Below are 65,915 nucleotides of genomic sequence, written 5' to 3'. Positions count from 1 at the left end.
CCTGGTTTGCTAATAGCATGTTTGAATGATACTTCACCCCCTAGATTTGAACTGTGTCAGTTGTTTTTAGAGGAGATACTATTGTGTGTTTCTGTATGTGCTCATAATTGGTTATATATTTAAGGGAAAGAACAGCTTGAGAATAGAGAGGCAAAAGGGGAGAGAACAATTTGATCCATAAGATAGACCCAAAAAATATATTTATAGTTAGAATCGGTGTGTTTGATTGTGTTAATATCTTGTCTTTTGCAGTGTTCTAGTTTCTCACTTAGTATTTGACGTAATATGAAATCCCTGGAATTAAGCAGTTTGTAGCAATATATGATATATCTCGTGCCCCGTTTCATTTCAATAGTTGACATTGTGGAATCGTGTTACAATTGATTTTTTCTGCGTTTGACCTGCCAATTACCAAATGTATTTCCCCCATTAGTCAATAGTGCAAATTATCATTTCAATGTCTCATGCTTGATTGCTTGTTGTATATAATGTTCGTTTTATGTGAAGGTGGATGCGGTTGTTTATTTGGTGGATGCCTATGATAAAGAAAGATTTGCAGAATCGAAGAAAGAGTTGGATGCTCTCCTCTCTGATGAGTCCCTGGCCAATGTACCTTTTCTGATTTTGGGCAATAAGATCGACATCCCATATGCTGCTTCTGAAGATGAATTGCGTTACCACATGGGGTTGACAGGCATCACCACTGGCAAGGGAAAGGTGAACCTGGCAGATTCCAATGTTCGCCCTCTCGAGGTATTCATGTGCAGCATAGTCCGCAAGATGGGTTATGGAGAAGGCTTCAAATGGATGTCTCAATACATAAAGTAATTAGGCAGTGAGATTCTCTGTTATTCTGTTTTCTGTTCTGTTTTTCTTTACTGGACTTAGAGTTGGACACATGTCTGTTTGAAAGCGCTGCTGGATATCTCTCTCTTGTTCCGGTTTTTTGGTGAAATGACAGAACCAAATCTTCTTCTATTACTTCATCTGATCTGAAATTTGAGATGGATCTGATAATCTAATAGTGAAATTTAAAGCCATTTTGATAATAATGTCTTACCCATATCTCTATCTCAGTTTATTTGCCTTAACTTCTATACTCATTCTTGGTAAAAATGATTGGATTTAGCTTTCCCCATTATCTCCCTCACATCTTTTATCCTCTTTGTGCTTTCTCTATTGTTATGTTAAACATGACTGAAAATCCAAATCATATATTCCTAGTTAGGAATTATGATTACAGTGTTTTCTTGACCTTTAACAAGTTAAATGTTGAATTTTGATGTTGAATCATAAATGTTGAGAATGGCTTGCAAGTTGCCTATGTGTCTGTCTTGTTTAATGAGGAATCTCATGAGTTTTGCCTCTTTTGCTGGATTCTTTACTCTTTGGCCAAGCATGTTGTTGGGAATCTTTGTAAAACCTTAACCTAGGCTGGTGAGAATCAATTGCATGCTAAAGAGAGTAGTTCAAAAAGTCTAACGATTAAAGCAATGCGCATTTTTTAACGTATACAAGTGCACTTATAACCATTGACTCTTAAAGTGTCTCTTACAAAATTACAAATTCATTTGAGGATATATAAAGTGCATTCAAGAGATTGCACATGTAGATGTCAATGAATACATTTGATTGTGTTGCGAAGTGGATTCAAAATATGAGATAATACCCAAATGCAATTGCATTTTTTCTTGCTTCAAAGCCGTTAATAATGTTGTCCAAATCGGTGAATGTCACTGGTTTTTAATTTTCTCCCAAGTATTGGTTCTAACTTGAAGTTGTTGGTTAACATGTTAACTCTTTATACGTACTACCACCTAATTTCAATCCATCCCTCCTGATGAGCAACATCTAATTGGTAGCTAGATTCTATTTTGAATTAGTTGTGGGGTCAATCAATTCATGACACCCCATAGATACAGACGTTATGCCATGGAACCGTGCTCACCATTCATGGTGAACACGGTTCCAACGGTGTTAGTACACCGTTATCTTTTTATCTTTTTTTTTTTTCTTAATTAATTGCGTGACTTTTCTTCTTTATTTTCACATTTTGCGGTTTCACTTTAATTTGAGGTGAACAAAGATTTCGGACATTCATAAATTATGAATTCATGCCTGCACATTCATTTTGGAACCATGCCTACACATTCCCGTCCGAAATCACGGACATTCATAAATTATGAATCCATGCCTGCACATTCACTTTGGAACCATGCCTACACATTCACTTTGGAACCATGAGATTATGAATTTTCTGTTATAAGATTATGAATTTTCTGTTATGAGATTATGAATTTTCAGTTGTGAGATTATGAATTTTCTGTTATGCGATTATGAATTTTCTGTTATGAGATTATGAATTTTCATAAAATTCATAATCTCATAACAGAAAATTCATAATTTGATCAAACGGCGCCGTTAACTCCACATCCGCGAAATTTTTTTTTTTTTGCCTAAAAACGACGTCGTTTTGCCTTGTGTTTACCATTCTCCGTGAACACGATTCCATGGCATAATTTGTGCCATAGATAGATGCCATATCAAGATAGAAAAATATTGGATGTGAATTTAGGAGGAAAAGATTTTTTTTTTCAAATTAATAAAGTAAATAATTAATTAATTAATTAATTAAAATTAAATATAAATAAATAATTTAAATTAATGTCCAACATAAAGTAAATGTGTTTATCAAATTTGAAAAATTACAACTAAAAAATGAATTTGATAAAATGATTTGTAAATAATATTGAAAACTCGCATCCAAACTGTTGGTGGATTTAAAAAATCTCATTCACATCCACATCTACTAGGAGTAAAGACCCAATCCAATCCAATCCACTAATGGTGGATTGGATGCGGATAGGATGACATATATTAAATTTAAAAATAAAATAAATTATAATACAAAATTTCAAGCATTCAAAAAATAAAACCTTAACCTAGGCTGGTGAGAATCAATTGCATGCTAAAGAGAGTAGTTCAAAAAGTCTAACGATTAAAGCAATGCGCATTTTTTAACGTATACAAGTGCACTTATAACCATTGACTCTAAAAGTGTCTCTTACAAAATTAAAAATGCATTTGATGGTATGTAAAGTGCATTCAAGAGATTGCACATGTAGATATAAATGAATACATTTGATTGTGTTGCGAAGTGCATTCAAAATATGAGATAATACCAAGAAGCAGGGACGGATCCAAAAAAAAATTTCCAGCCTAAGAAACATAGTTATAAATATTGTTGGTATGAGCAAAAAATAAAACACATCGAAACTTTATAAAAAATATTCATAACGAAATACGAAACATAATTAATTTGATAAATAATTTAAATAAAAAGCACATTATAAATTACGCATCTCATCATTATTAATATAAAAGAATGTTATATGCACACACACACACACACACACACACACACACACACATATATATATATATATATATGGAAAAGTTCAAATGCGGCGATGTCCTTAGGTGCGGCGGTGCGGCGGAATTTCAGGATACACCAACAATGTTAACAACATGCACCAACAGTGTAAGGGAAACACACCACAATGAAATGCAAGAAAATACTAAAAAAATACACAACATACCCAAAAAAAATACACCATATAACTCACCACCCCCAATGGTATATTTTCGAACACTGTATGGTGTTTTAATCACACCAAATGGTGTGTTTTTGGTGATGCGTACCTAATTTGTGTGTGTTTTTATGGTGCATTTTTCTAACGTTGATGATGTATATTTATTGAACTATTGGTGACGCTGCACCTAAGGACATCGCCGCACTTAAACTTTACTATATATATACTAGTATTGTCCCGTGCGATGCACGGACTAAATATTAAAGATTTGTTTGTAATGTTAACAGAATAGGTAAAAAAATGTTTTTAATAATGGTATTTGAAGTACAGAAGAAGAAAACATGAACCATAATTTAATTGTTTAAAATTACATTTTTATTAAGTATATGACAAAATAATTATGATATTGTATTTACAATATTTAATTTAATAATTGAAAATAGTATGATACAAAAAGTTACTATTATTAATCGCAGTTAACGGTATACATATTTGATCTTGAGTATGTCTACTCCTAGTATGCTACCCATGCGATGCACGGAATGAATATTGGACAACATTATAATAATATTATTTATTAAAAAAATACATAACCTAATATCAACATAGTTGCAATTCATATATATATATATATATATATATATATATATATATATATATATATATATATATATATATATATATATTACAATATAATAACAATAACACTAATAATAATAATAATAATAATAATAATCCTTTATATAATAAAGCTATATGGTTTGGGAAATATTTAATGTTACAATTAATGCAACAACATCCTTTATTAACAAAAAAAAAAAAAAAACACAACATTTAAAAAATAAAATAGCTATATATTATATAATCATATAAAAAATATACTTTTGAAAAATAAAATAGCTATATATTATATAATCATATAAAAAAACGTGTTCAATTAGAGTTTAAATTTACACCTACAAAATTTGAAATTTGCTTTCCAAATGTAATTATCTTAGTTATTATTCGTATTGTGAAAATTATAATATATATGAAATACAATTAAGAATAAATCAATGTAATTATGTAAATTCTCTCTATAAATTTATTTGAATATGCACATAATTAGAGATTATATTAACCATACAAAATTATAATTTTAATTTTAATTGTAATTTTGTATTCTATAAAAATAATAAATACTTGACCAATGGAAGCTAAAAAATATTATTATATTAAATAATTTAAAATATTTTAGCTTTTCTATTTTTTATTTATATTTATAATAACATAATTTTTTTTCCCGTGCATTGCGCGGGTGAATTACTAGTAATAATAATAACAATAAAATAATTATAATAATTAATAATATTAATAACATTAATTAATAAGTAAATATATATATATATATATATATATATATATATATATATATATATATATCTACACACACACACACACACACACACACACACACACACACACACCATATGGTCTTGTGAGAATTAAATGTTGTTAATACCAACATTTAATTTTCACAAGACCATATGGCTTTATTATAATTAAGATTTGTGTGTGTGTGTGTGTGAAAATGTGTTGATGCCAAGACCCTGACCTTATTATAACAAAACACATCTTTTGCCAACTAATCTAACTCACTTCTCGTTAACATTCATCTATTTTTTATACTAATACTACAATATGTACTATATATATATATATATATATATATATATATATATATATATATATATATATATATATATACATATATACATATAATGGTTATATATGAGGTGCGAGTGGTGGTGACAGATTTTCATTAAATAAATCCGCATCCCATCCATTTTAGGTGGATGCGGATTGTGTAAGAGCGGATTTGACAAATCCTTGTTCATCCCTAAATAGTACAATATAAATATAAATATGTACAACCAAATATCACTATAGTTTTGTATAAAGATTGGATCTATTACATGGACTCCCTATTTCCATTTTTCACTTTTACTACCTACAAAAGATGATAAGTTATATTCATCCCGTGAGTTCTAAAAAATGTCAACATCAAAATGTTGAGAGAGAGAGAGGGAGGGAGAGAGAGAGAGAGAGAGAGAGAGAGAGTAAAAGTTGAGAGTAGAATTTAAAAGTAGTAGTATTTTCCTTGTATGAATGTTAATAAACATGATATGTTAGTTGCCAAGCACCTTATGCCAAATTGGCACCTCTGTAGCTCTCATTGAGGGAATGTCAAGATTGAACCCCAATGACAGGGTATTGACTCTTTAGCTTACAACTGAGAGAGAAAGTATATTGAACATATACTACACGTAATAAAGTTGATCGTACTTAAAAACATGATATGTTAGTTTATTGGTATAAATGTCTTAAAATCATAAATTTGTGATTTTAAGACATCACAATTTAGTATTTATTCTCCTCACATATTCCTTGAGCTTCACCCAAAACTCACATTCCGATGGGAGCTTCAAGCTACTTTGTAAATCAAAGACATTGGCTTTACTATATAAAATAAACGAAATAGATCTAATACAAAGAGTGTATAAATACTATTGTTGACAATAAAATTGTTGAGGGGATGTAGCTCAGATGGTAGAGCGTTCGCTTAGCATGCGAGAGGTACGGGGATCAATACCCCGCATCTCCATTTTTGGCGAAATTGATTTCCATGCTGTGCGCCTATGCATCAATATAAAGCCCAATTGGCACGAACATCACGATCCAGGGTTTTTCATTTTTTTTTCTTTCACGTTAATAATATGGCTATTGAATATTTGAAATTTTAGTGTAAAAAAGGATAGAATAAAATGAAATAAATAAATCTTTTTGGATCATATAAATGATTTGAGGAAAGTATTTTTTTTAAATTAATAACTAGTCAAAGTTATTTTGTGCTAGAGAAGTATTTTAAGATGGTATATATTTCTTTGCTTGAGCTAGGAGCTAGATCGAGAGTGGGGAATGATGAATCATTAAATGTTTGTTTCAACTTGTGGAAAGAAGTTAAATCTTTGAGTTAGATCTAATTAAAAATTGAAATTTGTCAAATAAACACGTTTGTTTTAAGTTAAAAGGGATCAGAGTGGCCGGTATGTAGCAACTAGCAATGCTACAAGCCATGTTGTTGTTGTGAAGGGTTTATACTATCGATTAGAGCTATTTCACTTTTTAATTAAGATTGCAATGCAAGATGAATTGACTTGGCTTCACACTATAGCATATATGAAATTCTTTTCAGTGAGAACATTTTATGAATTTGGAGAAGGGTAGAGAAATGAAAGGGTTTTGCATAAATTTGGACTTTGGAGGGTTCATTGTATGGAAATGGTACAAATTAAAACTTTTTGTGGTTGGTTGTTATTAATAGATGAGTTAGGAAATGGTGAGAAAACATATATGGGAGGATGTAGACATGTAGTAAGAAAACTTGAATAGTTCTTCTTGATTAATATTACTCCGGATCATATTAGAGTTGTCAAACCAGGCTTAGCCCGTCGAGCTAGTCTGTCTCATCTCACGAAAAAGGCGGGGCGGGTTATATATATATATATATATATATATATATATATATATATATATATATATATATATATATATATATATATATATATATATAGAATTAGGTTCTTGTGCGGTTAGGGTGTCCAGGTGCGGTTGTGCGGTTTAATCTGGGCTATTCATCTCGCTTAAATCAACGTCCAGGATTACCAAATTTTTTTTTTAAAAAAACGCGGTGGTAATTTTGTAATTTTTGCATTTAGGTTAAAATTAAGGTGAGCGGATTTGTGATTAATGTGCGTGTGTTTTGTATATAAGATGCGTGAGTTTTGTGCTTAATGTGCGTGGAGTTGTGCTTGACGTGAGTAGTTGTTAAAACTTAAAGTGTGGACTTTTGTGCTTAAGGTGCGTGAGATTTGTTATTAATATGAGTGGAGTTTGTGCTTAATGTGTGTAGGGTTTGTGCTTAATGTGTGTGAGGTTAGTGATTAATGTTAGTAGTTGTTGAAACTTAAAGTCTTTGAGTTAATACTTAAAGTGCGTGTGGTTTGTGCTTAATGTGCGTGAGGTTGTGTTTAATGTGCGTGAGTTTTGTACTTAATGTGCGTGAGTTTGTGCTTAATGTCAATAGGTGTTGAAACTTAAAGTCTGTGAGTTAATATTTAAAGTGCGTGGGTTTTGTAGTTAATGTGTGAGGTTGTGCTTAATGTGTACGGGTTTTGTACTTAATGTGCGTGCGGTTGTGCTTAAGATCTAATACTTAAGGTGCGTCATTTTTAGCTTATGCTTCTTTTTTCCAGACACATTAATTTTTTTTTTTAACTTAAGGTGCGTCATTTTTTTTTTTTAATTTTCATTGATTTGAGCCGTTGATCTAAATTTGACCAACGGCTCAGATCTAACCGCACAACCGCACGGGAAGCTATACCCGCACCTGAACCCTTCTATATATATATATATATATATATATATATATATATATATATATATATATATATATATATATATATATATATATATATATATATATATTTTGAATCCGGTGCACCCCTAGTTAAATGAGCCTGTGAGCTTTAATCTTGTTCGTTGGTTTTAATAATTCAATGGTGCGGATGTTGTCAAATTAATAGTCTTCTGTCTGATTTTATTATTAAGTTAGGGGTAATTTTGTCTTTGTTGCCTCGTCTCTTTATGTCAAGTCCTTAATTCGCGGGCTTTGTGTCCTGTCAATAGTTAATGTAGACGTCTATCTGCAGTCTCCCTCTTTGCAGCCGTTTCAAATTCTAGCTTCATTGTTTTTCTCTCCGGACGCGAACGACTCTTCTCGGTGCTTCAGGTTAGAGTGTTTGAGTTTGCGGCGGTTGTATCGGTGGTGATCATGGCAGTGTCGAGTTCGAGGAGATCTAAGCGGCTTAGGGGATCTGCGCCTGATCCCATTCCAGGTTATTAGTTTTTTTGAAATTTTTATTTGCTTTGATCAGTTTTTTTTTTTTTTTAAAGTCTGGCCGCTTATCTTCTGTGTTCTGGGTGGCGGGGTGTCGGTCACTGATTAGGGTTTTGTTTAGGGTTCTGGGTTGGGGGTTAGGGTTGCCCATTTTTTTTCTTTGTTATTTTCTTATGTGGGCGTGGTGTTTTTCTGATTTGGATATTGTATCTTGTTATTCTGTTGGTGTTTTTTCTGCCGATATGGGAGGTGGTGGAGTTGGGGATGAGGGCCGATGATCTATATGGTTAATGGAGGTAGTGGGTGTGTGATTTGTTCGGGTTTCAGTCCACCCATCAATAATGTAGGATGTTTGGGTATTTGCATGTGCCGGGGGTTATGGTTTATTTTGTTGTCTGCGGTGGTGATTTGTGGTGGTGGTGGTGCCCGGAATTTTGATCCTCATGGCTGGGGGGGGGGGGGGGGGGGGGGTTGCGGTGCTGAGTTATGTATATAAACCGTGGGATTTATTTATTTATTTATTTATTTTTATGTTCTTGTTGGCAGTTTTGGTTTTGTTATTTGGTGTTGGATGGTGTGTGCAAATTACTGGGTGATGTGTGCATTGTTGTGCAATAATATTTGTAATGTACTGGAAATATTGTTTGGGTATTTGTTGGTATTACTGTGTATATCTTCTTCTTCTTTTCCCAATTTCGCTATGTGCGTAGAGGGTTAGAGGTGAATGCAGTATAGTATACCCTTGTTGTAGCTTTATTTACTATGGGTTTGGGCGTACATAGTCTGTGATTAGTGCATTTTTTTTTGTGGGGGGTAGGGGGTTGGTGGTCATGCTAATGGTGTTGTAACTGGTCTGTGTGTGTTTTGTTTCGTATTGAGATTTTTTTTATTATGCTGAGGTTAGATTTTTGCCGGTAAAATAGTTCAAGTTATTTTTTCAAGTATGCTATGTGCGTAGGGGTTAGGCGGTGAATGCAGTACAGTGTAAACATGGTGTAACTTTAATTAGTATGAGTTTGTGCGTAATGGGGTTCGGTTTGTGTTTGTTTCGTAATGGGGGTTTTTTTTTGCAATGAGGTTGGATTCTTGCTGGTAATGTAGCTTGCTGTTTTTTTGTTTTGTTTTGTTTTTTTTTTTTACAAGTATGCTATGTGCGTATGAGGTTGGAGGTTAACGCATTATAGTATAAACAGGGGGATGTAAAGGGGTGGATGCATTGTAATATGAACACAATTTTTTAATGTTGCAGGCTGTGGCTGCGATATATGCTGAGAAGTCCGATGCGTTAGCTGGAGCTTTGGAAGACATGGTCCACTTTATGGAGCTCCATGATGACCTCCCGGGCCTGACTTTAGAGTCCGATGCGTTAGCTGGGGTTTCTGACTTTGGTTCCCCTTTCCAAGTAGTTGGTGTTAGTTTTCGAATTTCGACCTTTACATTTTCATAACAAAGATGTGTCATCCAGCTCCACTTAATATTATCGTGTGTTTGAAAATCCCAGCACCTACGCACATGCGTACGCTACTATCATGCACACGCCTTTTTTTTTTTTTTTTTTTGTGTGTTTTTTGGGTGGCATTATACAAATACTAATCCAACATCCATTTATTCATCGATAAACCACCGCACTCTGACGCTTAACTCTTTTTCTGATTTAAATTCTATCTATTCCAGATCTTGTATATAGTAATGCGTAATTGCGTACAGTTCTGCGACATATGTGTCTATACGCACAGGCCCTGCCGACGGTTCACGCTCAGGCCACGATATTTTTTGTCGAATTGTTTTTGGAATTCCACGTTAACATTTTCGTATTACAGATGTGTCACTCAATTTTGTCCATGGTTTGAAATTATTACTGTCTACGCACATGCGTAGTCTACATTTACGCACATGCCTTTTTTTTTTTTTTTTTTTTTTTAAATGGTGTCATTGCACAAATAGTAACCACACCTCCATTTATTCATCAATTAACTACCGCAATATGGTGTTTAACTTTTTTCTCTCAATAACGTTTTATCTATTTCAGACTCTATAAATGTTAATGTGTAATTGGATACAGTAGGTCTACACATGCGTCCATACGCACACGCCTGCCGGCCGTTCATGCACAAGCCACGTTATTTTTTGTCTTTTTATTCGAGAAAGTACGTGCAGTAGGTATCGCAGTTATATTGGATGGAAATGTTTATTAATTCTTTATTCAATAATACCATTAAAAAAAACACAAAAAACAAAAATAGCACGCACAAGCCGTAACGCGCTAATGCAAATACCTGTGCTCTTAAAAGCCATCCCAATTTTGCGCTAGTTGATTGTTTGTGCAGCCCAACCCTTTCGTCTTCAAAATTGAGATGTCTGATGCCATATTTATCTCCAGGGCCGTGCGAATAAAATCACGAAACCAATTTGCTGTAATAATATTCCTAATTTAATGCTTAACATCCCAACATAAATGTATCCATAATTAGCCAAACAAGTACAATTACTATTCAGACCCTTTCTGAATAATGAATCTTTAATTTATTTTAGGATGTCTCATGATCTCAACCATTGATGGGTAAACAATCTATGGATATCAGGAGATCTCACGGGCTCATCTAATTAGGGGGACACCGGATTCGAAGCCTATATATATATATATATATATATATATATATATATATATATATATATATATATATATATATATATATATATATATATATATATATATATATATATATATATAATATCAAGTTCAAATTTTTTTAGTACATTGTATAAATGATTTGTTATTAACTTATGGATTAACGTACACATTATGTATTTGATTATTTATTACTTATTATTGTGTTTAAAAAATTACAAATGCATTAATATATGTTTAAACTATCCAAATTATTTTAGTATACACTTACTTTTTTATAGTAATTTTTATTTAAATTTAAAATTTTAAAATTTGTTGGGCCCCTGCCAAGGCCCGCCGGGGCAGGGCAGGCCAACGTTTCTTATGCCCGTATTTTAGCGGGCTTTTTAGCCCACCGCCGCCATATGGCGGGCTTTAGCGGGCTTTGACTGGTCCCTCCCTGTCGTCTCATTTCAACAACTCTAATTAATATTCAAATACAAGCCCTAATTTATACAAAAATAATATCGATTATAGGGAAGAAAATCTTATAATTTGAGAAAGTAAATAAAATGATAACTAAACTATGATCACCTAGGACCGAGACCAATCGCAAATGATCCACCCATAGAAAAGTCATCTACATGGAGGCTAGTGGGCCGCGAGCTCCGAGCTCTGGTACGCTGCGAGCAGGCCTTGAGGGTTGAATGGTCGGGAGAAACTAGTGGTTGGGCTCCAAGCACACACCATGATTAGGTGGAACAACTAGGGAAGCGGATGGGTGAGCTCCAAAAGAGGGTTGATGCCCGAGACGGGTCTTAGGAGCCCCGAGACGTGTTATCCACCCGTACACCGAGGAAGTCGAGGTCATGGTCGAGCCCTTGCCCAAGGAGTTCCGTTTTCCCAAAATCAAGGCATATACGAGGGCATTTCACCAATGAACTCATCTCACTCGTTACTGGGTGGCAAGGTTTCCTCACTACTCTGGATGGTCATGCCCGAGACTGGTTCGGCTCCTTGCTAGAGGCCTCAATTTCGACCTTTGCCGACCTCACCAAGTAACTCTTATCCTATTTCGCAGGTAGCATAAAAAAAAAAGCATTTTGCCCACTTGTGCCCGTTGAGGCAAAAGAGTTCAGAGACACTGGCTGACTTCTTGAGCAAGTGGAAGAAGGAGGTGATGAAAGTTTATGATTTCGAGGGCAAGGCGCCCATCCCCATCTTCATCCACGCCTTGAGGTCAAGCCTGTTCCACAACGACCTGAACAAGTACCCACCCAAAACTTACTCCAACTTGATGGATCGTGCAGCCAGGTTCGCGAACGCCGAAGAGGTCGAGAAGAGAAATAGGGACATGGAAGAGGGACGGGGCCAGGGAGATAGGGCACCCCAAGCCCCGGATGATCGCCAATCACCAAGACCGTCACGTCGGGAACGGACTGAAGGGCTCAAGTTAACTCCTTTGGGCGCTACTTCACTCTACTAACGCAACCCATAAGCATCATACTAGACTATGTCGATGACATGGGGATCGTGGAATACCCTGGTGAATGTATGAAGATATCCCCAAAATTAGACTCTACAAAAAACTTTCAATTCCAACCGCAACCATGGCACGACACAGACGAGTGCATGCTCCTCAAGCGACAAATTGAAGAGCTCATTCAATAGGGCTGCCTCAACCAATTCGTGAAAAAGGTTGGGGCAGGTTCAGGCTCCAAGAAACATATGGAAAAAGGCATGTGGCTCCAGGCCATCCACCTTAGGTACGCGCAAAACAAAGCTTGGTTAGCTCACAGAAGATGAGGAGAATGAGTTGGACAACCCCCACCCGCAGAAGAAGCAAGCAATCTATGTTATCTTTGGCGGGCCTGAGGGTAGAGACACCCCCACTGATAATAAGAAGTGGGTATGAAGCCTCTATGTAGGAGAGGTTGTGCGACCCCCGCATGAGAAGTAGCCAAGAAGAGAGTCCATTACCTTCACTGATGATGACCTTCCAAACGTCCCCCTCCCCCACCGAGACGGCAAGCTCAGTCACCTTCAAGGTGGAGGTTGACACGCCGCCTCATGTCAAGAAGTGGGAGTTTGAGTTTGTGGTGGTTAAGATTAATTGCGCCCACAACATTATTCTAGGTCGACCCGCCCTGGAAGACTTTTGGTACATAATTTTCATGGAGCACTTGTGTTTCAAATTCCCAACCTCGACCAGAGTTGGGATAGCCTGCGAAAACTAGAAGATAAGGCGAAGTTGCTATTTGAAAGCATGTTGCCAAATAGGCAATTGCAAATACAAAATTTTGAAGATTATTTTAAATTAGGGTTCACAATGCAAAGTAGACCTTGATCCATGATATAATTTGTTATTTTGCACTTACCTTCCCCTTTCTTTTGGACCTACCTTCATGGTATCAAGTCTAATATTCTTTTTTGGGCCTAAGCCCCATGTCTCTATCAATAACATTTTAAATACACCTTATTTTATAATAAAATATGAGAAATTGTAATTTGATTCGTAGAATGGTTGGAATAACAAAAATAATATAATAGTGTATGAAATATCAATGATGTCGTGTCAAAGTATATAATGTAACAATCAAAGAGTTATTTTCATTTTTTGTCACTTTCACATTTAATCATGAAGTATTATTTTTATCATTTTTAGTGCATAATTTTCATCTTTTACCCCTTTTAATCCTTCTGACCAAACTATTGATAGAAACTACAATTATCACATTTTCAAATTTCAACTCAAAATTATATCAACTTGAATATCTTGATGCTTTTAGGTATAAATGTATGATTTTGAACTATTAATGCTATACATTCTAATTGTTTTCTGCTAAAAATTTGGTTGAAAGTATCAAATGCAAAAAATAAAAATAAAAATGATGAGAGTCATGCACTAAATATGACCAATTTTTTTTTTTTTTTTTTTAATGAGTAGTGATTAGGAGCTTTTCTCATCATCTAAAAAGAATACTCGAAGACAAAATGAGGATGTAACTTTTTTTTTTTTTTTTTGGAGAACCAACGAAACAATTGTATTAAAAAAATTCCGAAATACAATCGGGAGGGCCATAAGCCACTCTCCTAGGACAGAGGATGAACCAGCCACCCGCGCAAGCGTATGAGCAATTCGGTTCGCTGACCTACAGACACGGTGAACATACATGTTCCCAATGCCATTAACAGTTGCACGACACTGCTTTACCACATTACCAACGTAAGAATAATCCGGCCTAACCGAATTAAAATTATTACATAAATTCAGACAATCCGTTTCAGCAATATAACTAAGAGCCAGCCGATCTTTTATCCATGCAAGTGCCTCTTTAATAGCTAAAGCTTTTGTCAGGTACGAATCATTGCCACACGACAACAGCCCACTACGCGCCGCCATGTAACTTAATAATTGTGTGACCAATAGTAGAAATAATTCAACAATCAAAATTTAAAAATTGTACCTAATATGATAAGTAAGAATTTGAAATATTTAAAAAAAAATTATACAGAATAAAAATTTACCACGTACACACCTCCAATAATAACGAGTTTCCTTCTTCACCCAAAGTTCCAAACAAACTCCAAACAGACCGATTGATATATGAATAATAATCCATATAAATTATGGGCAGCTGGATTTGCTTTTAGATTACGAAATACTTGAGTTGAACACGCCGAAAAAGCCAAACATATAATTCTCCGCTATATAATAATTAAATTAAATTAAATAAAATCGGGTGATTAAACCAACGTTGCGTATAAATATCAATCTCCGGAGTCTAGACTCTGGACTCGCTCCTCACTTCCCCCGCTTTCCTCAACAACTCTGAAAAAATGTCGATTCCACGGATCTCTACAGCTTTAGCAATCGCAGCGTTCTTCTTCTTCTCGGCAGCCTTCGCCGACGACGTCGTTGTTCTAACGCAGGACAACTTCGAGAAGGAAGTCGGCCAAGATCGTGGCGCTCTCGTCGAATTCTACGCCCCCTGGTAACTGTTTGTTTTTGCGATCAATTTGATGAACAGAGTTAGCGTTGTTGTAATGTTTGTCTGTTTGGTGCTTAGCCGTGTTGACTATGCGGTTTTTATCATTACTGTAGTTTTTCAGCTTGATATGTTTGATCTGATCTGAATAGCAATGGTTTTGAGGTCGCTTTTGTAATCTATGTAAATTGATTGTTAAGGAAAAAATCTACATAGGAGTACAATTTAGTATAGAAATGACTGAGTATTAGAAAATAATGATACATTAACGTAATTTTGAATCTATAGTTAAACCTACTATTGTTTAAATAACGTTCAGTAAGTTGATGCAAATGAAGATGACATCTAATACTATTATTGTTCATTATATAAAAGGAGGAGATTTGGTGGTAATGTGTTATGGAATAATTGTAAATTCTTCAAATGTGTTTCTCTATAGTAAAGCACACTCTCATTTTGTTGTGTTTGTGTGTTAATGACAGGTGTGGTCACTGTAAAAAGCTTGCTCCCGAGTATGAAAAGCTTGGTGCAAGTTTCAAGAAGGCAAAATCCGTTCTCATTGGAAAGGTTAGTTCTTTGGCATCCTTAATTTTCCATAACAGTTTAACAAGAAAAAAATTGTCTTTGTATGATTGCACTAGCTGTTGAAATTCCATAATATATTTTTTGCTTCTGCTATTATTTCAGCATGTAAAAATCAATACAATCAGTTCATGTATTTTTATTTCAGTGAGTACATAAATGTTCTAATTTATTATTGTCCCCAAATATGGTCATTGTAGGTGGACTGCGATGAACACAAGAGCCTTTGCAGCAAATATGGAGTTTCTGGGTACCCAACCATCCAATGGTTTCCTAAAGGGTCTTTGGATCCAAAAAAGTGTGTAATTTTACTTCTGAAAATTATTTACTTAAATGCGATTTTTTGGGTTATTTGAATGCTTTTTCTTACATGCTGGGAAATTTCAATCATGTTTTTCTGATGTAAGGAATCTAATATTTTCTCAGATATGAAGGTGCACGAACTGCAGAAGCCATTTCTGAGTATGTAAACAAAGAAGCAGGTAATAGTCTTTACCTATCCTGCAATTGAAATGAATGTTGATTCTCACTTGATTATTGAGGAAAACAAGCTACAAGAAGATAAAGAAACTTTTCTATGTTTTCAGATGTTATCTTTCAGTCTTTACATTTTGTATGAAGCCTGTATTTTCACCACTGAAATGTATAGAATAGAATAGTTGCTTCCTTTTAAGAAGATTTATTTTACGTCGAGTCTAATCCTTTATTCTATTGGGGTTGTTTTCACTCAACTTGTCAATGTGCCTTTGAAATTTTATATCATTCTAGTTAGGAACCATATTCATATTCTATATCACAAATGCCCTGCAGGACCTGTGATAGATGTCCATTTTCTCACACTTCTCCTTTAGTTGTGAAAATGGATTTGTTTTTCTCTTTTCATGCATAGCTGTCATATTCTTGATATAATAGTTTCCTAAGTAACAATATGAATTAACAGTACAAGACCACCATTTTTCTACATTCAGGAACCAATGTTAAGATTGCTGCAGTCCCCTCAAGTGTTGTGGTATTAACTTCAGAAAACTTTGATGAGATTGTCCTGAATGAGAAAAAGGATGTCTTAGTAGAGTTTTATGCACCATGGTGAGAATATTCAATTCTCTTTGCCCCACTGCCCCTCTCTCTATCTCTATCAACTATCAAATGTAAATTTCCTCAGACATCCAATTTCTATGTATTGACACCATGTATGGTTAAAACTTTTTTATGTTTTAGCTAAACCCCCTTCATACATCTGATTTATGCTTTACCTTTCACAGGTGTGGTCATTGCAAACACCTTGCCCCGGTAAGTGCATTAAAATCATTGTTTTTATGGCTAGTGCTGTAATAGCTACTACAATGTTTTAAAATAATTTTTTGCTGTTTTGTGTATGTAGGTTTATGAAAAGGTTGCAGCAGCATTTAAACTGGATGAAGATGTTGTTATTGCTAACTGTGATGCTGACAAGCACAAGGATATTGCAGAGAAGTAAGTTTTTTTTGGGTGTCTAGACTTGGAGGATATTAAGGGCATGTCCGATTGGGGGAAAATTCTCTAAAATTTTGGAAAAGATAGAAACAAAAATGGAAAAATGAGGATTTAAGTTGTTTCCATTCTACAAACTGCAAAAAGATTTTTTTTTTAAATTTAAAAAAAAAAAAAAAAAAAAACTTGTCCACTTTTAAAACAAGTTTTGGATGTTCTCCAAATTGGGGAAACATGACTGAACTGTAAGGCTTCCCCCATCCTTTATTTATTTATTTTTCAATTTTCAAATCTTCAACCTTTTGCCTGCTTTTTTTTCTTTCTTTCATTTGGAAAAATGGAAATGAAAAATTGAAAATGTTTCCCATTACTAAACAGGCCTGCTTTGCAATTATATTCAGCTACTGCCATTCTGTTCTGACTGTTCATTTATGTTATGAGAACCAAAAAATGTTTACCAACATTTCGTGTTCCCTTTAACAGTCTCTTGTACACATGCATGTGTACAGAAAACCCGAATTCTTTAAGCCAATTCTATTTTTCTTTGAAACAGATATGGTATAAATGGTTACCCCACATTGAAATTCTTCCCAAAGGGCAACAAGGCTGGTGAAGAGTATGAAGGTGGCCGAGACCTAGATGACTTTGTAAACTTCATCAATAAGAAGTGTGGCACTAGTCGTGATGCCAAAGGAAAACTTACTTCTAAGGTTAGTGACACATTTTCTACTCTGTTATAGTTATCATGATCCTTATTTGATTTTTCACTACTACGTTATAGGCTGGAATTCTTGAAGACCTAAGCAACTTAGCCAAGGAGTTTGTGAGTGTCACTGATGCTAAGAAGAAGGAAATATTTAGCAAATTGGAGGAGGAAGTTGTGAAGCTTTCTGGTCCCTCTGCAAGGTATACTTTATGCTTATCAATTACCTGAACTTACCAGGACTATTCCTCTATCACTGAAGTTGTAATGAGTTTTCTGGTTCTATTTTTCACATTATCCTTGCATGTTTGCATTTCCAGATATGGCAAGATCTACCTAAAAGTTGCCAAGAGCTGCATGGATAAAGGAGGTGATTATGCCAAAAATGAAAATCAACGATTAGAGCGTATGCTTTCAAAGGTATGTTACGTGCTGTTAACAGTTTCAATTTTCTTCCTCTTGAAGTCTGAAGCTTTCCAGCAGCAGTTACTTTTGGGGGAACAAACAACATACTGCTACCATTTTAATCAAATTACTTCTAAAGTGTGCTAAGTTTCCAATAACTTTGCCCAAATGTACTAACCCTTCTCATCTTTCTTCCCCCTAGCCAAATATTTGGCTAAATTCTTTAGAAATAAGATTGACTTGCTATAGTGTGTGTCTGTGTGTGTGTATATATATATATATATATATATATATATATATATATATATATATATATATATATATATATATATATATATATATATATATATATATATATGTATGTATATATGTATATATAATCATAATCACGTGCGAGCCAACCTTAACCTACGAACTTGTGAAGGATTGCACTGCAACTACTACATGATTGCATCGCTACGGCTCCCAGACATGCCTGGAGGACCTTGCGGTGCAATCATGTAGTAAGCGCAGTGCAATCCTTCAGAAGTTTGCAGGTTCGCACGTTAAGGTCAGTTCACAGCTAATTATGGACCTATATATATATATATATATATATATATATATATATATATATATATATATATATATACACACATATACATATAGAAAATTTTTCTTTTTGGTCCAAACTGAAGATGGCCATAGTATATTATTTCTGTAATTGTATAAAATACTTGTAAGACAAGGTAGCATGTTGAACAAGTACATGTAGGCTTAAGCATAACAATGCTCTTGACTATTATCATGATAATGTAATAACTACTTGTATTTTTTTTTTAAATCCGATTTATTTTCCAAATTGGAGATTTAAATATCTAAAACCAGTATCTCATATTTCCTTTGATCCCTGTGTTGATGCAGTCAATTAGCCCAGCAAAGGCTGATGAGTTTACTCTCAAGAGGAACATCCTATCTGCCTTTGCTTGAATCCCGTGACAGATTGTGCAGTGTAGCAACTTGTGGAGTCTGCAGTTTGGGTTCCCGAGTATCTTCCCAAGGTTCGAAATGTACCATCTTATCGCTTCTACATTTCTGCTGCACTTTTCTTACACAGTTTATGTCAAAGAGAGGAAGCTTTTGGCCTGCAGCAATAGCAATAATTAACACTTATTTTAGCCTGAATACTACCAGTTAGCAGGTTTTGATAGTGAAAAGGGTGTAGATTGTTACTGCACTTTCAATTGCTGATCAGGAGGGATAACCTGTCTCAAAGTCGCAATAGGCATTTGTAATAGTTTGTGGATTGAAAATTTGAGCATACATTTTGTTAGGTTAAATAATTTAACTATGGTCAAATTTAGCAAGGTTTGTGGAATGGATAATAGTCAAGTTTGACATAACTTGTTTTAAAGTAAATAACTTTCTTTTTAAGCTTATAAATAATCTATCAGCTTTGTAAATAGGGAAATTTTAAAATAAGATTTTAGAACGCTACTCTGGGTAGTGTTTTAAAAAAAAAATTCTTTTTTTTTTTTTAAGTACTAATAACCCTCTTATTTTACGAGAATGGTACACTTTGTTCCTTGTTAAAATATAATCTTTCTTCTCACATTCTTCACATAATAAATTTTCTCAAATTTTAGTTTTTTTTTTTTTTTCAAAAGAAATAACAATAATTTTTTATAGAGTAAAATATGTAAAATGTTTTTAAAACTTGTACTTTTTGCATATATATATATATATATATATATATATATATATATATATATATATATATATATATATATATATATATATATATATATATATATATATATATATACTAGTCATTTTAACATTCCACGTTATACATGAAAATTTTAAAAATAAATTGCTTAAATAATTTTTTTTTTCTAAAAGTTATTAATTTTGGTATAGGTATCTAATGTGATTTAATGTTTTATTTTGTTCTAGACCTACTACAAATTTATTATGTAATAATATGAAGAAAAAAATGAAGATAATGAAGGTGGAAATATGAGACCCGGGGCACTTGATAACAAATGCAAATGTGCCTTGCTATCTTTCCCCCAATTGCCCCACAAAACCCCAAGCCCCTCCCTCAATCATATGGTTTATATATATAGGGGAATAGGAGTTGCTTTGTATCCTGTACCTAGAAGGCTAGAACCACGTTTTCTTGTGACAAAAACCCCCGGCGCACTACACCATAACCTGGTAGATTTATAGAGGGATAAATCATGATTGACTCTATTAATAAGACTAGATTTTTGTTCACTACACACAAGGAGTCTCCTCATTTGAGAGGTTGTTCTGACTTTTGATACTGCTAGAACCACGTTTTCTTCTTCTCCTAAAAGATTGAATCACCAATCCTAAGGCCCCCTACACCCTCGCCCGATAGAGTATGTGAGAGACTTAGCAAATAGACTCTTTTACAATCAGTTAATGTTATCAACTATTTATACACTCTAATTAACACAATCAGCTAACAGCCATTTTACCAAACAGGGCCGATGTAAATCATGGTTAGTAAATAGGGTCAAATGCCGATGCGAGCAAGATATTTGTTCACTTTGAACATAATTTTTATAGCTGTTAAATTTTGAACTCTTCTTTCAAATACTGTCTACTAAATCAATGAATTTATTAAGTTGGTACACAAAAATCATGTTTTGTGTTGTATGACATTGTGGAGTGTGTCTATTCAACTTGAGTGTCTCACTAGTCACTATGTCCCTATTTCCTTGTATCGTCATGAGCCCCGTGGCCGTGAGAATGCGTAGGCGCTCCTCCACTCTGCCTAGCTGCCTAAACACTAAACCCTAAACCCAAACATCGACCCCCTAGACAATTAAGGACCTTATTACGAACCATCAATCACGTACCCCCCCATTACCCCATCATAATTCAATTAATCAAATAAATAATTTAGTGTAAATAAATTATAAATTAGTTTAAAATGACTAAAAATCATTGCAACATGATGAAGAAAAGCTTCTCTGCCAACTTAGATTGAAACCAATGAATTGGCCCCAAAAGACCAAAAAAAAAAAAAAAAAAAAAAAAATTAATAGATTAGTGTTAAAAAGGCAAACTTAATAAGAAAATTAGCTCAATAATCCAAAACTAATAAGCTCAATGGCTCGAGTAGGATAACCCAAAATTTAGTAGACTAGCTTGATCCATTTAAAATTATTCCTTATTTTGCCAGCAATGCAAAGTAAACTATACAAGGGGAGTCTGTAAGTATGCCTTATATTTAGTATTAATTTTTTTATTTTTTAAATAAAATTTTAATACTATATAATAAATTTATTACCAAATAAGTTATTGTTCATGAAAATAAATAATGAAAAATAAAAACTTATTATAAATGTTAGAATTTTAAATAAATATAATTAATTATATTAATATAAAAAATTTATTTATATATTTTATATAAATGTTCATAACTATTATTTATGTTTTTAAGTTGGAATTTGGAAGTTAAAAATTTGAATTGATTAAATGATATTTTAAGATTATATGTATTAATGTAAATATGCTAGTTTATTAAAATTAAAAATTTATGACATTACCTTGTAAAAGAAACCAACTCGATTACTCTAAAATTGATAAGTCAAATAGCTCAAACAAATTAGCCTGAATTCATAATAAACTTGATCCAATTGACATTCCTTAGACATGATTTCGTGTTATATATTTTGGAAAACAATTAGATGATCACATGGACATTCCATCACCACTCGAACAAAATTCAAATTCAAAAGACTAAAACCTAAATATTAGACCCCTAGTTTTGTTTGGGCTTCCATGGAGTGTTTCAAATGTCATGTGAACTCTTAGCGCTGCAACCACGATTAGACAAAGTGGTAGTTGCTTGCTTCACCATTCTTTTGGCATATTTTCTTGTTAGGATTGGAATGCCAACTTCTTCAATTTATCCTTGGATTTATTTTTCATCTTTTCGAACAAGAAAAAAGAATAAAAAAAAACCAAAAAAAGATAGTCAATTTATTTGGTAGTAACCTATAATAAGTTTAGGCAATTTATTTTTCAAATCCTCCGTTTCACCTTCATCCCATCTCTTTTTGATATGATATGGAAGGCATATTGTGTGTGTATGTGTATGTGTGTGTGAAGCCGATCAAATCCGTCGAATTTCTACATATGTAAAACTGAGATTGATTCTTATTTCTCTCCTATGAAAGTATTCTCACATTATATATATATATATATATATATATATATATATATATATATATATATATATATATGTTTCAAGGTCCGTCCTTGTATATATAGGTTTGGACATATTTAGCTAAGCAGGCTTTTAAATAGGTTAAGTTGACATTTTTACTAAATAGGTAATGCTATAAACTCTTATGTAGGGGTGTGACCTATTTCCATTCCTACATGACTACAGATGTGGATGTTGATAGAATTTTCCAAATTCACACTCACCCCTAATATTTATATATAATTCTGAAAAAAAAAAAAAAAAAAAAGGATTGAAGAGCAATAATAGAGATAGGGATTGCTCCCATATGGTAGCTACAGATCTTTTGCAGGCTAAAAGTTGAGCAAAGTGCGGAAACATAAAGTTAAAGAAAGAATACTAAAAATATTGTATACCATAGCTTGTTTCTTCACCACGCTACTACTATACACTACTCTCTACAGCTTCATCTTTGTTCAATCATGTCAAAATTTATTTCCACTCACATCTGCACTATATGTCCTGTAAATTTTTGTTTAATAATTTGCTGTCCAATCAAGAGATTGTGATTTCGCAACCAATTTATCACAACACGTCACGTTAAATACAAATTTTATTATTAGGTTATCTTCATCCCAGAAAGAACACCACTTGCAAAATGATATGTAAGATGATGTGGACTTTTTCTTTTTATTTTGTTTTAATTTTTTATCCTACGTGGCTTGAAAGCTTGCTAAAACAGCAAAAGGCTGCCAAGCATGGTAACCTTTTGACTTTTTTTTTTTTAATTACTTTTTGTTATTTTAATATTATTTTATTATTGTATTTATAATATCTACAATTTTAATAAGAGTCAATAATGTTAGGCCCTTAACTGGAACAAAAAAATGTCGGTCATATTGTTTCTTAAAATGAATAGTTCATATTATAGTATTGTTTCTTAAAATGAATGGCTCATATTATTTTTATTTTAATACTTTTTATTGATTTTCCTTATTTACCTCTATTATATTATCTACAATTTTAATAAGCGTCAATAATGTTAGGCCCTTAACTGGAACAAAAAAATGTCGGTCATATTGTTTCTTAAAATGAATAGTTCATATTATAGTATCGTTTCTTAAAATGAATGGCTCATATTATTTTTATTTTAATACTTTTTATTGATTTTCTTTATTTACCTCTATTATATTATTTTTTTCCCTTAAATAACCTAAATTCCGTTAACATAAAACTTTAGTAACGGAATATTCCGTTAAGTATTTATTATTTTAACTTACACATTAATTTCTATAAAAAAAAATCTTAGTTTCGAACCACATCCCAATTAGAGTTGACATAATTGTTAAACATATACTACGAATATGTTAAAATATATTTAAAATATATATAATATAAAATTTAACATAAACTTTGTTCAAATAATTAGTCTGACTAAATACATAACATTCAAAGTTAAGCATCAAAGATTATAAATCAAGAACTTTAAAAATCATTTGATCAGAAAAAAATTTAATATTCTTTTGATTATTTAGATCAGAAAAAAAACTTAATATTTCAATTATACTTTTGCATTAATATTTTTTGTATGTATTTTTTTAAAAAAAAAAATCAATGATTGCATTATTGTTGATGAAAAGTATATACGCCACTTTATTACTCTTATTAAACTAAATAAAGTAGTAGCTACAACAAAAAAATAATACATATGCATTTAATTAATTTAGAATTAGATGTCTATAATGTCTTTATTTTAAAAAAAAAAATTATTCATTATAAAAAATTTAAAAATATATATAATTTCATTAGTTATATTATCTTTATTTTCTACAATTCAAAGATTCATTACCTTCAAATTTATCAATTTAGTATATTCACTGCATTGTCCATTGTCTTCTTTTTACATTATCTTGTAATTGAATATCAAAGTTATAATACAAAATACATTATATATATTTATTTACCAATTAATTATTTTATACAAATATAATAAATATTAATATTTTGTTCAATACTTTCACATGATAACCTACGACACACATCTCACAATGCATGAAACATGTAGGAAAAAATTACCACTACCAAATATCGACTAGAAAATTCAATAAATATTATCTTGCATTTATATATTTTGAATTACCGATTTAAATAAACAAATTCAATATTTATTTACATATGCATGAACATCTCCGATATAATATTGCATTTATATACTTTGAAATACTTATTTAAAAATAATCATTGGGCATTATCTCATTCGCGCAAAGCGCGTAAAAAACTAGTAATATAATATAATATGAAAATGAGAGAGTATTGTAGGGATGTAGAGAAAATAGTTGTAAAATATAAATTTAATGATGTGGGAGTAGGACTCATTTTTGAAAGTGAGAGAGTATTGTAGGTAGGGGTGGAAATAGGCCGAGCTAAGCCGAGCTTTAGAAAATTAAGTCTGGACCAGTTACGAAAATCTAGGGCCTACGCTTGAGCCTGTATGTAGGCTTTTTGTTAGGCTCAAGCCTAAGTCTACAATTAGCCTGGCTTGACCTGAAGCCTTTTTAAAAGTCTTTTTAATACGTAGGCATTAAAAAGACTTCAAAGTAAGTTCTACTTTGAGCCTATTTAAAATCTATATATTAAGTCTTTTTTAAAAATCTTTAATAATTATTTCTGAATAATTTAAGAAATATACCTAGCTAATACAAAATTAATAGTACTACATAAGTATATTGCCACAATGCAAACATAATAGTATTAAAACATATACTCCGTATAAAATAAAATAAAACAAGTCACAACTTCAACATGCTTGTTAACTTCTTTTTTTTTTTTTTTGAATGCACATGTTTGTTAACTTGTTTAGGAATGAATTCAATTGTATTATTGATTGTCATCCTATATAATCTCATAAATAGTTAACAATCACCTCACATAATTAAGTCATGACTAGGGGTGATCATAATTACCGAAAAACCGACAAAATCGATAACCGATAACCGATAACCGAACCGACTGATAATTTCGGTTATCGGTTATAAGACTAACAAAAAAAAAAATCAATTATTCGACTATTCAGTTATTTATCATAAAGGTATAATAACCGCAGCCACCGAATAACCAATACTATTATTATTATTATTATTATTATTTTATATATATATATATATATATATATATATATATATATATATATATATATATATATATATATATATATATAATTTCATTATTTGTAATATTATTTTTGGATGCTCGGTTATTCGGTTACCAAAATAACCGACCGAAACCGACATAATGGGTTTTGGTTGATTAAAAGTGTATGTTCGGTCGGTTTCGGTCAGTTATGGAAATTTAAAAAATGTCATCGGTTATTGACCGTAACCGACCGATGCTCACTCCGAGTCGTGACACTTCATTAAATATTTAATAGTAAGAACAATTAAACAATAAGAACACTTATAATAGGATTAACAACAATGTTTATAGTTGAATCAGAATTTAGAATGCGATTTTGGAGGTGGAGGGTTAAAGTTTGATAATTATATATACTTGGAATTATATTGTAAATATAAAAATATATTAGGTATAAAATAGAATATATACTAACTTAATATTACAAATAAATTATATATATGTGTGTAAATAGACTAGGCATGTAGGTCTGAAGGCCAAGCTTTGTATAAATAGGTCTGACCTGTTTAGTTTAATAGGCTTCATAATGGGCCCAAGCCAAACTTTTTTACTAAACAAGCCAGGCCTATGTAGGCCTTAAATATGCTGGGCCTTAGGCCCCTACGAAGGGATATGGCCTATTCTCACGGCAAATTATTGTGTGGACGTGGACCATAACAAAAATACATTTTTAATATACTAAATGTACATTATTTTTATACTGAATGTACATTATACAATATAATGTACACTCAAAACAAAAATAATGCACATTCCCTGAATAAAATGTACATTATTTTTGTACTGAATATACATTATTTTTGTACTGAATGTACATTATTTTACAGTAGACAAAATATGGTCCACACAACTTGTGTAGACCATGGTCCACACAATAATGATTGTATTCTCACCCCTAATTGCAGGGATAAGGATCAATTGTTATACCGTGCACCACAGCGCACATAGCACTGTGCGCCCCACGCCTCTCAAAACGACGTCGTTTTGTTAAGTTGTTAAAAAAAATCCTCTGTTTTGAATGCACATAAACTCATAACAGAATACACATAATCTAACTTCATACGTAATACACAAACTCCAACATAATACACATAAACTACAACATAATACACATAAACTCATAACATAATACACATAAACTCTACACATAAACTCTTAACAGAATACACATAAACTCTTAACAGAATACACATAAACTCTTAACTGAATACACATAAACTCATAACACAATACACATAAACTTTTAACTAAATACACATAATGAAGTTTGGTCTGTTCGGACGAACGGAGTGACGTCAGCAAGAAACACGCGCGTTTTGTGTCTGAGCGCACATTGCTATATGCATCGTGGTGCACGATATAAATTACCGATAAGAATAGCCTTAAGAGTATATATCATTTTATAGTACGACTGACTTTTATTATTAGAGTATATCATTTTATAGTACAACTTGAGTCTAGGTTAGGATAAATGTGACTCACTTTGTTTCTAGCTCAAATTTTTGTAGTGCATTAATTGATTCAATATTAGTAATTAGAGTTTATATAAGAAATTAAATTAAATATCATATTAAACAAAACAAAAAAAACAGAAATTTAAATTGTAAAACATACATAGAAAAGTAAAAGAGCAAATACCAATTTTGGTCCCACGAGTATAACCAAAATGACAGTTTTAGTCCACATGTTTAATTCCTACCGATTTTCATCCACGACTATTGTTTCAGTACCTATTTTCATCCACGACTATTATTTTAGTGCCAAAATTCATCACGCCAGTCACTTATTCGTTTAAGACATGACGAAATCAAAAAATTTTAAGGGTATTTCATCCTTTTCAACTTAAGATCTCAAATAGAACATGAATAATGAGATTTAAGCCCTAAGATTGATCTCAATTTGCAGTTCTCCCCTTCATCCAACCTTAATTTGAGGAAGAAAACTGTGAATTAGGATCGATCTTAGGGCTTAAATTCCTTTATTCATGCTCAAATTGAGATCTTAATTTGAAAATGAAGAAAATACCCTTAATAATTTCATATTTCGGCATACCTGAAACGTATGGGTGACCAATGTGATGAATTTTGGTACTAAAACAATAATCGTGGATGAAAATTGGTACTAAAACAATAGTCGTGGATGAAAATTGGTAAAAATTAAACTTGTGGACTAAAACTGTCATTTTGCTAATACTCATGGGACCAAAATTGGTATTTGCTCAAAAGTAAAATGCCAATGACCTTGTTGTCAAGTGACATGAAGTAACTCTTCTAAATGAAAGGTCACAACTTCGAGTCTCAATGGAGACAATATTGACTCTTTGTGCCTCAACAAGTATTCAGAAATTAAAATTGGCATACTCCGTACAACTTATGTATTCAGAAATTATATTAAAATTTTTATTATACACCCAAAAAAATTCAAAAGTTAAAATTATAATAAAATATGTAATGCTTTAGGAAAGAAGCTGTGAGAGAGAGAGAGATTGAGCGTTGGTATAAGGACAGTTTTTAAAAACACTTCATTACTACTTGGAACTAAAAAATGGACAAGGTTTTAAATTTGAAGGCAGTTTGGTAAGCTAAATTTATGGAGTAAAAATAGAAGGTTTGGTTTTCCATTAATTGCAACATGGACTACACACTTGAGCTAGTAAGTAGCTGGACCAAGGTCCCCACTTGTACTTAGTTGCACAAATACCTTGTGAACATTTAAATACTACCTAGGACAATATATACTCCGTATATATTTTATTAAATTTAAATTATTATTACACACACACACACACATACATACATACATGTGAGAGTTTAATTTCCCCAAGATCATATAAGTGATTAGACCACAAAATACATGGCCAAACATAAATTCGTTATTTTATAGATCAAAGTACCTGCTAGGTCCCTGTACTATAACATTGTGTTCATCGATATCCCTGTACTGTAACATTTTATTCATTGTCCTTGTACTTTAATTTTGTCATGTCAGATTAAAGACAAAACTTAACACCGCTTATTTTTCGGTTAAGTTACGTGACGTTTAATTTGCTATGTTAGATTTTGTGACATGGTATTGCCATGTCAAGTTTTGTAATGTGGCGTATTATATTCGGACAAAAAATGGTAAAGATTTGAACCCTAGATTCTTGCCTAAAGATTAAGCTCTTCTCCACCAAACTACACTTTAACCCCTTATACTAAACGAACTCTCACTAATATTTCATTCATCTCATTTTATATGTCTGATTCAATTAACAAAATTTGACTAAAATTATTTATAATTTAATTTTTATAGTATTTATTAGTTTAGTTTTAGTACATAAAATTTATATATTTAGAAACTATATCAAAATTATAATTAAACAAAGAAAAATTCTTAAATTTAAAAATTATAAATGTGGGTATATAAATGTGAGCAACCTAACACACACACACACACACCGTATATATTAAAGAAACTAACCAAAAAAAAAAAATTAATTAACAAATAAATACCTCTTTATCTCATTTTATTTGTCCTATTTACTATTTTTATGGTTCAAATTAACTCTTTTTGCTTTGTTTTTTTTTTTTTTTTAGTATTTTCGTACTTTTTTTTTGAAACAGGGTATTTTCGTACTTAGTTTTATTTATTTATTTTTTTGTTTAATAGTAATTTTAGTGTTGTTTCTAAATATATAAATTTTGTAATAAATTAATAATAACCGAATCAGACACATAAAATGGAAGAGATAGTACTACATATGATTGGTAAAATGCAGCATAGGAATATAAGAATTGAAAGTAAAGGATAAAATATAAAAAGTGAGGCAATAGAGTAAAAGTCCTTTATTATGTCAACATCTGATTCATGACAAGTGAAGTGAGGTAACTATGCCTTTCATCAACATCTATCTGCCTTGTTCATATTCAAAGGTGTGCAAACTAATGAAGAGAATCAGACAAAACCAAAACAGATCCCCTCTTAAATCTCTCTTTCAACCCAAACCCTATAAAGCCCCCCACTACACCAACCATCTATTCCATTCCATTCCATTTTCTCAAACCCATCTCTAACAACAATCAAATCAAATCATGAAATATGAGCAAGCAATTGCTTCAACCCTACACTCCACCCCCTAAGGACACCCACCCCCTAGGATGGATATGTACAGCCAAGAACAGCTAGAGGCTCTGATGATATTGTTGGCAAAGGGACAGACCCCTTTGCCATTGTGGGTCTATATATGGAAGACCTCTCTCCTACAACCCAACAAAACCATGTGGGGATCAAATCATTGGTCCAACAAAATCCAATCTTGCTACTATTCATCATCCCATTATTCACCCCCTTTCCCAAAATTTCTCACTTTCTCAAACTCCACCCTCTAAAGTGAGTGAATATAATGTTTCTACCCACTTTTTGAGTTAATTAAGGATTAAAAAAACAAAAAGCTTGAAAAGTGAATAGAAAATTACAATCTAGATATGCAACTCTTGATTTACAACACATAAATCTGATCTATTCATGGGATTTGGTTAAAATCTTATGGGACCAACATTTGAGAGGTTACCAAACTGAATAGGTGATGTGATAATGATAGAAGAAGAATATGACTTCTCTCTTCTCTGGCTATTCACTATTGATGTCATCACATCTGCTTTTGCAAATTAAAAGCAAAAATCTTGGTTCTTTGTGGTCCAGATTAAGATCTCATCTACTCAAAAATAATCATTGTTTCTTGTATGTGTTTGGAGAGAGAGAGAGATGAGGTAATAAGGATTCAAGAAATTTCATAGATTTCCATGAATGGCTACACAAGTACTAAACCAAATCCATGATTAAGCAGATGGATCGAAAACTTCTCTTTCCAATCTAAAGAGAAGTTCCCATCAGTTGGTACATCTTAAAATAGACATCACAATCACTGGAAAACATTACCAAAAGCAAGAAAAATGAAATAAAGGAAGGTGAAAAATCTCTCTATACATTAATAGTGGTAATCTTTTAGATTTACTTTACAAGTTTACCTTGAAGAGACGGGGTTCAATGCTCTAGCGAGACCGTTCATGGCTCCATAACTCTTTGAGCTAAACCCCAAGCAACCCAGCAAGCCTTGCCGGTACGGCAAGAATGTCTTCTTCCTCATCTCCTCCGCCTGCGCCCGATTCGCCGTGTAATGCAGCTCGTGAGGCGACGGCGGCACCCTCCTTTTCCCGGTGGCGGCTGAGTTTCCGTTCACCGGTTTCTTCCTCGCCTCTTTCGCAGGTTTTGGTTTCTTCACATCTGAAGCGACGGTGCTGGTCGCCGGCGCATCCGCGGCGGCGGCGGCGCTGGGTGGAGGAGTTTTAATGGCTCCTCCCATTTTCTTCTCCTTCACTGGAGAAAACGATAAAGCTCCCCAGAACTTGTGGGGATTGTTCCTGCCTTCGCTCTTGCTTCTGTAGAGAAACTCCTTTAAGAACACCCATCTCTTGGAGCTCCTCCCGACAGAAGAGGACCGCGAAGAGGATCCGGAATTGCACGGCGTCGTTTCATTGGCCTCATCTTCGTGCTTAACTTCCCCCTCATTACATTTCTCTTTCTTCTCATTGCTAGGTTTCCGTTCTCCATTGTCCTCGAAATCCTCGTCCCACTGGAACGAACCGGTTCGGAGCGGCGACATGGATCGGGTCCTCCGGCGCAAAGATCTATCGCGGAACTTCAAATCCCTCCCCCTACACGCCTGTTCCTCGCCGCCATCCATATCCACCTCCTCCGATTCGTCGAGATCAAGCAGCGGCGCCAGGACTTGCGGGCGCTGGAGATGCGTGGAAAGCTTCATCGGCCGGATCTGGCCGTTGAAGAACAACTCGTCGGCGGAGCTCATAGATCCAGCGCAGGCATCTCCCTCGCCGGCCAACCTGGAAGAGAAGTCGAATTCAAAGGAGGAATTCGCCGCCGCCGCCGCCTCAGAGTGAACAGAAGCGCTGGAAATGAGACTAGAGGTGGAAAGCACGAAGTGCATGGGACTAGCGGGAGCACTGTAGTAAAATCCACAGTGAGGTTGGCCGCGGCCCGGGCTGGAGGGGGCGCTAACATACGGAGTGGAGCAACTGCTGTCGATGTCGTCGGAAAACATGGCTGTTTCATGGCTCATCGCCGCCGCCGCCGACGCGGCGGAGAAGGCGGTTGGAGTTTCCGGCTCTTCCATTATTTTCTGTGAAAGCTGTGGGATGATATGAAGTAATTATGGGTTGTGATGCGTGCAAAAATAGAGGCTTCGGGGGATTGTTGAGAGGACGCTCATATTACATAAATACCCTTCACTCCCCTATTAATATCGATATTGCCACTCATAACTCATATCTTTTCGGTAGGGTTTTGAAATGTTAGTCAAAGAAGAAAATGTAGTAAAAGAGTTTAAGGATAATAATGATGTGACACTGTAGTTTACTCAATTTTTAATCCAGTCAACCAAAAATCTGAGGATTCATTTCATTATACTATTAAATTTTGTATTATCTAAATTGTTTTATTAGTTTTTTTGAGTGACGAGAAAAACTCACAATTAATATTTAGATAAATTTCGTTTCGTAATCTTAGCCGTTAATTTAATATAGGTTGTTCATAATTTACTTATCAAACCAATGAAGTCAATAGGCCACTGCTCTTATTGAAAGTCAAACTTGTAACCTTATAATTAATAAGTTAACAATCTGACTAACTTGTCTAAGGTTACAGCTAAACTTTTAATAATATTAGAAAGGTTATAGTATCGACTAATATTATATTTCATTATATAAACTACATATTAGCCATATTTGTCCCAACATGTAATTTCTTTTCATCTCTTGTTAATTTTTTAATTGAATTTGAAACTACATATTAATCGTATTTATGAAATGGTGGAATAACAAAATTTTAAAATGACTAATTGTGGCAAAAGAATGAAAGTTAAGGATGTAATGTAACAAAACTAAAAAAGTATGATTAAATGTGATAATGACACAATAGTCTATGACTAAAAATGAAATTTGCTTAAAAAATTATTAAGAAACATATAAAAACAGAGCTATCAATTAAAGTCATCAACAAAACAAGTTTTTAAGTGTGAAGTAATACATAAAGCAATCAAATGTTTCATATCGGGTTTGGGAGCTATTATACAATAGCAAAATTTATCCAATATACACTCTTAAATAATAATGGTAAAGTTATCGCGTCCCAAAAAAATAATAAAATAAAAACATATCGAGGTTACTAAGGATGATCATTCTTCATCTCCTTTGTACCTTCTTTATTTGTTATCCACATTCATTTTATTTTCATCATCAGAATTACTCTCTTATTTTCCTTTATTAATTTTCTTATTTCTCATTTAATTAGTTTCTTCTTTTTCTCTGTAACAATTCTCAGTATGAGTTAATCAACGAGTAATAATAATAATTTTACAACTCATACCTACAAAAAAAATGCATAAAAAATCCTTTTTGAGTATTGTCAATCAATTCAACCTATCCATGCTCCTTTATCAAGTGCTTTACTTAGTTAATTCTATACTCATTTAGATTTTTCACTTTGTATGTCCATATACTTGGTACACAAGCTGGAGAAAAGTAAGGAATGTTTGGTTTGGTTAAAATTTTGGAATCTGAATTGTAAATAGAATTGAACATTAAGTAATTGAGATTGATTTTAGTAAAAAGAATATAGTCTCTTTATTTGATGGTAAATATGAATTAGAATTGATGGTTTTATTGGGACCGGGTCCACCATAAACCGGGTACAAAAATATAGAACGAGAGTAGGAAAGTAATGACTTTATTACTCGGGGCGCTAGGCCCAAAATAGTACATATAAGCCCGAGGTACAGGTCCATAATGGCGGCCCAAATACAAAGAACGCGACTCAAGGAATGGGCGCACTATAGCTAGATATGTTACTGAGAGGAATCGAACCCAGGTGGCTGGGTTGAAAGTATAGATCAGAGACCACTAGACTAGGGTGTCTATTGTGTCTGAGTTGCCCTTAGCCAAAGATCCAGGGCCCCTATTTATAGTAGGCCCCCCCTTCTCCTTTGGCTGTCCACGTGTTCCACTACTCAGACGTCACTCCCTCGTTTATCGCACAGTAGTCTGCACGCTCGCCACGAACCGATGCACCCACCTTCTTCTCCCGCGCACCGCCCGCACCCCGGGCGGCCCTACCCGCCCGGTGTCGGCGACCGCATGCCGTCGCGCCCCCCGCGATCGGGGTGCTAGGCCCGAGCTACCGCCGGCTGGGGTCAGCGCCCCACCCGGCGACTTCCCCCGGCCATGGGCGCTGGCCGGGCACCACCCCCGTGGCCTCGCACGCCCGCGCCCAGCCGCGCATGGTGCGTTGGTTGCGCCACCGGGCGCGCTAGCCGCGCCGAGCAAAGGCGCACTGCCCGAACCAGCGAGAGCCGCCGGCGGCGACGCTTCCTGACAACACCCCAAACCACCTCCCGTTCACCAACCCCCTCTTCCGGTCCATGCTCTTCACCCCGACCCACCATGCATGCATGCTTGTCTTCCCAGCCCAACAAGACTTGAGCCAAGCTCCTTTCACCACCCCCACTTGGGTCAATACTTTCCCAATAAAATGGACCCCTTAGGGTCCCATATCCCCATCAAGAATCAAAATAAATAAAGTGATAAAAGCCAAATAAACCATTTAAATATTTTAAAAAGTGTAATTAGGTCACCAAATAATAATAATAATAATAATAATAATAATAATAATAATAATAATAAGCTCTAAATAGGCACATAAACTTGAAAAAAAAATGCGATTGAACCATTTTGACTTGTTTTTGCATATAAACTTCAAGTTGTGATTATGTATTGTATGTTCAATCCAACATTTTTCTTTTAAATTTGATACTTGGAACCAACATAACCATAATAATGATGATGATGATGATAATAATAATAATAATAATAATAATAATAATAATAATAATAATAATAATAATAATAATAATAATAATAATGATAATGATAATGATAATGATAATGATAATGATAATGATAATGATAATGATAATGATAATAATGATAATAATGATAATAATGATAATAATGATAATAATGATAATAATGATAATAATGATAATAATGATAATAATAATAATAATAATAATAATAATAATAATAATAATAATAAGAAGCTCTAAATAGGCACATAAACTTGAAAAAAAAATGCGATTGAACCATTTTGACTTGTTTTTGCATATAAACTTCAAGTTGTGATTATGTATTGTATGTTCAATCCAACATTTTTCTTTTAAATTTGATACTTGGAACCAACATAACCATAATAATAATAATGATGATGATGATAATAATAATAATAATAATAATAATAATAATAATAATAATAATAATAATAATAATAACAATAACAATAACAATAACAATAACAATAACAATAACAATAACAATAACAATAACAATAACAATAATAATAATAATAATAATAATAATAATGTTGTTGTTGTTAGTCTTTTTTTTTTCTTCAACGATATTTTATCGCAAAAAAATATAGAGTAATGTAATTCATTAATAGTCATGTCACCTCTGGCAACCATTACTCATCGCCAGCTATCTCCCTTCACCCTCTCAACTGCTAGCGACTGCCTAAGTCTTTGTCCATATTTTGACGATTGACTTCACTTTAGTTATCTATCAGGTGAAGACAAAACTAATTGTCTTTTCCCATTACGGACAAAGACGAAGGTTATCATGACGACCAAACTTTTTTTAGTATTTTTATTTTTTTATTTATAACAACAACAACAATTATTATTGTTGTTGTCATCTAATTTAGGAAAATATAATAAGGTTACACCCAAGTCATCATTAATTTGAATTTTGTAAGCAAAAACAAGTTAAAATGGCTCAATTAATTTTTGTTTTTGAATTCCAAGTACTTATTTATAGTTTTTTTTTTCTTCTTAATTTGATAACCTAATTACAGTTCTTTGAATAGTTTTAGCCATTATTTCATCTAATTGATTAATATGGATGAGAGAATTGTGTTTTGATTAACTGAAGTTGTTACAATAATACAATCCTAATAACAATAGAAGAAAAAAAAACAATAGAAGACATAACCTACTCCTGTACAATAGGCTAGCTAGAGTCAAACCTAACCATGACCACATATTATATTAACCACACATATATACACTAACGCACCCCCTCAAGCACAAGGTTGGAGGGCAACAACATTGAGCTTGTCTCGCAGCGTACCAAAACGAGGAGCAGGCAAAGGCTTCATGAAGATATCGGCCAGTTGTTCTTTAGTGGACACAAAATTAACCATGAAGTCTCCAGAGGAAACCTTATCCCGGACGAAGTGATAGTTTATCTTAACGTGTTTGGTCCTTGCATGAAATACTGGATTGGCGCACAGATATGTGGCGTCAAAGGTTGTCGCACCAAAGAGTAGCAGGGCGGCCTAAGTGCAGATCAAGTTCTCGAAGTAGGGAGACTATTCATGTGACCTCGGCCGATACATCTGCAAGTCCTTTGTATTCAGCCTCAGTTGAGGAGTGAGCGATAGTCCGCTGCTTGCGAGACACCCAGGAAATTAAATTGGAGCCAAGAAATACTGCATACCCACTTGTAGATTTCCGATCAACCGGACATCTGACCCAGTCTGAATCGGAGTAGGCATGAATGTCAACATGCGAGGAAGCTGATAGGCGTAGACCGTGTTCAAGCGTTCCTTTAACATACCGTAAGACACGTTTGAGGAGTCCCTAGTGATCATTAGTAGGAGAATACATGAACTGACACAACCGATTCACCGAAAAAGAGAGACCTGGCCTCGTGATGGTTAAATATTGTAGAGCTCCCATGAGGCGGAGATACTGTGTGGGGTTGTCAAACAGCTCAGTCAAAAACGTTAGATAAGCACATAATCGGGTTAAACAAGCGTAAGAAACTCACAATCTCACCGCGTTCCTAACTAGTATTCTCAAAAGAACTTCTTAACTTTGGAATTCTTACACTTAAACACTTAACTTAAAGTCTTTCTCATCCTAGGTCAACTTAGGGTTCATCTCCTTAACTTGACCATCCTAGTACTTCAACTCAGGGCTCCTATTTTCAATCTTAAGGCTCAGTTTTCCTATGTCCCGGCGGTTCGTACCGCTCTGATACCAACTTGTAACACCCCCTTTTTCTAAAATCTAAATTCCAAACAATTAAACTTAAACAAGATAAATAAACAAGGTTTAGATAACTAAAACCATTCAAAGATCACTAAGGGTGCTACCGCCACAGCCACCACTCACAGTGACTGCACAGGCTACAAAAACAGTTAACCAACTAGAGTCAAGCTCTACAAACATCATAAACTTGGGGAACAGACCCCGGTGTCCACGCACCACAAAAGATCAGTTTTAACAACAACTAACAATAGTTTAACTAAGGTAGAAACTACTCTAGTACCTACCACCTCAAACTACGCACTAACTACCACGTGCGTTCTCAAACACTAGGCCCACCTGAAAGGGGTCATAAAAACAAGTAGGAAAATAAACCCGTTAGCAAATTAATGCTAAGTATAAAACCACTCAACCCTGTAAAGTACTATAGATATAGATTGGGAAAATATTTGGCATTCACACGTAATCTTAAGTAGGAACATAACCAATTATAACACTTAGTCAACAATCTCAATAAACATTCATAAGCACTTCTATATGCTTGCAACCTATACTTCATATAAACATGTTTTTCCCAAAATACTCAACTTAGACACATTCTAATGCTATAAACAGATATCTCTACACATAGCACATTATGCAATACTCAAACTCAAACTGATAGATAAGAGATAACTGAAATTCAACAAGTAAGATCATGCTATCATGCAATCTTAAACAACAATAGAACTTACTTCTCAAAATGCTCTAGATGCAACTCATGTTAAGTTATGCAACAAGATATGACATGATGCTTTAAATATAGATATACTCTCGCTCTTTATATAAAAAGAACATTTTCTGTGGAGGTTTCTGTTGAGTCACTTGACTCGCTTTTGTCTTCTTTCTTACTTGCTTTCTTTCTTCTTTCTCAATCTTTCTCATGATTCTCTTTTCTCTTCTTTCTCAATCTTTCTCTTTATACGAGGCAGGTACTCCGTCGTAGCAAAGCCTTAGCGAACGGTGCATCTCTTGCAACCGCCACATCCGTATCAACGGAACCTCAAACTCGTGGGGGAGGTAGGAACTTCACGATTCGTGAATGGACCTATCCGGGCTCGGCAATCTAGCAGGCTTAATACTCAACTAGGCCACAGAATCGGTACCCATGGTTCTTATTCTTTCTTTCTTTCTCTCTTTCTTTCTCTGTGGAATCAGGTATCGTACTTTTAGTGTGCACACCCCCTAACCAGGATTCCAAGCCCGGCAGGTAGTATCCAACCTAGCAACTCGGGAATATCGACCGAGTTACTTCTAAAATATTTGTCGGTCCTCTGTGTCCGTCTCTTTCCTTTCTCAAACTTCTTTCTTTCTCTTTTCTTCCGAAAGGACATAGCCCTAACGGTCCTCCAAAACAAGGTTTTCCTCACATAATATAGATAGCATATAAATATCATGCAACTTCTTTTCTCATGCAAATAAACTCTATAATATGCAAGCTTCTCAATTCACATAAATTTCAAATAACTTCTCTTTCTCACATTTTGGAAATCAATTTATCATGCAAATAGATAGAGATTTTCCAAAATAGATATAGGTTTTTGAAATAGAACTTAGGCTTAACTTAGAGTCTTTAATGCACTTAATCATCAAAATATGCCCAAAACTCACTCACTGTGAACATGGAAAATATGCACAGTTTCATGCCAAAATCTCCAACAACTTAGGAAATCATCTCAACAAATACATATCAAGTATTAAGCATGCTTCTCAAGAATTTATAAACTCAAACACTTCAAATTCCCTATACTGAGTCAAGTTCACAGACAACCAACATATACAGAGCATTCAACTTCAATTTATTTTAACTGTTAAACATGTTTTCTAACTCCAAATCAAACGAAATAAACTTCAACTAGCGCATCGTAACGAGCCCGAGTGTCCGAGCCTCAAGGGCCCACGAGTCCCAGTCCGAACAACATATAGCTGAGTCACAGAGGGCCCGGCCAGTACAAACTTTGGCCTGGCACGCAGAGCTTGGTGACGGGGCTTGTGAAGCCTAGCCACTTGGCTCCACCAAGCGGCGGCCCTGGGCAACGGATCCTTCTGGGATTCGTTCCCATGAGCCGCCTCTTCACGGAGCTAGGCAGCGGACCTTGCCTAGGTCCGTTGGCTAGGTCTGTGAGACCATCTAGTGCACAGACAGTGTGCACGAGTGTCTTCTTCTTCACCACAAAACAACACAGATTAACAATAAACACCTCCAAACTCAATAAATCAATCATAGATCATCAACAACACATAAACAACTCATCAATAAGCATTATCTAGCATTTCTAAACATCTATCTCACATTTCTAACATTGACAGAGCAAGAAAATCTTATCTTGGGAGTCCATGGTTTATACCTTGTGTGTTCCCTCCTCTTTTGTGGATCCCCCCCTTTCATCTCTAACTCAGTTACTACCTCCTTCACCACCTATTCTCCTCAAACAACAAAGATACACACAAAGCTTAAGGGAAAGAACTCAGAGATTGAAGGTAAAGAGGGATAACCTAGGAGATGAGATGAAAGACAAAATCACTTACTGTGTTCTTCTTCTTCTACAAGGCTGAGAGTTTGGGAGTGGAGGGGCAAAAGAGAGGATCAGAGAAATCAATGGAATAGTGTTGTTTAAATAGGGTCCAAAACTCTAGGTTGCAAATTATTGGTTAGTGAGGGTAGAAAGGTAATTTATTTGCTCTAAAATATCATACAATGGCTTTGGCTCGTAGAATTCATCAGGGTCTATCTTGCAACATAGACCATAGTCTTAAAAATAATTTTAGACAACTTGGGGCCAAAAATAGATTTTTCTAAAGGATGACTTCTAATTAAAACACTTGGTTTAGGAGAGGGAATCGAAGCAAATTTTCAAACAGTCCCGATCGTCGCCGCTAATCCGCTCAAAAATATTATTGAATACACCTCAGAAATATTATCTCTCATTTGGTATCAGATAGCATTAGGTCTCTTTTTCTTGATGGCGTCTATCAATGTGGCGGATAGCATTGCGTCTTCTAAACGTACTGTCATGGTGGTCTAGGCCTCTCCGATCATCGCCGCTAATCCGCTCAACTCGGCTCACCACTTCGTGTCTATCAAGCTCACGACTCGAAATTATCTCTTCTGGCGTACACAACTTGTGCCTTTCCTCCATGGCCAGAACCTCACTGGCTTTGTTGACGGAGCTATGTCGTGTCCGCTGGCCACAATTGATTCTGAGCGTCGATGGTTCTCCGGCTTTCCCCAACCCAGCATTTTCTGTGTGGTTTCGTCAGGACCAATCTCTATTGTCGATGTTGGTCTCTTCCCTATCAGAGGAAGTAATGTACTTGGTCGTCGGTCATACCACGTCGCTGCAGGTGTGGCTGGCGTTGGAGGCGGCATTTGGCTCATCGTCGCGTGCCCGGACGCTCAATCTGTTGGAGCAATTTCAAGCATTACAGCAGGGGGGACAACTTGCCTGCAGAATATCTTGGCCGTGCCCAGCTCCTTGTCGAAGACGTTGCACTCGTCGGCCGCCCGATTTCTCTCGATGAGCAGAACCCCTACGTCTTTCGGGGTCTCCGTCAGGAGTTTCGGGCTATGGCAGGTTCATTGGCATTTTCTGGCACACCGGTCACCATTCCTCAGCTTGCCGACTACCTTCAGGCTCAGCAGTTTATCTACGCTGACGATTTGCCTGACAGCGACTCTTGTTCGCCGTCCGCATTTGATGCTCAAAGGGGCGATCGCCACTCTAGTGATAGTCAGAGGTCACGCAGTCGTGGACAACCGCGTGGAGGTAGTGGTAGACGAGGTGGCAGTGGTGGCCGCGACGGTACTCCCCATTGCCTGATATGTCGGAGTCACGGGCACATTGCTGTTTCGTGTTTCCGGTGGTATTTGGACTCCCCTGCTCCTCAGGCGAATATGGTGATCAATGGCAGTGGAGGTGTTGCGTCGATTACTGGCAGTAGTAGTGGTGTCTTCCAGGAGTGGTTCCCGGACATCGGAGCTTCCAATCATGCGACGCCAGACAGCACATTGTTGACTTCGACGGAGGATTATCACAGCAGTGATGTTTTGCGCGTCGGCGATGGTACAAGTTTGACTATTTCCAGTATTAGTTCTGCTTTGATTCCCTCTCCTGTTAGGTCGTTAGCGTTGTTCCAATAAATGATTGCACACATGCTCACATTAAAATTTGAACACTCAACCGACCTCTTGCTCACGATCACCTTGTCAAACACTATCCTATTATTATTATTAAAGTATGGTTAAATACCATTATAAAATGGGTCATGTAGAAAAGTTATATTTGTATTAGGAAGTTTCATAAGAAAAAGAGTATGTCGATATAAAAAAAAAATCAATTTAATTTATGTTGATAAAAAATACTGTATAATGAAGATTAAATTTAATATTCCAATTTATTTTTATTTTTAATTTTTTAACAATTAAAATTTTATATTTTGTTTTAAAATACATATTACTTATTAGTTTAATAAAAAAAAATATGGACATTAGTAAAATTTTATTTATGTATTGCAAATGTCAAATTATTTTATTTGAATAAAATAAGTCACATGTATTTTAATATAAAATTAAAAAATTTAATCGTTAAAAAAATTTAAAAAAAAATGAATGAATTGAAGTATTAAAATTTAATCTTCATTATTATTTATTATCAACATAGATTAAATTATTTTTTATATCAATATACTCGTTTTCTTATGAAACTTCCCAATACATATAAAATGTTCTACATATCCCATTTTATTATAGTACTAGTTTTTTACGCGCATTGCGCGATTGGGATAATGGTCAATGCTTTTTTGTTAAATAAGTACTTTAAAGTATATTAAGGCAGGATTATATTGAAATTGTTCATGCATAGATAATTGAAGGTTGAATTTGCGTATTTAAATAGGTAATTCTTCTCCCAAAGGTTGAGTCTCCAACCCCAATGACCCCCCACACTTCGACCCGACAGAGCATTGTGGGAAGTTGTAAATCACGGTGACTTAATGGTTCAACAGACAGGGCCAAATGCTGATACGCACAAGGAATCTGTCCACTTTGGACATAATTCCCGCACTGCCGCCGCCGAGGTTCAAACCTTGGTCTCTTCTCCCAAATACTACCCACTAAACCATTGAGCTAAGCCCGTGCGAGTTAAATAGGTAATTCTAAGTTTACAAATGCAAGATAATATAGTCAAGATTGATTATAATTGTCAATAAAATAATTGTAGTTGAAACCAAATACGGGACATAAGGGAGAACAAATAAAAATTAGGGCATAAAATATTAAATATATACTAATATTGTTTGAGGAGATTCCGACATTAGAATTTGTGGTTAAGTTCTATTAAGACTTTAATATTAGAATTAGATTAATGGTGTAGTTATAATTCTATATTAGACTTTAATATTAGAATTAGACTAACGGTGAATTAACGAAAAAGTTAAATAGATAATCATATAATTAAGGATAAATTAGAAAATCTTAAAAGAAAAAAATTAAAACCTGAACAATATGAACCATTCATTTGATTTAATAATTTGGCGGTAATTTTTTCTACCCAATGTTAATAATTAAATAAATTCGTTGGTCAAATCCGCTAACGCTAACCGCTAACTGCTGATTGTCAAACAAGGACATTGCGAGGTAGTTCTCACTTCAATTTGTTGTGTGATTTGAATACTCTCTTTGTCACAAAATCTCTCAAGTAGTTAATATGGTTGGCTTTATTAATTATATTTTTTTAATTTTTTCATGGTATTAATAAAATACTTGGTAAATAAATATATAGCATTATTTTGTATTATAACTTTGATATTTAATTAGAAAAATAGTGCACAAAAAAGATAATAGATAATGTAGTGAATATAATCAATTGATGAATTTGAATGTAAAAATTTTTACATTTGAGAAAAATAAAGACAATATAACTAATGAAAATATTTCTTTTAATTAATTTATTGATAATTAATAATTTTTTTTTCACTGAATAAAGACATTGTAAGGACAATGTGGCGAATATAATCAATTAATAAATTTGAATATAAAGAATTTTTATATTGAAGAAAAATAAAGATAATATAACTAATAAAATTATTTCTCTTATTTAATTTATTGATAATGAATATTTTTTTTTTTGAATAAAGGCATTGTGGACACATAATTCTAAATTAAAGAAATGCATATATATTATTTTTTGTTGTAACTACTAAATTATTATTTATATCTACAAATACATACATACAAATCTAATAAGAGCGAATAATGTTAAGCCCTTAACTGGAACAAAAAAAATATCGGTACTAATTGTTTCTTAAAATGAATGATTCATATTATTTTGATTTTAGAATCTTTTAATGATTTTCCTTATTTACCCTCTATTATATTATTTTCTTCCCTTAAATAACCATAAATTCCGTTAGTTTAAACTTTAGTAACGGAATATTCCGTTAACTATTTATTATTCTTAACATACTCTTAATTTATATAAGGTCTTAGGTTCGATCTCATCCCAAGTATAGTTGGCATAATTGTTAGACATATATTATGAATATGTTAAAATGTATTAAAAATATATATAATATAAAATTTAACATAAACTTTGGTCAAATAATTAGCTCGACTAAATACATAGCATTCAAAGTTGAGCATCAGAGATTATAAATCAGGAACTACTTTAAAATCATTTGATTTTCTTGAATTTTTATTTTAAAAAAAATTAGGTTAAGTTTTTTTTTTTTTTTTTGTTTAATTAATCTTCTTCTGATTATTTAGAACAAAACTTAATATTTCAATTATGCTTTTGCATTATTGGAATGATTTAGGCCATTATGGTAATAATATTTTTTGTATTTTTTTTTATAATGGTACAATTGTAGATTACTTTACAAATATTATACTATTATTTTTTTATCTGACAAAATTGTTCTTACATCATTGTCAGACTTGTGCGGTCTAACTGCAAAGTTGTTGATCATAAATACAATTGCACATGGACTCTAAAATGGTAGGATCATTTTCCAAATAATTGACACTGTTAACATCCTACTAGCTCCAATTTAACAAGTTTACACATCAAAATTTTATGAATGCATGAAAACTTCTAAAGAAATTTGTAAGTTAATTTTTACTATATCATTATATTAATATCTATTGTAACAATATATTTTGAATTATTTATTATCATCCTCTATTGACAACAATTGTAGCAATTGTCATGGACAAACTCTCAAAACAATTTATCTCAACAAGGAATGAAAATTAAAAAAAAAATCATTGATTTCATTATTGTTGACGAAAAGTATGTACGACACTTTATTACTCTTATTAATTAAATAAATTAGTAGCTACAAAAAAAAAATAATACATATGCATTTAATTAATTTAGAATTAGATATCTATTCCTCACAACACATGAAACATGTAGGGAAAAAACTACTACTACTAAATATCAATAGGTGTTTGTACATTAAAGAGTTCATATTACAAGTAAAATCTCAATCATATACACAGCAAAATAAATCTAAAACTTCCTATACCATAATCTCATTGCATGATGAATCCCTCTATGCTGCTACCAGTAACCTAATTGCACATGACACACTACCAAAAAAAATAAAAGAAAAGGACATGTACTGAAGATGAAAACAATTACAATGCTACCCAAAAGAGAATTAAGAAGAATTAGAGAAATTTAAACCAAAAGTAGTATTTATTTAGACTATCGTTTTAAGACTAAGTATTTCGACTAACGTTATTATAAAGTTGCAAACATTTATTTTAGTGACAATTATAATCAATCTCTCATATATTATCTTGCATTTATATACTTTAAATTACCGATTTAAATAAACAAATTCAGCATTTATTTACCTATGCATGAACATCTCCTATATAATATTTCATTGATATACTTTGAAATACTTATTTAAAAAATAATTATTGGGCATTATCCCATTCGCGCAAAGCGCGTAAAAAAAAACTAGTAATTTAATAAGAGTAAAATAGAGTACTAATTATGCCAACTTTGATTGGGATGAGGTTCGAAACTAAGACTTTTTTTTTATTGAAATCAATGAGTAAGTTAACGGTGAACTAACGGCAATTCTTAAAATTTTAACGGAATTAGTAACGGTGTGTGGGTATTTTAAGAAATTTTAGTGTATAATTTAAATCTGATCAATCTTTTAATCAATCTGAGCCATTCATTTGATTAAAATCTGTGACTGCCATTTTTTCTACCCATTATAGGTCTAACTCTCTTGGGCTCTTATTAGTGTATATATATATATATATATATATATATATAGTAGATTTAATTATACATTGCAAAAAAAAAAAAAAAAAAAAAAACTAAAAACTAAAAACATAGGTTTTTGGTAAGAGTTCTACTACATAGACTACCAAATTCTACTCCCTTATTTATACTCCCTGAGGTGGCAATCCAGAATGGGTTATTTTCATCATGTGGGTCCATAGAAAAGTGACTACATAAAAAGCATGTGAGAGGGAGTATAAGTTGGAAGTATAAATTGGGAGTACACAAAGTATTTTCCTTTTGGTAAGGTGGTGTTGGATGATTTCTTTAGTTGTTTATGCAAGTGGTTAAATGTTCAAATCTTAATGTCAGCATCTAAGTAAGTATTTGTTTTGGTACATATTAATGAGTGACAAGATGTATTTTTCAAAAAAAAAAAAAAAATGAGTGACATGATGTGGTAGGATGATGTCATCACCACGTCAACTAAGTTAAGGATAATATTTAGGGGTCGTTTGGTTCACGGAATGTCAGATTACCTTAGGGAATGTTAGAGTTTGGTTTAGGGTTATCTTTTATACACACTATAATATCCTTAACATATTTCCATATATTTTAATAAATTTAAAAATTAAAATAAATAAATAAGGTAACGGTATCATATATAATTACATGATTTTAAAATATTAACTAAAATCTTGAACTTGAAAAACAAAATGATTTTATATGTTAACATAACATAATAAAAATAAAAATATATATAATTACAAAAATAATTATATATATATATATATATATATATATATATATATATATATATATATATATATATATATATATATATATATATATATAGGCGAGTTCAGGTGCGGCAGTGTCTTACGGTGCGGCGATTTCTTACGGTGCGGCAACACCAATAGTTTAACAAATATGCACCATCAACGTTAGGAAAATACACCACACAAAACAGAGTAAACAGAGCCCTGCATCACCAAACACACACCATTAGGTGTGAGTAAAAACACCATACAGTGTTCGAAAATACACCATTGGGTGTGGTGAGTTATATGGTGTATTTTTTTTGAGTATGTTGTGTATTTTGTGATGTTTTATTGCATTTTATTGTGGTGTGTTTTTATTACACTGTTGGTGCATATTGTTAACACTGTTGGTGTATTCTGGAGTTTCGCCGCACGGGAAAACCCCGCCGCATATGAGCACTCTTCTATATATATATATATATATATATATATATATATATATATATATAATAAACTAACATAACCAAAGTTATCTTACATTACCTAAGATTTTGAAGGGAATCACATTCGCTTCAAAATCCTATGTGGAGGGAATGTGACATTCCTTGGGAATGTTAGATTCCCTAAGATAATATGAACCAAACACCGGAATGTGAGCTTTGGAATGTCACATTCCCTTGGTTATGTTATATAACCTGAACCAAACACCCCCTTAGAGTTCTATGACATGTACTCCTAAATTATATTCTCTTACTTTTACTCCATAGCATTGGCAAATAAAAATTGACTATTTTCATCATTTGGGTTCCAGGGAATGTGTCTACATCAAGAATTTGTGAGAGGGAGTAAAAGTTGGGAGTAAGAAATGAGAGTATATGTAGTATTCTCCTAATATTTAACTATTGCTCTTAATTGTATTATTTTTTAAAGTACATGGATTAAATTGTTGAACAAAAATTAATTGTATTATTTTTTAAAATACATCGATTAAATTGAACAACACATTATTGATAGGGATTATACCATGCACGTACGGGTCATCCAGCCCGGTCACCTGGTCGTCTATCTTTGTACCTGCTGTTCAGGAGTCCCCACCGGTGCTGATCGATGACCGGGAGGGGTGACCGTAGAGACACACAACCTACCTCGTCCGGATCAGGGGCCCAGCTACCGTCAGAAGCAACAGACCACGTGCACGACTGCATGCTCCAGGACCTGGTGCATGGATGCCATGTTCCCGCCATGCCGGAAGACCGGGCGCTGTTCCCTATGCCTTCTATAAATACTTCATTTATTGCCTTAGAGAAGGACTTTTAACCTACTAGAAACACTGTAATTAAGAAATTCCTAGTCACGTTATACGATCGGTCAGCCTTCTATTGTATCATACTGTTACGGTGATTTAATACACACATTAATTATAATACATGGATCTCATAGGTACTTTGACCTATGTATGCTCTATACTGGCCTTATCTCACCACCCTACCTTGTGTTGTAGTCATTGACCCATTCAGATACTTAGTGTTGGATATTAGGACGTGGGTTGCAATCAATGAGAGATAATATTTCTGAAGTGTATACAATAGTGATACTATCGTATAGAGATATATAAGAATAACTAATGACTAAAGAGTTATACACAGACTATGACTCTTAGAGTCCTAATACACCCCCTCAAGCACAAGGTTGTAGAGACACAACATTGAGCTTGTCCCGAAGAAACTCAAAACGAGGTGCAGGAAGAAGCTTCATGAAGATGTCCGCCAGCTGGTCCTTCGTAGAAAGAAAACTGACATGCAAATCACCAGATGCAACCTTATCTCGCACAAAATGAAAGTCAATCTCAACATGCTTAGTCCTAGCATGAAAAAACAGGATTAGCACAAAGATAAGTCGCCCCAACATTGACACACCAAAGCCGCGTCGAACAACGTGGGGGAAAATCAAGCTCACGCAGCAAAGAAACAACTCACGTCACCTCAGTCAAAACATCAGCAAGACCCTTATACTTTGCTTTAGTAGAGGACCGGGCAATTGTTCTCTACTTACTACACTTCCAGGAAATAAGATTAGAACCCAAGAACACCGCGAACCCACTCGAAGACTTACAATCAGCCAAACAACCAGTCCAATTCGAGTCCGAGAATGTATGAAGATCACTGGTTGCCGAAGCACTCAAACGAAGCCCAAAATCAAGAGTACCTTTCACATAACGGAGAACCCGCTTAAGCAGACCCCAATGTCCAAAGTAGGCGAGTGCATAAATTGACAGAGTTGATTAACCACATAAGACAAATCAGGCCTGGTAAAACAAAGTAGTGGAAGTAACATTTTTCTGACTAACTAAACAATTTGGTAAAACACGATAATTCGGGTGCCCCAAATGATGATGCCAGACAATAAACGATGCACGAGCAGAAAATATGCAACAGACGGACGAGAATCATGCAGCGAATATAAACCACCCAAGCTCGGACCTTTAAACAGAATCGCCTTGGTAATGCAATCCTTCACAATAAAATAATAAGGGTGGAATTCAAAATACACATTATTATCGGAAGCGAATTGTTGAACACACAAAAGAGAAGGTGACAGATTGGGGCACATGTAACACATTCGACAACGCTAATGACCTAACAGGAGAGGGAATCGAAGCAGAACCAATACTGGAAATAATCAAACTTGTACCATCGCCGACGCGAAAAACATCACTACCGTGATAATCCTCCGTCGATGTCAACAGTGTGTTGTCCGGCGTCGCATGATTGGAAGCTCCGGTGTCTGGGAACCACGCTTGGGAGACACCACTACTATTGCCAGTAATCGACGCAGCACCTCCACTGCCATTGATCACCATATTCGCCTGAGGAGCAGGGGAATCCGAATACCGCCGGAAACACGAAACAATTGTGCGCCCGTGACTCCGACATATCTGGCAATGGGGAATACCGCCACGACCACCACTGCGACCTCGTCTGCCACCACCTCCACGCTGTTGTCCACGACCGCGTGACCTCTGACTATCACCAGAGTGGCGATCGCCCCTTTGAGCATCAAATGCGGACGGCGAACCAGAGTCACTGCTGGGCAAATCGTCGGCGTAGATAAACTGCTGAGCCTAAAGGTAGTCGGCAAGATGAGGAATGGTGACCGGTGTGCCGAAAAATGACAATGAACCTGCCATAGCCCGAAACTCTTGACTGAGACCCGAAAGACGTAGAGGTTCTGCTCGTCGAGAGAAATCGGACGGCCGGCGAGTGCAAGGTCTTCGACAAGGAGCTGGGTACGGCCAAGATATTCTGCATGCGAGTTGTCCCCCTGCTGTAATGCTTGAAATTACCCCAGCAGATTGAGCGTCCGGGCACGTGACGACGAGCCAAATGCCGCCTCGAACGCCAGCCACACCTGCCGCGACGTGGTATTACCGACAGCCAAGTACATTACTTCCCCCGATAGGGAAGAGACCAACATCGACAATAGAGATTGGTCCTGACGAAACCACGCAGAAAATGCTGGGTTGGGGAGAGCCGGAGAACCATCGACGCTCGGAATCAATAGTGGCCGGCATACATGGCATAGCTCCGTCAATAAAGCCAGTGAGGTTCTGGCCATGGAGGAAAGGCACAAGTTGTGTACGCCAGAAGAGATAATTCCAAGCCGTGAGCTTGATAGACACGAAGTGGTGAGCCGAGTTGAGCAGATTAGCAGCAACGGTCGGAGAGGCCGAGACCGTCGTAAGAGTACGTTCAGAAGACGCAGTGCTATCCGCTGCATTGATAGACACCATCAAGAAAAAGAGACCTAATGTTATCTGATAGTAAATGAGAGATAATATTTCTGAAGTGTATTCAATAGTAATACTACCGTACAGAGATATATAAGAATAACTAATGACTAAAGAGTTATACATAGACTATAACTCCTAGAGTCCTAATACAATAGTCCTCATTTGCCTCTTGATCAAAATTAAGTGGATATTATATTGTATCATGTCATCAATATTTAGCAACAAATCTTTCAAAGCCTCTTACAATACACATGATATTTTATTGTTATTGGTTGAACCCCAAAGCAAACCTTCAGGCATGAGGAGTAGTTAGCCTAACATTTTCCACTAGAATTTAGAATAAATTTGGAAATTATAATATTGTCTTCAAGTTTCACGTACAGGTAAGAGAGAGTTAAATAAAGATCAAATTGAATACGAGTTGCATAGTTAGAAACCTAATTACCCAATATTGAGTCAAATACTAGATTGGCAAAATGCTCAAAGTCCACGGACTAAATTGATAATTAACTCAAAAAAAAAAATTCATAATTTCTTTCTCGAATGTTAAAAACATAACGTTAGAAAATAAATTTCAATAAAAATTAATAATTTTTCACAAAATGAAATATATAATTGATCCCCACCTAAAATACATTATAAACTTTATCATTAGAGATTTAGAGTTATCCCTATGCATTTTTAGAGTGCTCCATGCCAATTAGTACAAAATAGTTAGCATAACTAACACATGCATATAATAGTAGCAGTGCAGTAGAAGCTAAGATGTGCAATGTAGCATGAAAAGAATTAGACACTAAAAGGAGGGATTGACATAGGGAGAAGAGTAGTAGGTGATGGGAGATTGGAAATTGGGAAAGTGTCAAAATGCAAATGGACCACACTACTTACTAATCACCTTATCACCCACCCTGCATATATGCACATTGCCCAAAAACACCTTTGTCTTCCTGTGCTGTGCCACCCCACCCTTCCCTTCTTTGCACCTGCATCATCTCATGCCACCATGTAATTAATACATTCACTTATTGTGGTGCATGCTCAAATATTTCAAATTTAAACCAATATTTATGACATGTTTCAAATTTAAAACAATCTTTACTTTCATTTAATGTTTGGTCATTTAAAATCGAGACAAATCAATGTATCCTTATAGCTATTATTATGAGGAAAATTTCACAATGTGACAAGCAATCAAAATATATACAATTGAGACATTTTCTTAGTCTCTCCTAGCATAATCTAGTTACATTATTTAAACAGTATATATTAAGAGTTTTTATTTTCCTCTATTGTGCTAGTTGGAATGAAATATTGAAATATTTTCAACTCAAATAGTATTTGAAACAATAAAAATGTCTCAATTGCAAATAATAAACTAATATCAATAAGCTATTTAAAAGTAGTTTTTTCATTTTCAGCTTATTGACATCAATAAGTTAAACCAAAAAGCTGTTAAAAACACTCATATTAATTGTTTAATCAGTCAAACAAATTAGATTTTGACAGAGAAATAATTTTCCAAACACCCTCTTTGCTTATTTCACTATTCAATCATATATACTTTAAGTTTAGTAACCCAATTATAGAAAATAATAAGTTCAATGGTCTATTACTTTATTTTGATTTTTTTTAAAGAGAAAAAGAAAACACTCAAATAAAATAAAATGTAATGATTTTTTATTCCTGGGCGTTGATGTGAGATGTAAGAATGAGTGATGGATGCGTACACCTGCGAAGCACAGGATTCCAACTTCTCCATTGGATTCTGACTTGAAGTCAGGCGGGCAGCTAAGACGAGGCTCTACAGTTGGGGTAATTAATTATTAATGATTGATTCCACATATATAGTAATACTAAAAAAAATGTCAACAATAATTAATAAATAAATTACTGAGCATTCTGAATAATATATATATATATATATATATTTAATTGCGTTGAGGTAAGAACGTCTCGCCCAGGAGAGAAATCAGAACCATTCACAGTTGTTTATGTGTCCAGATCTAAAGGATCAAAAATACTGATTTGTTTTTTTAAAACGCGGTGACATTTTCGTAAATAATTAAACATCGAAGTGCAAGTAAATTGTGTTAAAAGTGTAAGTAACAATTTGCACTAAGTACAAGTAAAATGTACACTGAGCACCAATATTAAGTGCACCTAACTTTATAATTAATTGCACAAGACATTATTATTAAGTGCACCTATGTGAAAGACTTTATCATTCAGTGCACGAATGTTACCAAGGTAAATTACTTGTACTTGTAAGTGAAAATAGTTGCATTTGTAAGTGATTTTACTTGCAAACTTGCATCAGTTACTTGCACTTGTAACACATTTTACTTGTACCAAAGTTCAAGTTATTTATAAAAATGCCACTGTGTCGTTTTCTAAAATTACATATGATTCGTTGAATCTAGACATGTGGACGACAGTGAGTGGTCCAAATTTCTCTCATGGGCAACCGTTCTCACTTGAGCGAGCCCATACATATATATATATATATATATATATATATATATATATATATATGCTAATGATCCAATGAAACAATGTCTTCCCGTGCGACATTACATTAATGCACAAAATGTATAACAAGAATGCATACACATTAGATTGTCTGCATTCATATTAGGCAAATTACACACACTCTACTACTCTAGTCTGTGTGCATTTCTATAGTAGATTATGTGTATTCATATTGTGTCTCATAGTCTCACAAAAAGATGTCTCATTTAATTATTATATATGTATATATGTATAATGTGGCTTGTTATAGTTTATTTCTCTTGTTGTGTGCTTCGATTTGTAAGTAATCCCATACACATTTGGGGTGTATTTGGTTCGCACATGAAAATCGAAATCGGAATGAGAATTAAATACTTGGTAATGATAATGTGTTTTGATGAAAGTATTTTGTATGTTTGGTAGTAGGGTAGAATTGGAATGATTAATTATCAATATTGATGTTTAGTTATGTATGATCATATAATGAGAATAAATGTTTTAAAAAAATATAAAAAAATAAAAGCAATTGATCCTAATATAATGTTATCCAAATCACCAATATAAAAAAAATTAAAAAAAAAAAATTGAGGGATTTAGTGAGGAAGCAATAGATCGGGAGGTGATAGATGAGGAGGGATAAAGTCATAAAACAATGGGTAATAATTGGTATTTTTAATGTTTGATAATATAGAGTTTCTCAATGAATTAATAATTAGGAGCATAGTAATGAATGAGTATAAAGATACCATTACTATGCAACATACTAATCTGCTCACGTTGCAGAGGATATATACAGAACCCTTTTCAGGTTTCCAATAACCGAGAAAAGTGAATAATAAGCATTGCTGCGCTAGCTTGACGGACAGGAAACTCACCGCAAATTATGTTGTGCAACCGAATGCACCTTGCAAGGTGCATACGGTTGCAAAACGGCGCCGTTTTAGTTAAAAAAACGTGCGTCCCATTTAAAGAAGAAATCAGGTTCAATTCCCGGCAATAGCATTTTTATATATCCAGAAATTCATAACTATATAACCACAATTTCATAATTATATATCCACAATTTCATAACTATATATCCACAGTGAATGAATGAAGTAAAAATCCACAATGAATGAATGAATGAAGTAAAAATCCACAATGAATGAATGAATGAAGTAAAAATCCACAATGAATGAACTAAATATCCACAATATATGATTGAACTAAATATCCACAATAAATGAACTAAATATCCATAAATTCATAACTATATAACCACAATTTCATAACTATATATCCACAATTTCATAACTATATATCCACAATAATGATATTGCTGAGAGTCGAACCTGATTTTTTTTTTAAAGTGGGACGCGCGTTTTTAATCAAAACGACGTCGTTTTGAACCGTATGCACCATGCGCATGGTACATTCGGTTGCACAACATAACTATTGGAAACTCACACACAAATCCAAACTAGACACGTTTTGTTTGATAACACTATAGATAGGAGTGATCACTACATGTCATTTAAGTGCTTAGCCCAAATTTCTCTACTTACTTCTGCGTACAAAAAATCTAATACAAACTCAAATCTATAATATTCATTGTCAAAATTGAACCCCATGTCGCTGGAATCAAATCTTAAGTGATGTTTCTCATTTACTTAAACCAATGTCATTGGGGCTAGGAGAATTAAATTTTCTCTAGGAACATGTTTAGGTTAAATTTTTTTTTTCTTTTCGTTTAATTAATTTTCTTATGATTATTTAGAACAAGACTCAATATTGCAATTATACTTTTATATTATTGGAATGAATTAAGTTATTATGGTATTAATATTTTTTGTATGTATTTCTATAATGGTATAATTGTATATTACTTTACAAATATTGTACTATTATTTTATCGGACAAAATTGTTCTTACATCATTATCAGACCTGCATGACCTAACTGCGAAGTTGTTGATCAGAAATACAACTACACATGGACTCTAAAACGGTAGAACTATTTTTCAATGAATTGAAAATGTTGATATCCCACGGGCTCCAATATATGGTTACCATCGTTCTCAGAATTTTATCAGAAAACTTCTAAAGAAATTTGTAAGTTAATTTTTACTATACCATTATAACAATATCTATTGTAACCATATATTTTAAATTATTTATTATCATCCTCTATTATATTGACAGCAATTGTAGCAATTGTCATTGACAAACTCCCAAAACAATTTGTCTCAACAACCAATGGAAATAAAAAATCAATGACTTCATAGTTGTGGATGAAAAGTGAGAGTTTTTTACTCTTATTAAATTAAATAAATTAGTAGCTAGCTACAACAAAAAATAATACATATGCATTTAATTAATTTAGAATTTGATGTCTACAATGCCTTTATTCAAAAAAAATTATTCATTATTAAAAAAAAAGATATAATTTAATTAGTTATATTATCTTTATTTATAATTCAAAGATTTCTTACCTTCAAATTGATTAATTAATTATATTCACTACATTATCCATTGTATTCTTTTTACACTATCTTGTAATTAAGTATCAAAGTTTTAATACAAAATATGTTATATATTTATTTACCAAGTATTTTATACAAATATAATAAATATTAATATTTTGTTCAATACTTTCACATGATAATCTACCACACACATCTCACAACACATGAAACATGTAGGGGAAAAAACTATCACCGTCAAATATCAACAAGCGCTTGCAAGATAAAGAGTTCATAGTATAATTAAGATCTCAGTCATATACACTACAAGGAAAATCTAAAACTTCATACATCATAATCTCATTGCATGGCGTTGCCCTCTATGCTACCACCAGTAACCCAATTGCACATGACACACTCACTAGTGGAAATTATGGAATTTCCGACCACCTGAAAGTGATTTTAAATCAAGTTGATACCAAAAAGTGGTCGGAAATAGCAACTAAGGTTTTTCCGGATACCAAAAGTGGTTGGAACAAGGCTTTTGACTTGAATTAAGATCACTTTCAGGTGGTCGGAAATTTCATAATTTCTAGTAGTGACTACCAATAAAAAAGAAGATGACAAGTACTGAAGATTAAAACAATAACAAAGCTACCCAAAAGATAATTAAGAAGACTTAAAGAAATTTTAACCAAAAGTAGTATTTATTTATACTATCGCTTTTAGACTAAGTATTTAGACTAGCATTATTACAAAGTTGCAAACATTTATTTTAGTGACAATTATAATCAATCTCTCATATATTATCTTGCATTTATATACTTTGAATTACTAATTTAAATAAACAAATTCAATATTTAATTACCTATGCATGAACATATCCTATATAATTTTGCATTGATATACTTTGAAGTACTTATTTAAAAATAATCATTGGACATTATTTCATTCACGTAATACGCGTCAAAAACTAGTATGATTAATATAGTACATAAGTATATGTATGTATTTATGCAAAATTTTAAATATTTATGAATACACATTTAGTTAATTTTATAGTTTCATTTCCTTAATTATATTTCATATTTTATTAAGTATAATTAAGTGAATTGTATTTACAAATTAAAAGAATTTAATTTTTAAATTTGTATGAATTAATGTAGTCCCAAATTATATTACGTATTTAGACAGATTTTTAAATATTTATGATTTTTTAAAATTAAAAGTATGATTTACACAGATTTAAAAATAAATTTTAGTAATATGTAACCACTATAGCAATTAATGTGTATAATTATAGCAGAAACCACAATTTTATAATAAAAGAATTTGTACATATTTTCATACTTTTGTTATCATATAGAGACATTGATAATACTTTTGTTATCATATAGATATAGATAAAGATCATATCATTTTTTTTTATATGAAAGACATTCTTATTTTAAAATTTTACATTGATATCCGAGTTTTGTTTCAAAATCTATTGTTGTGATATTTTAACTTTTTTTTTTTTTTTTTTTTTTTTTGTTATCATAAATTGTAAGTAGAAATTTGAAAAATATTTAGGTCTGTTTGGAAACCTGAAAAATGAATTTCGAAAGTCATTCTCCAAATTTTGGATATGATAGTCTTTTTGTTGTCGAGATCTGATTTAATTATTTAATTATTATTTTTTAAACAGAAGATCTAGTGAAAATAATAATAAATAAATAAATCAGATCTCGACAAAACAAAACTATTTTGATTATAATTAATTCAAAATATATTACTATCTAGGTGGATAATAATAATAATGATAATAAAACAAATAAAGTAAGTTGTCGCTTTGGCCGAGTGGTTAAGGCGTGTGCCTGCTAAGTACATGGGGTTTACCCGCGAGAGTTCGAATCTCTCAGGCGACGCATTAAGATGTTAAATATATTTGTGCCCTGAAACCTAAAGTAAACCAATTAAAATTTAATTGCTTTTATTTGAGAGTTATTTAAGTTTGATTGTTCCAAATAGTTCAGTGACTTATTTGTACTTTATTTTAAAATTAAAAAAGTTTTCCATATTTTGATTAAATACTTCTATTTGAAGAAAATAAAATAATTCCATTTCTAGTTTTGCAGGAAATAAATGCATTCCATCTACTCCCCTACCAAACATAGCCTCAAATAGTCAAATTTTCATAACAATACAGAAAATTTAATGCTCATCTGATCCATTGCGGCGGGAAGTAAATGTATTTATGGGTAACTTACTTACTAGTGTATTATGAAATTAAAAAGAAAAAAATCAATTAAAACATGTTAAGTTCAAATTTGTACCATCAAAAAATATCCCAAGCTTTACGTGCGTGGTCTTCTTTCTTAAGGTGCGTGATTTTTGTGTTGTATGCTTAAAGTGCATCAGTTGTTGAAAACTTAAATGCATTAGTCTAAAGTTTTAGGTGCGTGATTTTCTTTCTTAATGTGCGTGGTTTGTGTGCTTAAGGTGTGTCAGTTGTTGAAACTTAAGGTGCGTCAACCTAAAGCTTTAGGTGTGTGGTCTTCCTTCTTAAGGTGCATGATTTTTGTGCTGTGTGCTTAAGATGCGTCAGTTGTTGAAAACTTAAGTGCGTTACTCTAAAGCTTTAGGTGCGTGATTTTCCTTCTTAAGGTACGTGGTTTGTGTGATTAAGGTGAGTCAGTTGTTGAAACTTGAGGTGCGTCAACCTAAAGCTTTAGGTGCGTGGTTTTCCTTCTTAAAATGCGTTGTTTTCTTTCTTAAGGTTCATTGTTTTCATTCTTAAGATGCGTCAGCGTAAAACTTTAGGTGCGTGGTTTTCCTTCTTAAGGTGCGTTGTTTTTCTTCTTAAGGTGCACCATTTTTACAGTTTTTTTTTTCATTCAACAAGATTAGAGAGATTAAGTGATTCAGTTACAACAGAAAAGGTTACAGGAGAGTATATCAGATTACACCACTAAACACTCCTGACTAATAGACTAACCCTCTAAGACTTATTCTATCACCACAAAACTATAGACTATGATACAAATAATAATAATAATAATAATAACACTAACAAACATACAGTGAATTTTTTCAGATTTGGTTCCCAAGTTCAAAATGATCTAATTCAAAAGAAAAAAATATGATAGCAATATAATAACAAATGGTAGAGTTGTTATCTTTGGGGTAAACATGAAGAAGATGGATGCAGGACGTGCATTGTTTTTTAAATTTTCATTGATTTGAGCCGTTGATCTAGATTTGATCAACGGCTCAGATCTAACCCCATTTTTTCACATGGGAGCATCTCCGCATCAGGTGAGATGTATATATGTTTCCGGATCAGGTGAGGACCTAATCTTAGGTGAGGACTAATCTAGACCATTAAATCAGAATGATGTATGACTGAGATTAAAAGAAACAAATCACACGGATTAAGGAAACAAATTCCTTTAAAATATTAAAATATATAAATTTAGGGTAAATCAGTCTTACTAAAAGTTGTGCATTCCTATACAAAATGTTGTGCATTCCTATACTGAGTGTTGTGCATCGATAACTTTATTGTTGTGCATTCGAACCCCGCCAAAAAATCCTACAGTGGACATCCCAATGTCCTACGATGCACTAAACTATGTGCTATAATGCACAGAACTATGTGCTATAATGCACAACTCTCTAGCCTATGGTGCACAACTTACAACGCTAGGTTGCACAATCAGCACACACGAATGCACGATCGTACTACCCAGGCATTTGTACATATACACGACTATCCAAATGTAGACAATATTATACTCAAAAGAACGAGCGAAAGATATAAATAAAACTGATTAGTTTGCATGGGCGAACACTCAATCAATGATGAAGAAATCGTGGCTCCAAATTGCAACGGTGATGATCCAAAAAAATAGGAAATCGATTTGGCTAAGGATTACACATGCGTTCACACTTAAAAAAAAAAAAAAAAGAAAAAGACACTACTATCCCACTTTAACAAAAAAGATCAATCCATGTCATCTCAGGAACTCAAATTTGGGCCATCAAAAAAAAAAAAAAAAAAAAAAAAAAAAAAAAAAAAAAAAAACGCACAAGATTAGTCCTCACTAAAAATTAGGTCCTCACCTGATTCGGACCCTATATGTGTGTGTGTGTGTGTGTGTGTGTGTGTGTGTCCAGGTGCAAAGAGAAGCTCATGTGTGAAGGTGTATGTTAGGAACATTTGTAACTTAGATTTTGATGATATCAAAAATTAGGAATTTTAGTCCCTTATTTATTTTATATTTTGGACTTAGGTTATTTCTGCTCAAATTCGAATGGTCTGATAGTAACTCGAGAAGTCACGTTTCGGATAGACAATACAATCCAAATGATAACTCGAATTGTAGGTTATGTTTCGGATAGTCTCAACAAGTTCGAATAGTAACTCGAATGGTTAACCTTTGAATAGCTTGAAGTTGAAGACCTCGAAGAGTTGAAGACTTGAAGAGTTCGACAAAAAGATTCGAAGATTAGAAGATTGCAGGATTGAAAGGTTGCAAAGACCGAATGGTGGAAGTGCCTACCTTTTGATGTAAAAGGTGTAACGAATGGTAATGTCAACAATTCATATCCGAGAGGTGTAGAGTGTTAAGGTTTGAAAAGTTAACTCGAATAGTGACAGTTAACCATTCGAAAAGAATTGCTCTAGACATTCTATGAGTCAACAGTTCGAAACCTTAAAAACACTAGCGATTGTGACCAAGGCAAAGAGAGTCCTGGGTTCACATCCCAGGGAGGATTTTCCTTAAAAAGCTGAGACATTTTTTGCAGAATAAAAAAAATATGTTCAACGCAAAATAAGTATCTAACGGCTGAAATGTTTGACAAGTCTACGCAGCGGAAATTAATCGATTCGGATGAAGAAGCTCTGAAGGGTTACTTCTTTGCAACTTAAACGATTCGAGAGTTTTACGCAGCGGAAATTAATTATACCCATGTTAGTTTGTTTTGCACGTAGTTTGTTCTTCAAAGATTATGTTTGCGTGAATGATATGCAAAAAAATAAAATAAAAGTTGTAAGGAACATATTTCAGTGCACAATTGATTGCAGTATATTTTCAAACAAATAATTACTCAGAGTAATGAGTTATCGATCCAAAGGGAAGTGGGGCGTATCAAGCACTAGCTACTAAATTATCTTATGAAGCTAATCCTAATGATTATCATGGATGGTTTGATTAAAACAATTAAAAGAAAACAAAGTATGCAGGTTTGTGAAAACAGTAGAGAGGGAATTAGATTCCTGTGATTCAAGTATTTAATCACCTAGTGTCAAACTAATGAACAATATTAAATCTGGGTTTAAGCAAGTGTGAGAATGCAAATAGTGGAAAGAATTACTCCCGTAATCTCTAACCTATGTGAATATTCACTCCCGTGACATAAACACCCAACAATAAAAGATAAGCATTCATAATAAATCTCTAATTACTACCATCTCCCAATGTGCAACAATCAAGAATTAAACTCCATAACGTATTTGCCCTCTCCCAAGGTGCAACAGTTAAGTGCAATTGTGTGTGTCCTAAATTATGCCCAACTCCCATTGTGACACAAAGAAAGCTATGAAACAAGTAATTACGACCGTTAACTACTAGCATCAAACAATATAATCACAATTGCAACACAAGTTATAACCCAAATAATAATATATTAACAAATTATAAAACTAGCTAGGCACATATGTTCATAAATACTTTTACCCAAGAATCTCTAAGAAAACTTAGCCACAAATGGCTAATATGCAATACATAATAAAGATAAAGAGTTTACAAATTATCAATGAGAGTACAAGAATTAAAACAAGTGATTCTCCCAAACTCCCTAGCTTTCTTCTTGCTTTCCAAGACAACTTGTGGCTCTCAATTCTCATCTTTCTTGTCTCCAAAACTCTGAATAATTCTCTAGGGTTTGAGGGAAGATGGACTTTTATAGTTGGAGCTCAATAGGGATAAATTAGGAAGATTCCACGCAAGTTTCCAAATTCACGCCCAGGATTTTCGACGCGTCGAAACATCTATTTCAACACCTTTACTTCATTCTGGAAATTTTTGATGCGTCGAATCAGAATTCAACGGGTCGAGCCTCCAAATCTCGAACAGTCAATGTTACTGGAAATTTTGGACGCGTCGAAACTTTTGTTTCAACACCTTCCATCCATTTTGACTCCAAACTTGTCTTAGAACTTCCCTTGCTTTTGCAATTGACCTACATTGGTTCCAAAGCACTAACAAACACCGTAAAATATTCAAATCAAGTGTAAAACCATATCTAAATGATAAAACAAAGGAATATGCAATTAAAGTGACAAATTCACGGACTTAAACCCAACAAATATATATAATCAAACTAACACTAGAAACATGTACAATTTGCCTCACATCAACAATTTTGTGCATTCTAGTGCATAATTATGAGCCTTCGAATACATATTTTTGGCTAATGAAACAAATTTACATAAAATATATTTATTATATTGTTTTGGGAATGAAATATGGTACAAAATGTTATAGAACCTACTAAATATTTTATCTTGGTGTGCACATTTTTATGCCTTCAATTGCATATTGTTATCCTTTTGACTACACATTGTTGTGTCTTCAAGTGCACATTGTTGTGTCTTCAAATGCACATTGTTATTTCTTTGAGTGCATATTGTTGTGATTTTAATGATTTGAACAGAATGCAAAAACACAGCAAATTACTAAAATGCCATCGCATTAAAAAAAAATCTTCATTTTAGGCTGTTAATTTTTACTAGATCAATGATTAAGATTTAACTTTATTGTTCGCCTAGCAGCACCTTCGAATTTGATTTTTATATATAATAATAATAATAATAATAATAATAATAATAATAATAATAATAATAATAATAATAATAATAATAGGAGTTGAGAATGACTGAAAATGTAGGGCATGCATGCATTGCATGGTGAAGAGTGTGGATGGGATGGGGGCATGTGATAGTGTTGTTTAAGTTTAGAATATCTTTTTGTCATGTACAGAGTGAGTGAGAAAGAACGAAAAGGCACGTGAGGTGTTTGACAAAAAATTTGGGGGGTCAATTATGGAACATGCTTAGTGCTCGCATAATATAATATATGCTCCCATCCATCGCCTTGGCTTATATTAATCTTCTTTCCATACGTCGTCAGTGTGTGAATGTATATGTTATTAATTATTGATATATGCTAATACTGATCCATGTGAATGTGTTCGAGTTGCACATTTCTAGTCTGTGGTTCACTGTCAATATATGCTATGCTCTATGCTCTATGCTATTGCATGATTTACATCCTCTTATCATGCAACTTATAATCTCATTACACTAGTGTTGTGCATGTCATATATTTCAACGCATCACTAGTATCACGCCAATACTGGTTAAGCATTCATATTACTTGCAATTATAAGTATGAAGAAATCGAACTACTTGTTGATATCTAAAGATGCACAATGTTCTCTTAGTCGTATAAAAAGTGAGGATGGATGCAGGGACGGAGCCAGAAAATATGTTGAGGGGGCAAAGAAGTAAAGATAGATTCAATGGCGGATTCAGAAATTTTTTTCAGGGAAAAATTTAAAATAAAAGAGAAAGTTTGAAAAAAAAATGAAACACTTAAGAAATATAACAATAGATATTGTTGGATATAGCGAAAAATAAAACATATTAAAACTTTATAAAAATATTTATAATAAAATATGAAACATAATTAATTTGATAAAACAATTCGAATATAAAACACATTATAAATTACATATTCCATTATTAATATAAAGAAAGTTATATATACATCTCATTATTAATATAAAATAGAAAGACATCACATTATTAATATAAAAGAAAGTTATAGATATCATGCCAAAATTTAATTGTGTTAAGCAAAGTTGTAAAGAAGATAGTGTCATTATCAATGCAAGGATTCAAACCCAAGCCATTCCCAAACTCAAACACATTTCCTACCACCTTGTCTACCAAAGCTTTTGTTTATATAATTTGCGTTATAATACTTATATCAATAATGTACTATATATACATATTATATACAATATAGGGTAGGGGTGGGGTGGGGTGAGGGGGAGCAGCTGCCCCCCCTTTGCCTCCGTCTCTGGATGGATGTGATCCATCCGTCTAGGTAGATCAACAATTGAGGTTTGCTAGAAATAAGAGAAAATAAAAAGTGAGCTTTTTTAAATAAATATTAAAATTTTGAAATTAAAGTTTCAATATATATATTACGGTGAGAACATATCTTAACGTGAGAATATGCAAACTTCTTCAGTAATGCACAGTAAATTTTATATGAATGCACAATAACTACTCCTGCTCTGTGACTACTACATGAATGCACCGTGCATTCTTGTTTTGTGTGTGTGTTAGTGTGTGTCACTGCTGGAAATTATGAAATTTTCGGTCACCTGAAAGTGATCTTAAATCAAGTTGAAAGTCTTATTCCGACCACTTTTGATATCCGGAAAAACCTTTGTTGCTATTTCCGACCACTTTTTACTTTCGACTTGATTTAAGATCACTTTCAGGTGGTCGGAAATTTCATAATTTTCAGCAGTGTGTTAATTTAATTATTATGTCGAAGGTTGTGATGATTAACTAGAAGCCATACTAATTAAGGAGTAACAAATTTAAAATCACTGGTTTTAATCTTTGCTTATGTAAAAAAAAAAAAAAAAAAAATGTAAAAAAAAAAAAAAAAAGTCCAGCTTTGCGTTAGCCTATCTCTAATGAGAGTCGAACTGCCGAAGCTAGCTTTGTATTTAACTCAAGAACGAGCCCTAATCAATAACATTGTTGCCCAACACTTACAATTCTCGATTCGATGTGTGCAAATAAACATAAGCTTGCTATCAACCTCACTTGGTGCGTGGTAGGTACCCATTTAGTAGCCTAGGAAGTTAGGGCAAGAAGTCTCGAGTTCAAAAAAAAATAATAGTATCAAGTTTTCATTGATTTAACTAATTGGGTACAAATTATTGTTATTGGTCCATGAAATGTTATACGGATAAACTATATTGTTACGTAAAGTTTTTTAATTATAATTGTATTGATGATTTGATGTGATCATTGATAACTGTAAATCTGTAATGACATTGTTGTAGTCATGCTTTAGATCCAAATAGGAATAAAAAATAATGTTTCCCAAATATGTATGGTGTCACTCAATCATTGGTTAGTTTCTTCGGATTTTAGGTTGGACCAAAGCTTAACCGATCGTTATGCTGCATGGTGCACACGGTTGCAAAAACGACGTCGTTTTGACTAAAAATATGTGTTCCACTTAAAAAAAAAAAAACAATTTCGATTTCCTTCAACAGCATTATGTTGTTCATTCATTCTGAATTTTTAGTTCATTCATTCTAAATTTTTAGTTCATTCATTCTGTATATTTAGTTCATTCATTCTGGATATTTAGACGGAAATCGAAACTGATTTTTTTTTTTCCATTCATGCTGGATATTTAGTTCATTCAATTATGGATATTTAGTTCATTGATTCTGGATTTTTAATTCATCCATTCTGGATATGTAGTTCAAATTATACACAATATAATGTTGTTATCGGAAATCGAAATTGATTTTTTTTTTTTTAAGTGGAACGCGCATTTTTAATCAAAACGACGTCGGATTTTTTTTTAAGTGGGACACGCATTTTTAATCAAAAAGACGTCGTTTTTGCAAAAATGTGCACTATGCATAACATAATTTGCCAAGCTCAACTGTATGCTGTTTTTGGGCCATAAGTGGGCCCATTAGGATTCTTTGTATAACTTTGAATCTTTGATAAAACCTCCTAGGCCATAGGAAATAGCGCAAATTATGGTGGGGAAATGTGTTCACTATGCGTATGTGAACACAAGGGTAGATTCATAATTTTTATGCTGTAAATTCATAATTTTGTTTTTCATTTGTTGTTAACGACGTTTCTCTCTTCGCAATCGCATTACAGATATTATGAATCTACAGTATAGAAATAATGAATCTATAGTATAGATTTTATGTATAAAAATATTGAATCTACACCTTAAAAATTATGGATTTATCCCGTGTTCACCATGCGCATGGTGAACACGGTTCCACAGCATAACTATTGAGGAAATAATATCCAATTGTTATACCAGGTCCAACTTGCATTGTGACAATCATTATTGCGTAGACTGTGATTCTTACCGCTGTGGACCACAGTTTAAAAACATATAAAATACATTATTCAAATACATAAAATATATTATTCAAATACATTATACATTATTCTAACTCATAAAATACATTATTCTAACACATAAAGTACATTATTCTAACTCATAAAATACATTATCTTATCTCATAAATTTCATTATTCTAACACATAAAGTACATTATCTTACCCCAAATGTTCATTATTCTAACATGTGCACGAAGTAAGGAATTTTTTTAACATCAAAACGATGTCGTTTTGGACCGTGATCCACACAATAATTTGTCGCATTGTGGGAATCTAATCTTAAAACTATATGTTTGCAATTAACATATTATATGTCTTCAGTTAATAAATTATGTACATGTAAATAAATTAAAAGCACATAATATGTTAACTGTATATATATTATGTGTTTGCAGTTAGCGTATTATGCGCCTTCAATTTATTTATAGGCACATAATCTCTTAACTGCAGACACATAGGGGTCGTTTACTAACTTGGAAAAATGGAGGATTTTCCAGAAAAATGGAGAAATTAAGAATGGAAAAAATAAAAAATGGAGAAGTTGTTTACTAAATTTATGCTTCCAAATGCTTATTCCATCTCCATTCTCCAACTTTGTATACAAATTTGGAGAACTAATTTATAGATGTTTCCAAATGGAAGAATGGAGAGAGGGCGGATGAACAGTGTCAATTAATGCGGGAGGTTAGCAGTTTGATTCTTGCCATCTGCAATTATTTTTGCTTTTCAGTTTTCAAAGCTTCTTCTTTTTTTTTTTTTTTCTCCCTTGTGCGCACCGCGTTTTTCAGTTTTCAAAACTTCTTTTTCTTTTTCTTTCCCTTATGCGCACAGCGTACATGTTTATTATTATTATTATTATTATTATTATTATTATTATTATTATTATTATTATTATTATTATTATTATTATTATGAGCACAGATTTGTTATTATTATTATTATTATTATTATTATTATTATTATTATTATTATTACAAATGCTATATGGGATGATTGTATTTAATGAGGTTTTACATATTTTGTTGTGGAATCAAACTATGTACTAAAAT

General features: G+C 33.3%; 3 protein-coding genes and 2 non-coding genes across 5 annotated transcripts in view; 4 read left to right on the top strand and 1 right to left on the bottom strand.

Annotated features, from left to right (window-relative positions):
- Positions 1-1,049, top strand: part of LOC109182230 (GTP-binding protein SAR1A) — a 2,160-nt gene extending 1,111 nt beyond the window's left edge. Inside the window, exon 3 of the mRNA XM_019332341.1 lies at positions 508-1,049. Coding sequence (XP_019187886.1) covers positions 508-828 — 321 coding nt within the window. The 3' untranslated portion in view covers positions 829-1,049. The remainder of the gene's footprint in view (positions 1-507) is intronic.
- A 5,115-nt stretch (positions 1,050-6,164) lies between these two features.
- TRNAA-AGC lies at positions 6,165-6,237 on the top strand. The gene has a single exon. It is a non-coding gene; the product is annotated as a tRNA-Ala (tRNA).
- An 8,669-nt stretch (positions 6,238-14,906) lies between these two features.
- On the top strand, positions 14,907-19,711 carry LOC109182382 (protein disulfide isomerase-like 2-2). Its single transcript, XM_019332556.1, has 11 exons — positions 14,907-15,135; positions 15,612-15,696; positions 15,912-16,009; positions 16,138-16,193; positions 16,680-16,797; positions 16,974-17,001; positions 17,093-17,184; positions 17,735-17,891; positions 17,963-18,087; positions 18,205-18,304; positions 19,193-19,711. The coding sequence occupies exons 1-11, from the start codon at positions 14,981-14,983 to the stop codon at positions 19,256-19,258; spliced, it is 1,080 nt and encodes a 359-aa protein (XP_019188101.1). The 5' UTR covers positions 14,907-14,980; the 3' UTR covers positions 19,259-19,711.
- Positions 19,712-30,429: 10,718 nt separating this feature from the next.
- On the bottom strand, positions 30,430-31,912 carry LOC109180908. The gene has a single exon (XM_019330623.1). The coding sequence runs from the start codon at positions 31,852-31,854 to the stop codon at positions 30,688-30,690; it is 1,167 nt and encodes a 388-aa protein (XP_019186168.1). The 5' UTR covers positions 31,855-31,912; the 3' UTR covers positions 30,430-30,687.
- A 24,539-nt stretch (positions 31,913-56,451) lies between these two features.
- On the top strand, positions 56,452-56,533 carry TRNAS-GCU. Its single transcript has one exon. It is a non-coding gene; the product is annotated as a tRNA-Ser (tRNA).
- The last annotated feature ends 9,382 nt before the right edge of the window (positions 56,534-65,915 follow it).

This window comes from Ipomoea nil, unplaced genomic scaffold, assembly GCF_001879475.1.
Source record: "Ipomoea nil cultivar Tokyo-kokei standard unplaced genomic scaffold, Asagao_1.1 scaffold1043, whole genome shotgun sequence".
In the NCBI taxonomy this organism is placed as follows: domain Eukaryota; kingdom Viridiplantae; phylum Streptophyta; class Magnoliopsida; order Solanales; family Convolvulaceae; genus Ipomoea; species Ipomoea nil.
This window is presented reverse-complemented; position numbering and strand designations above follow the sequence as displayed.

Bases quoted from the DNA above. Each gene is read 5' to 3' on its own strand.
- LOC109182382 (XM_019332556.1), top strand. From the start codon at position 14,981: ATGTCGATTCCACGGATCTCTACAGCTTTAGCAATCGCAGCGTTCTTC. The intron at 15,697-15,911 runs GTTAGTTCTTTG...TGGTCATTGTAG, and splicing joins AATCCGTTCTCATTGGAAAG to GTGGACTGCGATGAACACAA. The intron at 16,194-16,679 runs GTAATAGTCTTT...TTCTACATTCAG, and splicing joins GTATGTAAACAAAGAAGCAG to GAACCAATGTTAAGATTGCT.
- LOC109180908 (XM_019330623.1), bottom strand. From the start codon at position 31,854: ATGGAAGAGCCGGAAACTCCAACCGCCTTCTCCGCCGCGTCGGCGGCG.